Here is a 72,089-nt window from a genome sequence, read left to right on the forward strand (position 1 = left end):
AGCATGAGGGGAGCGGATTGCTTCGGCCCTCAGTCCTCTGGGTGGCTGATGAGTAGCGTGCGGCTTCCGCTCGGCAGGAGGAGCCCGCTCGGTTGAAGTTTCTTTTTTTCGGGACGCTTGGGCTTCCTCCACGTTGATGTATTCGTTGGCCCGGTGTAGCATATGGTCGTAGTCTCGGGGCGGCTTTCGGATGAGTGATCGGAAGAAATCCCCATCCACGAGGCCTTGTGTGAAGGCATTCATCATGGTCTCCGAGGTAGCCGTTGGAATATCCATGACCACCCTGTTGAACCGTTGGATATAAGCCCTGAGCGACTCTCTGGGCTCTTGTTTGATGGCGAAGAGGCTCATGCTAGTCTTCTGGTAGCGCCGACTACTGGCAAAATGGTGGAGGAACGCCGTACGGAAGTCTTTAAAGTTTGTAATGGATCCGTCTGGCAGTCTCCGAAACCACCGTTGAGCCGATCCAGAGAGGGTGGTCAAAAAAACTCGACACTTCACCCCATCTGTATATTGGTGAAGGGTAGCCGTGTTGTCAAATTTACCCAAGTGATTATCCGGGTCGGTGGTTCCATTGTATTCACCGATCGCCGGAGGCACATAATGCTTTGGCAGAGGGTCCTTCAAGATGACCTCTGAGAATTGACGATTGATCCGCTCGGGCGAGGCGTCCGCTCGGGGGGCTTTGCCTTTTCTGTTATCCCGCACTGGTACTTCATCTGATGAAGAGCCCCTATCCCGATTAGCTACTGCGGCTTCAGGAGGAGTGCGGAAGAGGGCTCGATGGAATGGAATTGTGGCTGGTGGCGCTTCCGCTCGGTCACCAGATGCTGATGTGGCCTGCTGCTCAGGCCGCTCGGCTTGTGCCTTCTATTTTTGTTCCACAAGCTTAGCGGCCCTCGACTCGATTAGAGCGTCGAGTTCCTCCGTGGAAAGCGTCACTGTGTGTTGTCGTCCAGCTTCGTCCATTAATTCCGATCGGATGCAGGAGCGTTCCCACAGACGGCGCCAAATTGATCCTGTCCGAAAGCTGAATCAACGGACGCTGGGCACGTGGCGCTCTCCGGTTGCTGACGTGGGTCTTCGACTGCTGGTGCGAACTTCCGGCGATCTTGCAAAGAAGTCGGGCCGGGAAGGGGTTCCCGACGACGACCCTCCGACGCTCAAGTCAGAAAAACGAATAGCAAGAAGGTGGCGCCAGGGATCTCAGATTGCATACCTCCGGTGAAGTCTAATGGCCTTTATATAGAGCCACGGGAACTTGGTGCACGTAAACCGAGGTGTACACGTGTCATATCCCCTACCGCAGCATGGGCTTGTCAGAAAGCCATGTCTGACTCCATACCGCTACAGTCTGAGCGTCTCCTTGATGGGACAGCAGAACACCATACTGAGTATGGTATGGTCTTCGAACATGCCTGTTGTCAGCAACAGGGATCACTAAAATGACGTTCACACTGTCCTCTACTCTTTGACTTCCTCGTCTCGGATTGACCATCAAGCCGCTCGACCAGAGCATTCGTCTCTGGTCCGGCATAGTTGGTCGTCCGTCCGGGCAGGTTGAGGGTCGTCCGCCCGCTCGGCCCGTGTCGCCTGAAACCCTGGCCGAGCAGAAAACCGCTCAGCCTTCACTCTTGATTTGCAATGCGGCCGAGCGGACTATCCGCTCGGCTCGTATCGCCTGAGACCCTGGCCGAGCGGACAAACGGCTCGCCCTTCATTCGTGCGTTGTCTCGCGGCCGAACGGATTATCCGTTCGGCTCTATGCTCCTTCCTTCCTTGGCGCCCGGTCGAATGGTTGTTCTTTCGGGTAAGGGCTATTGCCTGGTGCTCGGCACGTCCTGCCCGCTCCTCGAGCACAGGGGGTTGACCCCCCCATTGACTGTCGATTTCCACGTGTTGTCGGACTTTCCCTTATGAGGGCCCCCCGGTCTTGCCACAGGATCATAGATGATAGGATATAATGATATATAATCGATCTAGCCAGTGAGATAAGACTTAATTGTTATTAGTATTGAATTCTCATCTATTTTTTTTTACCCTATTTTTAAAGGATTTAGAGTAGAAATTAGTAAAAAAGAGAAAATTAGAGTAATTTATTTCATATTTTTTTTATGGAATAAAATTTAATGCGTTTAACTCACATGCCTATTTGTTTTCGGCACTAACAATGACATGCGGCTAGTTAATTTCAATAATTATTTAAAAGTCAAAAACTTAAATCTAACATTCGAACTTGGTGGTCAAATGCCATGGCACCGCTTTGTTTATTTATTATTTTTTACAATATGTGGCTCAAAACGATAAAGACCTTGAAATTTTCAATATTTAATAAGGCCTTGTGGATAAAAATATCGTCAGTAATTGCAAATAATGCGACGAACTATGGCAAAGTAACTTTCCAGATTTGGAACGGGGACAAGTGAAACCCTAAAATTCATCTGTTTATTTTTATTTTTATTTTTCTGGGCAATAATTACAAATACGCATCCCTTCCTTTCCTCCTTGAGCACGAACCCCAATCCTTCTCCCGTCTCTGCGTTCGATCGCGCTGCGCTTCGACCTGATCCCTCGCGGGAGAGGAGCCTCGAAGAGGAGGGCGAAGAGATCAAAGGAAGAAGCGGTGAAGATATGGTGGAGACGAGGCGGAGCTCGGCGTCCACGAAACGGCCCCCTTCCGGACCATCCCCCGCGACTCCCCCGTCTTCGAAACGGCCGAAGGTGCGATTTCTCCCTCGCCCCTCTAAAATTGTCGATCTCGGCCTCTTGGGGCGATTTCTCACCTGAAGCGATTTCTGGCGGGGGATCCGCCTTCGGCCTTCAGGAGGAGGCAGGGGTCTCGCCCAAGAGGCAGCGGGAGGAGTCCCACAAAGAAGCGGCAGCAGCGGCTGACGACCAGCAGTTGAACTCCGATCAGCCTGGTAAGGACCCTCCGACAGAGGCCGCAACGCATGATGAGAAGCAAGGCGATCCCCCTGGCCACGCAGTCCACATGCTGGCAGGAGGTACGATCTTGAGCTTGGTTGCTTTGCGTGGGTGACTCTTGTTTCGGTTTCTTGAATCTTGTTCTTTAGACCTTTTTCTGTTCCCCTTGTCTTGTCTCCTATTAAAGAACGAGCAACCAAGGCGGAAAGCAGGAGCCATGGTCTCAGCTCTGTTGATAATTTGACGAAACGAGCAGAAAAAGTACAACAGAAGGCTGCATGGGCGAAGCTTATTTCACAACACTCTCAGGTAGTATTGCTGCGCTAATGTCTTTATCAGTTTCATAGAAACTAAATTTATTTCTCTGTTGGTTATATTTGACTTTTGCATCTGCTTCCTGTTCCTAAATGATACATCTATAGGATATCTAACGTTATACTAACCTGTCATAGAGTGGGTAATCATGAAAATGGTCAAAAAATTGTAACACTTAATGTGTATTACCTGCTCTTGATTACATTCAATCCATAATATTGGTTTAATGATTTTTTCTTGACGGTCAAAATTGGCTCTAAAATGAGAAAGATGTTTCCCATCCAAAGGATATATTCGCGATAGGATACCATGTTGTATGCTCTCTTTAAAGGAAATAGTTGTAATTGGTGACGGTGAAAACAAAGAACTCAAAGTATGAATTGTGTGAGAAACTTTAGAAACTAAATATTTCTAAGCTAAATGGTGTAGAAATTAAATAATAAAATAAATTTTTAATAATTAAGAAAGAAGTGGGAAAATAGTTAAAGCGAATATGGATATGAAATTTTATCTAAGAGTTTTAGATTTCTTGGATTTTATTATTCAACAAGAGAGTTATATGGATGGCAGTAGTTGGAATGGAAATAAGTTTTGGAGTCTTTTTGTAATTATTGTGTGCCCCTTAGGCAAAAAGGAAAGTTTCTTTGTAAGACTATGATACAACTGATCATACTCAATTGATCGATTTTCAGCAATTAAGAAGGAAAGCACTGGAAGTAATTAGATGTAGCTCCAATAGATAGTAAAATAAGAAACCTATCATACTGAATGGATCAAAATTTCAACAATTAAGAAGTAACACAATGGAATAAGTAGGTATAGTTTCAATAGATTATAAAGTAAAAATATTAAGCATAAGACATATGAATATGTTCAATGATGAGAGATTTATTATATCCAAGTTGAATCAATTGGAGTTATAGGTGTGAGGTGCAGATAAAATTCTCTTTTAACATAGTAAGTGTGAATTTAAACAATTTAGCTAAAGGGATAGTGGCTTGCATAGAGTACAATTGACATATAAAAGATCAATGAAATCAGCTGCAGTAATTTGTACTAGCAAAATTTGATGATGACGATAATATTCATGAGTGTGAAAGTGCAAACTCAGAATGTACCAAACTTAGATGCAATGGCTTCAGGCTTGTTTTGTGCGAAATGCTTGTTTTCCTTGTGAGTCAAACAAGAGACATCATATTGTCCATTGATAAACCAATAAGCAAAGGCAACTCCCATTATTTTTATTTTGTTAGTGTAGCGCTTTGCTCTATTTAGTACTTAGGTCCATGTTGCCGCCAACATTCATATGCTAGTAAAACCATATGTTTGCCATTGTTAAGATTGCAAAGACATTTCATGATACAAAATGAAGCAAATGAAATATAATATTTCCTTGGAAGACAAATTGTCAAATTTAGCTTAAGCAAAGCTAGTCGAAAATGGATTTATTTTTAGGAAATTAGAAAGAAATGCTATGGCCGAGTGCTATAAGAATAAAATCATTATTATCTACTTAAAAGAATCCATATTTGCTAAGCCTGAAAGAGATTATTCTTATGTTTTTATAATAAAAATTAATTTCCCGAGGCTTAAATTTTAATTTCTCAAGTTGTCTACCAAAAGTTACTTAGGCATGTGATGATTGCAATTAATTATTTAATCAACTTTAACAATGCTTATCCTCATAATAGTTGGGTAACATGAGTGTAATCAAATGGAGTATACCTTTAGACAAATAATCAAAAACAGAATGAAAATAGCACAATATCCATTGAATTCCATGGGATTAATGGCAAAAGTTTGGTGCTCTCCTTTGGTATCTCCAATCCTTCACCCACTCTACTCTTCTTGGTTTCTATGGCTACATAAAGGTGCTACTTGTATGATTCCTTATGATTTTACATTCAACACAAGGCAACTTACCATGATACCACAAGGTGAATCATATTCTTTTCTACTTTTATTGTTGTACCTTAGTATACACTATTTCCTGATATGTTTTTCCTCCCCGATGATGTTGGATGACACATGTCACATGGCATGCGCTAGAGATTAAATCAAGGATTCAATTCTCCTTGCTTCCAATTTAAAGAAGAGCGTTGTTTGGAGTCTTGTGTATATCATTTTTTCTAGCTGACTAAAATCATCATTGCATTAGCATGAAGATATTGGATCTAATGTTGAAATCTTGAGCCGTGTCGGCGTTTTAGTATTTTGGTATCATGTAGATGTTCTATGGTGTTGGTGGTGAATTAGAGGTAGAAGGGGATGACGAAGAAAATAAAATAAGTATATGTTTTACGATCCATCTAAAATGAAACAATTTTGACATTATCTTATATGGACGTAAATTGCGAAAAAAATATTATCTTAATTTATCTTGATTAGTGTAGTAGCATGTTAAGAGACGTTGAGTACCATCATGACATGATACTCATTAACATGATGGACACAATGGCACAAGAGACATTTTTTAGTAGTATCGAGTTTTGAAAATTTCTCAAAAAGATACCTTTCAATTGTGCCGCTAGGCACGGTAAGAGATTTCAAACCATGATTGGATCATTGGATAACATTGATTGGCCATGGTGGTATCAATCTTGTCTCATTTAGCATTGATCTAGAATAGGGCTTCAACTTTAGAAGGAGAGTGGAGGAAGATTTGATTGTGAAATAGGGGAAACTTTGACTCTAAAAAGGAAAGAGGGTGCGTGAGCAAGGGATGGAGTAGGAGGCTTTGACTTTTGACTTTGGAAGAGGTGGTAGAAAATGATAAGCTTTGGATTAAAAATTCAATGAATGTTTCTTTTTTTTTTCCCTACTGCAGGGCTTCTTCTTAGATGCCTTGCATCTAGGGATGAACACCATTAATTAAACATATGTTAGGATATATATATTTTGTTAAATTAAACAAATTAATCAAACACACATTAATTAAACATATTTTTAGGTTAGACTAATTAAACAATAAAATACATACTATCTATAAGTTTTTAATTAATATTGATAAATTGTATTAGTTTTTTTAATTTAGACACATTGATTGAATTAGTTATTAAGTTATAACTTATTTTTATTTAAGCTAATTTAATATCAATTAATATTTGATATTAGTTATTACTTACAAATTTTATTAATTTTTATATTACTTTACTAAATAACTTATAAATTATACTAAATAAAGATATTACTATTAATAAATTAAATTGACTATAAAATATGATTTGTTATTTAAATTAACACCCCCACATGAAATTATGCTTTAATTGAATAATTGCTAGTCTTAGTTTTAGAAGTAAATACAAGTAGAAGGGGAAAAAGGAGTTGGGGCATTGATGCGTAAAACACCCAATGTTGACATAATATAATATCGTGACCATCATCATTGCAACAGGAAAGTAATATGCCCAACACATAATGATACTATAAACAGTGCAATTGCAAAGTCTCTACCTGAAATTTCATATCTTTTTATTGTTAGCATAACTCTTTTTATGACTCTTTCCATCCTTTGAACCTTTGTCATCTCTACCGTCTTTGTACATTGGTTAAAATAGTTTTTTAATCACTGACCTCACACCAACATGAGTGTTTTGCATTTGCTCCCATATAAATCTTCATAATGGTCTGTTTTAGTGGATCAAGAGAAAGATGTCCATACCATTTTCCTTCATCACATGATGTACACTTCATGTGTATGGCGCCTCTTCCATCTATAGTATGGTAAGCAATACTGAATATAAAACTTCAATTCCCATAGTCTCTTGTTTCCTTCTCTAAAATCTAGAGAACAATCTAGAATCTATCAGTTAGAACACCATTAACATGTAAGCTTGCAAATTTATCAAAGCCGTAAGTCATTTTAATGGCAAGAAGTTGAGTTAAGCTTTATATACTCACCCAAATGACATCTCATACCCGCTAGAAGTTTTTAATAAACTTGAACTGAATCTTGCATTTTGACTTGGTTGTGATCTTTTTTATTTAGCATCTTAGTTAAATTTGGAAGCTTAAAGACATTAATCAAAGAATGCCATAAATATATTAAACAATATTTTATTATTTAAAATTATATTTTAGAAATTTAAAGTTGCTACCATGTGGCTTGGTGGTCACGGGTCCAAGTTGTGGTGGTCACGGGTCCAAGTTGTGGAAACAACTTCTTGTAATGTCGGGTAAGGTTGCGTATAATAGACCCAATGTTTCCTCGCGACCCACATTGGCATGCACCCGATTGTCCTTTTTATATTTTAGAAATTTAAATTCCTTGATTCCCAGAATTGAAATTCATTACTTATTTCTATTTTCCATTGTTCTTAACTTAAAATTCTCAGAATTGAAAATTCACCTTGAAAGGAAAGGTTCTAGAAAGATTGGCTGAATCTTGTGACTTTTGCTCAATTTGGCTGATTTCTTCTCATTTTCAAATGATTTCTTACCTATTTACACCTAATTCTCATCAAATTTCACTTCATCATATTCAATATTTTAGAAATTCCTAGCATACAACAACAAGAACAACCAAGCCTTATCCCACCTAGTGGGTCGACTATATGAATTCTTTAACGCCATTGAACTCTATCTCCTACGATATCATTATCTATACTTAAATAAATTTTATCTTATTTTATTGTTTCCAACCAAATCTTTTTTGATCTTCCTCGTTTGATATATGTGCTTGTTATAGTTTCACATCGCCTGACTGGAGCATTTATTGGTCGTCTAAGTATATGTCTGTACCATCTTAAACGTGTCTCTCGGAGTTTTCCCTCAATAGATGCAATTTCGACTTTCTCTCTAATGCTCTCATTTCTTATTTTGTCCATTCTTGTATGTCCATACATCTGCCTTAACATTCTCATCTATGCAACTCTCATCTTTTGCTCATGTTATCGAGTCATATCCCAACATTTAGCTTCATATAACATAGCAGATCTAACTATAATTTTATAGAACTTTTCTTTAAGTTTTAGAGGTACTTTACGGTCACATAAAACACTCGATGCTCTCCTCCATTTCAACCATCCTACTTGTATTTTATGTAAGACATCTCTCTTAATCCCTCCATCGTTTTGTAAAAATGGTCCTAAATATTTAAAACTTCGGTTCCGGGCAACTCGTCCTCTCATATCTTAACAATTGTCTCATTACTTTTAATATTGTTACACTTAAATTTCATATATTCTATCTTTAATCTACTAAACCTAAAACCTTTTCCTTCTAGTGTTTTCCGCCAAGATTATAGTTTGACATTTGGAGATTCTTAACATGTGTTTGAGAAATTTCTTGGAATTGAATTGGCCAACATTGATGCCTATCTGTGTTGGGATCAACTTAGTTTGCCAACCATGTTATATATCAAGGTTTAAAATTTTGAGCGATGTTGAAGTTTCAGTTTACGACCGGAATGATAGTTATATTTGGGCTAATACTATTTTGGTACTTTTTAAAATATAATATATTAATTTAAAAACATTTTTAATAATATTTGATTTTTATAGATGCTTGCTATTGAGTTATATTTGGGATGCTGTATGTTGAGTTTAAGTTTTAATATTATCTCATGAAATATTTGATGCTTGTTGATTAAAAGATAATTTAGGGTTAACTGAAATCACTAAGAACATAGCAAGAACAAATAGGTTTAAACTATATTTAATTTGGATTTATTTTGATCAATTTAAAATTAAACCATATTTATATATAGAATAATATAATTTATCAGTAGTAATATATTTATAAGGTTAGAAATTATATATTATATATTTATTTTTTTTAACAATCTATTTTCTCCATCTTAATGAGACTTTTCCTCATGTACAGATAAAGGAGAAGAAAAAGTTAACCATCCTTTAAGAGGTTTTTTTTTTTTTTCCTTTTTGTTTACCTCATGAATGAATGAAAGAGGGGAAAAAATTAACTATGAGTTTAGGAATTTTTTTTTATACCTTTGTGGACGGATGAAGTAGGGGAAAAAATTAACTATTCGTAAAGAGTTTCAGAGCTTTTTTCTATCCTTATCGACGGATGGAGGAGGAAAGAAATTAAAGAGGAAGGATAAAGAAATTTAACATGAAGAATGGAAAGCATAAAGGAGGAATAAAATAAGAGGGAAAAAGAAAGAAATAGGGAAAAAGAATAAAAAGATAAAAAATATTAAACATAAAAAGTAAAAAATATAAAAGAAAGCCAGCTGTTGGCTTCCTTCGCTGCCTCGTGAATGCAGCGCGAGGTCGTGGCATCCCCTGCCGCGTCGTGGAGGTCGTTGTGAGGTCCCGGCTCCGGTTTCAAACCTGTGCTGGTTGGCGGATAGAACAGTAAATTTTACCTATGCTAACTAGCACGACACGATATCTTAATCCATGTTATATATCACAATGTACCCATAGGGATTTATCGTCAGGCTGTTGATAAGATACCGGAGGTTCGCATAGTTAAACAACTTCCTGTTGTACTTCATTTGGTTGTCAAAACAGTTATAGCAGAGTGAGGGTGCTTGATCTATTTTTTCTTTGTCTAGTTTAGTTGCTTGGTACTTATTTCTAGTCTGGTATTTGACTCAGTTGTCTTTCTCTGTCTAGAACCCCCACCTTCTTCTATCCAATCCTCACTTCACTGTTGGCCAAAGCCCGACCTGTAACTTGTGGTTAAAGGATCCATCTGCCAGCAAAACTCTTTGCAGATTGAGACATTCCCAGGTACAAATGAGGACATTAACATTGGTAAACTAATATTTTGAGTTGATATTTTTATGTAATTTTATTTGTTATTATTATAACATCAGCTTGGAGGTGCATCAGTTGCAATGCTTGAAATAGTAGGAAGGAAAGGATTTGTGCAGGTAAATGGAAAGAGTTTTGAGAGAAATTCAAATGTTGTTCTCATGGGAGGGGATGAACTAATTTTTAGTGCTTCTGGGAAACATGCTTATGTATCCTTTCTGAAAATCTGATTAGTACCGCATCTCAGTATTTGTTATCCATTCCTTGGGAGAAAATTCCTTATCTGTAGGCAGATATTTCAGCTACTTAAGAATAACAATTCAGCTGTGTCAATGCCACCTTCGCCGCTTGATATTTCGGAACCAAAGGTTCTCTCTGCAAAAGAAGTACAAGTTGAAACCAGGTCTGGGGATCCATCAGCAGTTGCTGGAGCTTCAATACTGGCATCCCTTTCTAATAACATGAAGGACCTTCCTGGTGTTCCTTCATCACCTAATGATGAGAATGCTCAGGAAGGTTTAGAAAAGCCCGACTTGGATTCTGTTTGTGATGCATCAGAAGATTGCAATCCTGATCTTGAGAAAGGCTCAGATATTCTGAAGGAAACTTCTCAAAATGATGTGGGTGCTGAGTTTCCAACTGATAATCCTGATGCAGTCATATCTTCTGATCTTGGTGGAGATGAGGTCATGCAACTTGATTGTATTGGTCCTGATGCTCATAATGATGATGAAATTGGTAAGGTTTCTGCTCTAGACTATGAAACAAGGCCCTCTTTAAGAATGCTTGCAGCATCTCCTACATCTAATCTGAATTTGACTGGAAATGCATACAAAGAATTTGATGACCATAGGGATTTCCTCAAGGATCTGGAATCAACAACTTCCATTCCTACTAATAGATGCCAAGCTTTCAGAGATGGTTTGAAACAAGGAATACTCAATCCAAGTGATATTCAAGTTTCGTTCGACAAGTTTCCCTACTATTTGAGGTGAGATGTCAGGTTCATATCTTTACATATTGCTTACTCAATATTTAGTTATGTTTTCTTCGGTTTGTCATATTCTGAACAGTTGTTGTAAATTTCTTGTTCTTAATTTTGTCTGCTCTTTATATTTGTTGTTTATTCTGAAACAAATTAAGCGAAGAGCTGAAACCTCAGTTCCTTTCTCATACTTGTCCTCTATGATACTCGAATAAGGGCGTGATACATTATTACCCTTCATACGTGTTGGTACAGATTGAGACCTGCCAGTATGGCATTGGTTTCTGCATCATCTTTATTTAAAAGTATCTGTTTGAATACAAGAGCAATAGGATATTTTAATCAGAGGGTTTAGATTGATTAACACATCAATGGAATAAGAAAATTCTCATCTTCATTAGATTGTGTTTAATCCTGGAAACAACCTCTTGCAAAAAAGCAGGGTAAGACTGCGTATAATGGATCCTTCCCCGGGACCCCTATGGTGGGAGCTTCGTGCACCGGGCTCCCTTAATAATAATAATAATATTAGCTTGTGTTTAATGCATGTTACTTGGCCTTGGGTATGCATATTCAATATTGACATAGATCTAGTTGTCTGAGATATAGTCAATAAGGGTGTCAGTGCCCAACTAAGAATCTGTGTGGTGTTGGATGTGTGACATAGTACCATGTGGATAGGCTGTATCTGAATATCAGAGTATCTGATAGTATCTAAAAATTGATGAATTATTCAAATTTTAATCTTAAAAAATCTTATAGGGTAGAGACCTTAGGATTGATGACCAAGAAATATCTATAAAGAACTTCGATTTTGAATTGGTCTTCACACTTAGAAAGCTTCTTGTTTCTTTGAGTTTGTAAAATTAAGAAGCTACATTTCTATGCTATTTTTTTAATTGATTGTAAAATTTCTAGAAGGCATCCAATGGTAACCTGTGCTATAATGTTTGAAGTTAAATAGCAATCACAAAGCACTATTTGGTAATATTTGCTATTTTCCCTCCATATATATGACATGTTACAAGTTTTTTTCTTCAATATTGTTTACTTCAAATCAAAGTATGCTGGAACTATCACGTTTTGGTTGCTTAGGTCTTATGTTTTTTTTTTCCTTTTTGGATTTTAATAGTAAACAGGAATCATTGATGTGGTTTTCAAATAAAATCTTAATTATTATTTTTAATCCCGGAATGAAGGATTTGTACATAGTTGTCAAAATTGGCCATTAACAATACGGATTGCTAGAACTGGATAAGTACTGGCAAATCTAAACGGTTCTTTCTTGAGAAATCGAGCATCTTGTAAAGATTAAAGGAGAGGTCCAAAACAAATTAGAGTTCCCTAGAAATTAGCTAGAGATATGTAAAATTTTACTACAAAATGGATGAATTTGATGGAAATGGTTGAGATTTGGTTTGATTAGGCTAATTTTAGAAATGTTACCGAATCTAATTGATTTTTCATAAGCGATAAAATGACAACATGATTATATCTTATTAATAGTTTGATATCATTAATAGCATAATAATAATTTGATATAATTGATTTTTATAAAAAGGAAAAAAATATATACTTGATTTTTATGATAATATATTATGTGGTATTAATCTAAATTTATCTAATCCATTATTTATTATTGTATAATGTATTGTCAACCATACCGATACCTAGTGGGATAAGATTTGATTTTGTTTTACTTTTACAATGCCGCATGTAATAATTTTATTTTATGTTTCTATTTTTTCATGAAAATTGTTACTATTCCATGATGTCACCAATGATAATAATTTCGTACCACCGATAATTTTTAGAATCATCATTGTAAACAATTCTTTTTATCATAGACATCCAATCCTACAAACTGTTCAGATGAGGTAGTGTTGTTCATTATTATTATTATTATCATTTTTTACTATCATGGTACAGATGAATTTCTAGTCCTTCACTTGATACAGTGCACAGGCATTTGCAAGTATACCCCACATCATTATCAACCTATGTGAGGATTATATTTTAAATCATAATAACTTGCCTCCGTTTTTTTATTATCTAATTGTAGATCTTAATTTTTTTATTTCATTTTGTGAATATTTTTGTTCGACATGAAATTGAATCTAAATTAGATCATTCATACTATGACATGTTCTCTGTGTGTAAATATTATGTTATTGCTAAACTATCATGATCTAGGTGGTTGATGAGATTAAAATTTAAAACTCTTGTCCCTCATACTCTCTATGGACTTTGATATGAGGCTATGAGCTACATGGTCCTCTTTCTGGTTGCATCTTCAATTTGATTCTATAATGACAATGTAGATGATAGATGCAGTACAACCATGGATTAAACTCTTAGTTTTGTTTTGCCTTATACGGTTGAAACATTTCGTTCAGCCTCCAGTGCCGACGCACCTGAGGCCCCATGGATGTGTCGTGCTAGCCCAGTGACACGTCCAGAGGCATCATGCATAGAGATAATGGATCGGGTTCAGGTCGGATTTCATATCCTCCGTTATACCCATCGATTATTGGATATTCATATCCATTAAATGATTGAATATCTTCTATACTAATAATTTTTCTTTTTTCCATTCAATTATCATCATTCAACAAAAGCCTATTCCCAATATCAACAAAAAATAGTTAGTGAGTATTGGGAAAAGAAAATTTTCTTTAATATATATTATTTAATCTGATATTCAGGTCAGATATCAGTAGTCCCTCCATATCCTCCTCTATTCGGGTCGGACATCGAATCCTCCATCAGGTTTGGAGGAAATTGCCATCCCTAGTCAAGCGGGCCGGAATAGTGGGGGCGAGGGAAGGTTGTAATTTAATTAAACTTATGTTAATAGTTTTAATCAACTCCTAGATATGGTTGGGATAATTTAAATAGGCTTAATTAAAACTTAATAAAATTCTCTCTCTCTTTCTCTCTCTCTCTCTCTCTCTATATATATATTACGCCACACACCCTATGCTGCACACCCTATGAGCACCTAATGTAATTTTTGTGTGTGCTTAAGACTATATCCTAACCCCCCTAAACCAAGCTTAAAAAAAAACTATGAAAAATATTTTATATTTAAATATTTAGATTAAATTTTTTATTCTTAGTTAAAATATTTTATATTTTTAAAAGTACCGAAACTATGTCAGTATGATATGATACTGAGACGATATTGTTCAGGACCTAAACCTCGACACGGTTTGAGATTTTAAATCATGAGTACAACTAAGCCATACTTGACCATCAAAGTTTTTTTTTTATTTAGTTGGCACTAGATATCTAGCTTATACCAACTAATTTTGGGGTGTCCGGTCGGCCTCACAGACCGACCATTAGGATAAATCGGGAAGTGCTCACAGCGGGCGTGTCTATTAGCCCAATGTTCTTAGGTCAATCACCCATTAAGAGAAATTCATCCGTTACTCCACTGAAGTTGGGACGGGATCCTTAGATGTCTAGGAAATTGAGAAGGTGCTCGTCGAAGTTGGGGCTGCATTTCTTCATTGAATAATATGTTTGATGATTTAGCATATCAGATTATTTTTTTTCCATATCATCATATGTAACAGGATTTCCCAGGGACTCCGCATGGCGGGAGCTTCGTGCACCGAGCTGTCTTTTTTTTTATCATATGTATACCCTTCTTGCATATCCTGATTTGGCATTTCTTCCTTTACAATCAAGTCTCTTCTCAACTTTTTGTTGTGTATTCTCCAAACCCTGATTCGGCATACCAAACTGTTAGTCCTTTGTCATTGTCACTTTATCTAGCGAGGCGCAAAAAAATAGCAAGTATAAAATGTATTCCATGAAATTTAAAGTTTTATTATTGAGATATCAACTTGGATTAGGTGCTTATTGCAAAATGATATTGCTTGATGTGCTCTCGTCTCTATATCAGAACACTTATGCCTCTAATTCATGTAGGTCCAAAAGTTAAAAAAAAAAGGGGCAGCCCGGTGCACGAAGCTCCCGCTATGCGGGGTCCCAGGGAAGGATCCATTGTGCGCAGCCTTATCTTGTTTTTTGCAAGAGGCTGTTTTCAGGATTCGAACCCGTGACCTTTTGGTCACAAAACAACAACTTTACCGGAAAGTTGTTCCAAGGCTCCCCGTCTTGTAGGTTCAAAAGTTGGCAACTGGAATTCGTATAGCTAGTGTATTATGTAAATACTGTTGGTCCCTTTGGAGGCCGGCAAGAGGGGAGGGGTGAATTGCCCTACAAAATAAAACTCGAACCTTTCTCGGATTTCAACTATATAATGAACACTTGTAATAAATAAATAAAAGAGACTAAGTAAAGAAAAGCAGACACCAGAGTTTTACTTGGTTTGCAATCAGGGGATTGCTAATCCAAGGAATGTAAGCGCACTATCTAATTCTCCTCTAGGCGGAGTAGCCTCTTTACAACGTTGACAGCACAAATGAAAAGAACAAAATTGAAAACACAGAAGGAATTGATTACAAGTTCGTTGTCTTGAATGTACGGATCAGTACTTTATTTATAGTACTGGTCCGGGCGCCCCCGGGGGGATAAATTTTATCCCCCAACGGTCAGCTCGCGATCAGCTTCGATCTGGTTAAATATGAACCCTCGGGCGCCCGGAATGGTTCCGGGCGCCCGGACTTGTCAAGTCAACAAAGTTGACTCTGCTCCAGGCTCTCTGCTCCGGTTCAGCTCGTCTCAGTTCGGCTCGTCTTGGTCCGGGTCTGTTCGCTCCGGTTCCGCTAGTTTGGGTGATCTCGGCCTTCCGGAATAGGGCTCACCCGAACCCATGTTCCGGCCTTCTCCTCGAGCAGCCTTCCTTCTCGGTTTCTCGTCCCTCGAGCGTCTCACACGCTCTTCTCGTCCACCGGTGTACTCTTCCGCGGACACCTCGTCCCTCGGACGCACCGAGCCCGTCGGCTCTTTCCCGTGCCGTCCTTCTCGCTAGCCGCGTCTTCCGCTCGACTTCCTGTGTTCCTAAGCTCCTGCACACTTAGACACAAGGGTTAAACAAACACAGGACCTAACTTAGCTTGTTTGATCACATCAAAACACCTTGGGGTTCCAACAATCTCCCCCTTTTTGATGTGAGCAACCCAAGTTAAGTTAGGGTAACCATATGCAATAAAAACGATTTATATTCCAATAAGTCCAAATATTTTTCAATTGAAAAATTATAGTACCTCCCCCGACTTAACATATTTCTCCCCCTTTGATCACATAAAAATTGGGGTTATAAATAAATCTAAGGTAAATTCAAACAAAAACTTTAAGTGTAAAATATTTAATAATGTCTAAGTAAAATTTTCATAAAAATTTCTAAGAAAAAAATTTTCTAAGTTAAGTTAAAAATATTTTCTAACACAAATTGAATAACTCTTTTAAAGCATTAAGTAATTTGAATTAATGCTTTTTCAGTTAGTCAATTAAACTTTTCATTTCGATACTTGGCTTCCAGGGCATGGTGAGGCACTAGGCCTTCTTGGTTATTGGAGCAACAACCACTTCCTTAGACAAAGCCTCATAAAGAAATTAGTTGTTTAATTTCCTTGCTGAAAATGCTAAGTCTAATTTTAATTTTAGATTAAATAGATTTTTGGAACCCAATAGAGGTTCCTACCTATAGGATTAACCAAGTATTTCCTAGGTATATAGATTTTTGATATATTTCTAATTTGACTTTGATGTAATCTATAATACCAATTTAAACCTCTATAATATCTAAAAGTAGAAAGATTTGAACCATAAGATTTTTTCAATCTTTCTATTTCTTCTTTTAGTTTTTCATTTTCAATTTTCAGTTTTTCAAAATCCTCTATAAGACATGATTTTGTCAAAATTCTCTTTGTTTCTAAAATTTCATTTTCTAATTTGGCATTTTTATTTTCTAATTTATACATGGATTTAGTCATAGCTTTGATACCAAAGTAAAGTTCATCAGGGGGTAAGAGGCATACCTTACTTACCATATCAGACTTGAAGCCTGAATCTCCCCCTGCTTCGCTACTTCCATCTGAGGTCGCTCCCCCTTCATCGATGCTGGGTTCTGATGTACTTTGTCCTTCGTGGCTTGCCATCAGTGCAATCCCCGCATATTCTTGAGCTTCTGATTCAGATGAAGAAGTGTCATTCCAAGTTGCTTTTAGGTTGTGTTTCTTGGGTGTCTTCATTTTGACCTTCTTGAGTTCTGGGCAGTCTTCCCTTAGGTGTCCCTCCTTCTGACATTGATAGCACCGTACCTTTCTTCTACCTTTTTGATTCTTTTTATTCTGCATTTTAAATTTATTAGATCTAAAAAACTTTTTAAAGTTTCTTACCATGTACGCTTCTTGATCGTCTTCGGAGTCTGACTCAAGTTCATCCTTGTTGGTTGCGTTCAGCGCCATAGTCTGGGTTGTGTCCTTTGATATCTCTGCATATTTAGTTTCGTGTAATTCAAGGGTAGAAAACAACTCTTCTAAAGTACTTACCTCCAGGTCTTTTGAGATGTAGTAAGCATCGACGATTGATGTCCACTCCGGAGTTCTTGGAAACGCGTTGAGCGCGTAGCGTATAGTGTCCCGGTTTGTTACCGTTTCACCAAGGTTTTCGTGATCAGTAACTAGTTCTTTTACCTTTGCACGTAGACCGGCTACTTTCTCACCTTTCTCTAGACGGATGTTCATCAGTTTGTTGTGGAGGATGTCCCTTCTAGCGAGCTTTGCTTCGGACGTGCCTTCGTGGAGTTCCAAGAACTTCTCCCAAAGTTCTTTAGCAGATAAATAGTTTCCGATGCGGTTGATCTCTTGAGGCGGTAACACGCTCAGCAGGTGATGTTCCGCACGGCTGTTTGCTACCGACTCATTCTGCTCCTTCTTTGTCCAATCGCTCTCTTCTTTTTCTTTTCCATCTTTATCTATTGGAGCTACAAAATCATATTTCATAATAAATCGAATTTCAAAATCTGTTTTTAGGAATACCTCCATACGACGCTTCCAGTCTGCGAAGTTCCCCTCGAATTTTGGTGGAACGATGCTTGGTCCGACCATCTTTGTTGCTTCGATCGGCGGTTAGTCCTCCTGAAGCACCTAGCTCTAATACCACTTGTTGGTCCCTTTGGAGGCCGGCAAGAGGGGAGGGGTGAATTGCCCTACAAAATAAAACTCGAACCTTTCTCGGATTTCAACTATATAATGAACACTTGTAATAAATAAATAAAAGAGACTAAGTAAAGAAAAGCAGACACCAGAGTTTTACTTGGTTTGCAATCAGGGGATTGCTAATCCAAGGAATGTAAGCGCACTATCTAATTCTCCTCTAGGCGGAGTAACCTCTTTACAACGTTGACAGCACAAATGAAAAGAACAAAATTGAAAACACAGAAGGAATTGATTACAAGTTCGTTGTCTTGAATGTACGGATCAATACTTTATTTATAGTACTGGTCCGGGCGCCCCCGGGGGGATAAATTTTATCCCCCAACGGTCAGCTCGCGATAAGCTTCGATCTGGTAAAATATGAACCCCCGGGCGCCCAGACCTGTCAAGTCAACAAAGTTGACTCTGGTCCAGGCTCTCTGCTCCGGTTCAGCTCGTCTCAGTTCGGCTCGTCTTGGTCCGGGTCTGTTCGCTCCGGCTCCGCTAGTTTGGGTGATCTCGGCCTTCCGGAATAGGGCTCACCCGAACCCATGTTCCGGCCTTCTCCTCGAGCAGCCTTCCTTCCCGGTTTCTCGTCCCTCGAGCGTCGCGCCCGCTCTTCTCGTCCACCGGTGTACTCTTCCGCGGACACCTCGTCCCTCGGACGCACCGAGCCCGTCGGCTCTCTCCCGTGCCGTCCTTCTCGCTAGCCACGTCTTCCGCTCGACCTCCTGTGTTCCTAAGCTCCTGCACACTTAGACACAAGGGTTAAACAAACACAGGACCTAACTTAGCTTGTTTGATCACATCAAAACACCTTGGGATTCCAACAAATACTATCAGTTTTGACGTTATGCTGGGGAGGGTATCGAGATATTGTCTATTCCTTCTATTTGTCGTGTGCTAACTTGTATGAAAATCTTCATAATCAGATCTATTGCTTGTCAGATATTGTCTTTTGGTTATATTGCTTCGAAGTTCCTAAGTTTAGTTGAAAGATAGTAATGAGAGAAATGCTTAGTATCATAGCCTCATGCATGTATAGACTATAAGTTGAAATCTCAATTTTATTTCTTCAATAATCTTGTTTGAGCAACCATTTATTAAAATTTCTTTTTGATCTTCCAGTGAAAACCTGAAAAAAATTCTCATGATTTGTGCATTTATTCACCTGGAACGCAAGGAATTCATAAAATACGCTGCAGATATTTCATCAGTGAACAATCGAATTCTATTGTCTGGTCCAACAGGTATGATGGAAATTGTCTGGCCCTACAATTGGATTTTATTTTCAATTTCAAAGAATAGAGATGGAATTTTGCACCCATTAATCTAAGATGAGTTTGTTTACCTATCTAGGATCTGAAATATATCAAGAAACTTTAATAAAGGCCCTTGCCAAACAGTTTGCTGCTAGATTGCTCATAATTGATTCTCTCCTGTTACCCAGTGTAAGTTTTTTCTATTATCCAATACCTTTATTTTAAATAAAAAATCTCTTACAATTGGTTGTTTAGATACACCCTTACCATTGAAAATTGAATATTTTATCCACATGATGATAAAATTGTTGCTCATTGATCCTGGGAACTTGAAAACAATTGATTGCAGGGATCATCTTCTAAGGACTCAGAACCGTTGAAAGAGGTTGTGAGCATGGACAAACAAGGCATCTTTTCTAAGCACCGTACTGCACTGATTGACAGTGCACAACTGAGAAAACCAGCTTCCAGTGTGGAAGCTGATATTGTGGGGACATCTTTAAATTCACAATCTCTCCCAAAACAAGAGATATCTACTGCAACATCAAAGAACTACACATTCAAAGAAGGTTAGCCAATGTTTTAGCTTGTCTAATGTTTGATGGTTTATCTTAGTTGTAAGCTTAAGGAAACAGGATCTTGATTTTCTACAGGTGATAGGGTAAAATATGTTGGATCATTTCCTTCATCGGGCTTTCCTCTTCAGGCACCTCAAAGGTATAAATCTTGTTTTAAATTATTATGTTTCAAATTTTTATTTTTAGTTTATCATATATTCCAATCCTTTTACTTTGCTAACTATTAAACTTAATATCTTTTGTTGGGTTGCTAAGATGTTACTCATAATGCTGACTCAGAGGAAATTTTTAACTGAAGAACTTCATAAACTGAGCTATTATTTCTCTAGATCTAGGGTCAAGTGCTGGCCCTATGACTTTGCTCCATGTTGTGGACTTGCAGTTATTATGTATCTACATTTTTTCTCTTTTGGGGAATTTCCATTTAATACTATTTAATGTGGAATCCACTATTCATAAACTTTGCTTGCTTGATTTTTAGAGTATCTACTCGACTTATTAGCTGTCAGTTGTTACACTTGTCATGTACACTACAATACAGTCTTCTTGATACAGTCATATGTCGATGCAATTATTATATGGTTTTAGAGTATTTGTTTGGTTCATTGCAAGGTTCCAAATATTCTGTTTTAGTCAGCACAGGAAAACCATAGCATTCTGCCCATGGGCCAAAATTGAAATGGGGCCTTCACAGATGTAGATGATACCTCTACATTGAGTTTTTGATTGCTCGATGCCTGCCTTCACTTTTCTACCTAAATCAATCATCTGTTAACCCATTGAACTTATCCTGTTTTGCTGTCCTAAAATTCATAACGGGATTAAACCTTTATTTCATTCTGACCCTTGGAACACCTCTTTGTTTCAACAAGGTAAGCTATAAGCCTGCCCTCCAACAACCCCTTGCTTCCACCTTTCTCATTATTGCCATTGGCACCACATGTCGGCATGTTGACATAACATGCTACTGTTTTGTTCTGCATGGAGACCAAAGGAACTTTAAACGATCATGCACATTGGTTTTCAGTTGTTAAACATTTTATGAATGTGATTTCGATTTTCTTATTTATATAGTCATGCACATAGTAAGGTACATCCATTTAGTTTGGTTGATGCAACTATTATTCGGTATTTTGTCATTACACATGACAGAAAAAAGTGCAGCTCCATAGCAGACAACAAAAAATATCATTAACCATTAATTCTATTGATGGTTTTTCATATCACATTTTCCGTATAATTTGTTTTTATTTGTTATATACTTTTAGTTTTACTTGTACAGTGGGCCTTACCTAGTATAACCCAAAATGCTTTTAGATCCATGTGATTATTATATTGTAGTTGGCTCGTTCTAAAGGGTAACAGCTGCCTCTTATTTGTGCGACCTTAAAGTCCTAACATGTGGATGAAGTTTATGATCTTAGGCATGCTTGGTTTTACTGTCCATGCATAATTATTGAATGTGAACTTGACTACCGGTTGATTCGAGCAGAGAACCAGGCAACCAGAACCATGTGTCAGTCCAATTTGCTTGCTAGAAAACATGATCAGTTCATTTGTTTTCCAGAATTTAAGTTTTCTTAAATTCTTATATCTATTTTCTTGTATATTTACAGTTTATACTTATATATCATTTAAATGTTTTTATATAATATGATACTATTTATAATTATTTTCACATATATACTTAAATATTACAAAACAAACATGTGACTATGTGAGTCAATTGGTTGAGCCACTTGTTTGAGCAAGAATCCAGACCAACTGCTTGATTGGGTTGTTCGTTGTGGTTCTGGTAACTCCTTTTACAATAAATAATCCTTATGATACAGACTGGGCAATTCATATGCCCCAAACTCCTGCAAATCTTGAGTATGGACATGAGACAGTCAATCTGAGCAGACTTCCCCTTGCACAGAAGCTATTTCCTACAGGCTCTTGCATCACAGGTCTATGGGTAAGCAGGAAGAAGAGCCATTGTGAGTTGTTTAAGAATACATTAACCCGTCCTGCCATTTACTTATCTCACTGACAATTTCTTCCTTTCCTATCAATTTCTTGTCCTTTCCCTCCTTGATCTATTTTTAGAACATTTGTTCTTTCAAGTCATCAAGTTTTAACTTTATTTAATGTCTATCACTATCTTGGTTGGGTTGGGCAAATTGTTCATCGACATCCATATTTTTTATATCACTTGAGGCTTTGTGATGTAATTTCACTAGTTGCCATCATTGGTATAGTTATCTCGAGTCATACTGGTAAATATTTCTGCTTTTAAATACAATATCCCATCATTATTGTGCAGATTAACCTCTCCTGCCTATGATATAGCCTTGTAGCCATTCAGGACAAATGGCTTAACCATTTTTTTTCTCCCTGACAAACATGAGCAGGAAGCCAAGTGTTGATGGGCAACCTATGATGATGCCTGAAAGGCTATTTTGTGAAGGAAATGGTTTTTATATATTTTATTATGGTTATCTCTACTGTTTCTTCCAACTGTTAATATATTGGTCACGTTTATCATGCCAGGCTTATTGGCTATTTTATCTTATGTAGGGGACCAAATTATGGGTACCGTGGGAGAGTAGTTCTTGCTTTTGAAGAGAACGGGTCCTCTAAAGTTGGAGTTAGATTTGACAAACAAATTCCAGAGGGTAGCGATCTTGGGGGCTTATGCGAGGAAGATCATGGATTCTTCTGTGCTGGTGATCCTCAGTTGACATTGTTTTTTTTCCTTCATTCTTCATAAGTATTATTTTTGTATTCTCTTAATTAACTGTCTTTTTATGCAGCTGATTTACTTCGCCCAGACTTCTCTGGGAGTGAAGATTTTGAAAAGCTTGCAATCAATGAATTGTTAGAGGTATGCTATTTTGTTCTTATCCTTTGCAGGTTGATACACAGTTGGCATTTGTTCTTATCCTTTGCATGTTGACATACAGTTGGCACGCATTTGGGATGCTTCTCACTGCTTGATCCCCTTTTCAGGTTGTGACAGAAGAAAGTAAAAATGGTCCTTTGATTGTTTTTCTCAAAGATGTTGAAAAATCTATATCTGGAGTTACTGATTCATATATGACTATGAAAAACAAGCTTGAGTTGATGCCGCAAGGTACTCTTATAGTTGGGTCACATTCGCAGGTTGACAATCGCAAAGAGAAGGTAATAACCTACCTTAAACAGGTTTTACCTTCAGACATTTTGTTTTAATTTTCATTCATTTTTATCTTTTATATCTTTGCAGTCACACCCTGGTGGGCTTCTTTTTACAAAATTTGGTAGTAATCAGACAGCCTTGCTTGATTTGGCTTTCCCGGTACTCTTGCAAAACTGTTGTCATTTTTGTGTTCACGAGATTGAATTTGTCTTACCATTTATATGCTTCATAGTCCATGCTTTTGATGCTATCTTCAAATTACTTCATTGATGTGGTATTGGCCATCAAGTGCTGAGCAAAGTAGTGTTTCAAAAGAGAAACTGTTTCATCTTCTTTATTCCATAGAAAAGATGATGGTTTACTTCTGATGCATCAACAAACTTAGGGAATATAAGGTCTAGGCTTACATGATTTTATTCAATCCCAGCCCTTGATCTTCTCTAGCTCCATGTATTTGCATCACTCCCATATTATTGAACCTTCTAAGCTAGGCACCTAACTACTATTGATAGAACAACTTGGCCTAAATTAAAAGATAAGGTGCCTCAACTAGCTGTCATGGACTCAAAGGTCAAAACAAGGACCTCCAGTGCCTTCAACAAATGCTTCGGTCGGTGATGCATGATTAACGACTTGGTTACTTGAAGCACACACAACCTGGATTACTTTATTATTCTTTTTTTAACCTATCAATGGTAATCATCTTACTTAAGAGCAACTGGATGCTTCTTTTGGAGGATGTAAAATGTAGTTCTTGTTGTTCTCCAGGACCAGGAGGAAGTATTGGGGCTGACTCGATGAACTGTCTTTGTCATACAATCTTGGCCTCCTTATAGTATATGGCATGGTTGGCCCTTTTCCTATGATAATTTGCTATTTTCTGGTGTCCTAGTTGTCTAATTGTTGAATTAAGCCTGCCTATATGTAACTTTCTCAGTGAACCCATTAAACCCAATTCTTATAGACAAAACATTGTTAAACTCAGATGTGTGCTCCTCAATTGTCATCTCTTTTAACATGTGGAATTTCTCCGACAATTGCCTGTCATAGTTCGAACTATTACCTTGATTTTGCCTTTAGACGTTCCCAATTGTTAATTCTGCCCTAACCTTCTTAAGATGGTTTCTCCTCTAGCCTTTTTGGTGATTGAAGTGTTGCCCCTTTTAGTATAAGTTTCACAAAGAACATTCTTCTTTCTCCCTGAAGGTTATCATTCAATGTAACTAACTGCATTCATTTCTTACTCTAAGCAGTCTTCTCTACATGTGTTCTCCTATGAAAATCTTCTTGTTAAATTTAGATTCCACCTCCTTTAATTCAATTCATTGCTTCTCAAGTTTGGTTCTACAAGACTGGTTAGTGCAGTGAAAATTAAACAAAATACACAAGCACAAGAAGACAAATCAAACTCAATGATTTAATATGGTTTGGAATCTCCCGTTCCTAGTCCATGGCCTATGAACATTCAGATGAATCATCCTTTGCAAATACCACTACTTCCATCTTCTCGGTACTCACCTTGAGGCAGAGAAACCTCTTATAATGGATGAGAGGTAAATGTAAGAAGATGGAAGCAACAAAGAAAGTAAAGCATTTAATACAAATATTCAAGACATACATGACATAGTTGCAAGGTTTAAAATCTCGATTCGTACCGAGGTTTTAGTCTCAAACTAGGACGATACAGTATTGTATTGTGCCGTGCCGATATAATTTCGGTATTTTTTAAATTTTAAATATAAACGTATATTAATTTTATTAATATTTAATTATTAAATATGTTTTATATTTTGAGACGTTGAATTTATATTTCAATATTATTTCATAAGATAATTGCCTATTAATTTTTTATAAAAATTATTTTAAAAAATAAGTAATTCTCAAAATTCAAAATTAAATTTAAAATTATAAAATTATTTGAAAACTAAAAATAATTATAAAATTATGAAAATTTTAAATTATTTTTTAATGTATTTGTAAATTTTTAATTTTTAAAATATTATTTGAAATGTTTAAGAATTATATTTTTTTTAAAATTTTAGATTATTTTAAATTTATATTTAATTTTAAAATTATTTAAAAATTTTGAAATAATTTTTAATATTTTATAACTATTATTAAAAATATTTTATTTATAAAAAATACATATTTAAAAAAAATTAATTAAACAAAAAAAATAAAAAAATCACGGTTAAAACGACCTGCGGAGGTGTCTGTGGTCCCCATAGAGGATTTTAGGAATATATAAAATTTTAAATAATTTTTTATATATTTTAATAGGAAAATTCGATTAAGATTTTAAGAAATATATTTGATTATCTATTTAAGTTAGGGGTTGATTGGATTCATTAAAAATAATAATAACTTAAGAGAAATAAGTAAAATTTATTATATATTTTTAAAATTAAAATAAATAACATATAATTAATTAGATAATTTTATTAGGGTTTAATTAAATTCCTTTGAATTATCCTTATCATTAGGAGTTGATTGAGATAATAAACCCAATATCAAATTTAATTTCCGTTTTAATTGAAAAAACTTGCGACATTGCGACCTTAGCCTCCGACCTCTTTGGATTATCCCTAAAACCCTAATCCTCTTTGGATTATCCCTATCATAGCTCGCGACCTCAGTCAGGACATTGCAACCTTAGTCAGGACATTGTGACCTCCGATGTGGTGTGGGGTCGCGCGACCACTCTGGCATTCCCACACTCCAGCCTTTTGCAGTGATCGCAGGGGTCGCGTGATGCCTTCGTGGCTGTTCCTGGGCCTGGTGTTGGGTCATGCCGATGACGGTCGACGGGAGGAACGAAATATTTTGTTCGTTTAACTAGCTTGGCTTGATATTTCAATCCCTGCCGGTAGCTTCTTTAAGTTCCCATGTGCCTATATATATTGTTTTTGTCTGAAAGTGGAGAAGATGGCTGGGAACGTGGTTCGGCGGTTAATTGGATGAAAACTCCTCGCTGTCCTACAAAACCAGGAGCGTTAGTGTCGGACCAGGAAGGGGTTTCTGACATTGGCCCTCCGACGCTTAGGTCAGTTTTCGGCTCAGTGGAGAAGAACAATAGAAATGAACATAGCTAGAGCGTGTGGAATAACAAGATATCGCATACCTCTGCCTGTGGATGGAAATCTCCTTCTATATTCACTGTAGCGCTTGTGCACTCATTTTAAAGCGTATGCACGCTTTCTAAAGTATCCTAGAAAAAGATAAGTTAAAAAGTGTGTCTGACATTTTTCCTTAAGCAAGCATACAAATATCTGACGTGATAGACTGGAAGCTTCTAAAATACGATTCGTATGCGGGACATGCTCTGTTGTGGCACAAACTTCCAAAGGATACGATGAGATATATGGGTGGGTCCCACTATTGACTGATTGGAGGCCGCTCGGCAGGGACGTCCCAACTCGGTCGTGCTGATTAGAGCTATCGACCTATCCTCAGAGGGCTACCATTTGCCCGATCGGACATGCCGTCCGATCGGCAGGGACGATGGGCCGGAAAATTTACTGTCTGTTTCTTAACCCCAGTTGCAAGTTTTCAGAGGTTGGCCGTTCGGACGGTCAAAACTTGCGACATTGCGACCTTAGCCTCCGACCTCTTTAGATTATTCCTAAAACCCAAATCCTCTTTGGATTATCCCTATCATAGCTCGCAACCTCAGTCGGGGCATCGCGACCTCATTCAGGACATTGTGGCCTCTGACGTGGTGTGGGGTCGCGCGGCCACTTTGGCAAAGCTGCACTCGAGCCTTCTGTAGTGATCGCGGGGGTCGCGTGATGCCTTCGCGATTGCCCCTGTGCCTGGTGCTGGGTCATGCCCCTGGTGTTGGGTCATGCTAATGCCAGTCGACGGGAGGAACAAGATATTTCGTTCATTTCAACCGCCTTGGCATGATATTTCAAATCCTTGCATACCAGTAGCTTCTTCAAGTTCCCATGTGCCTGTATATATTGATCATGTCCGAAAGCGGAGAAGATGACAGGCTGGGAATGTGACTCGGCGGTTGATTGGATGAAAACTCCTCGCTGTCCTGCAAAACCAGGAGCGTTAGTGCCGGATCGAGAATGGGTTCCCGGCATTGGTCCTCCGACGCTCAAGTCAGTCAATCCTCGGCTCAGAGAAGAACAGTAGAAATGAATAGTAGTTAGAGCGTGTGGAATAACAAGATATCGCATACCTCTACCTGTGGATGGAAATCCCTTTATAGTGTCTCTATAGTGCTTGTGCACGCTTCTCAAAGCGTATGCACACTTTTTAAAGCGTCTTATGAAAAGAGAAGTCAAAAAGTGTCCTTGACACTTTTCCATAAACAAGCACACAAATATCTGACGTGACAGGTTGGAAGCTTTTAAAGTACGATTTGTATGCGGGACATGCTCTGTTGTGACTCAAACTTCCAAAAGGGTATGATAATATATGTGGGTGGATCCCACTATTGATCGACTGGAGGCCGCTCGGCAAGGACGTCCCAACTCGATTGTACTGATGAGAACTATCGACTTGTCCTTAGAGGGCTACCATTTGTTCGATCGGACATGCCATCCGATCGACAGGGACGGTGGGTTGGGAAATTTTCTGTTTATTTCTTAACCCCAGTCGCAAATTTTCAGAGGTTGGCCATTCAGACTGTCACGTCTGACCGGCGTTGAAGGCCCGTTCTGCCAACTTTGCCTGATCTGTGATCTTGGACCTTTGATTGTTTTGACTTTGTCCTCCACGCCCATCTTTGGTGGAGTCCCATCATCGTATCATATATAGTCTTCACTTTTACCTGAAGTTCAACCTTTGAAAAACAACTTTTCTGTTGATCAATTGACTACTTGGTGTCCATGTCCATGACTTGGATGAGTTAGTGGTCACTCCAGTCGACTATCAGCTGCTGACTTGGACCTGGACAGGTGTTGTCAAATCTTGTCTTGCTAACAGCTTCCTGATATTTAATGTTTGTCCACTAGACTCTACTGGACTGATCATGGTTGATTGGTTGACTGGACTCTAGAGACAAACTTTTCTATTTATCCCTTAGTTGACTCCTTAGCCAGTCCACTAATAATATTAGTCGACTGAAATATTGGCAATGCATATTTCTAAGGTCGAGTTTGTCCCATTTAAGAGTTGTACCCTTCCCCATCCGTACATGTGTCACTCTCTCAACTCCCTTGGAATCTTGCCATGACTCGCTTATCATTACTCTGTTGCTCCTTATCATGGTCTTTCAAAGTCCATGCCATCCTTCTCCGAACTCCATAAACTTTTAAACCATTGAGCTAGCAACACCTTGGCCATGCCAATGCCAAATCTTCATGTGTGTATTTTCATCAAGTTCTATACGACTTCACATGCATATTATAAAGTGTGGGGAGGGGAAGAGGAAAATACCAACTAGCACATCAACAGTATCAAAGAGGAGGAAGAATGTTAGAGTTGGAGAAATTTATCATCCATATCTTATTTTATTGTGCTTTTGTCAGATCCAATCATATCAGTCCAATTCCAATTACTTCCAGTGTCAGATGTCCAAATGTCCCATGACTAGGAGCATTATTTAATTTGAGTCTTGGAAAATTATAAGTGTCTTTTCATTAAGATATTATAAGAACCAATGTTCATTTTGGTATTAGTAAGCTATAATCATAGTCAAGAAGCTTGATGCATTTTTTTAATTTTTTTCTTTCTAAATTATATTACAATTGACATTTTAATTGCCATATCCTTATAATTTGAGGTATGCAAACTAGGTAGAAGGAAATTATTAGCTTAAATTTCATTTGAGTCGATGTTAAGAAATTAAAAGATTAAAATTAATTTGAGTTGATGTTAACATAATTATGGGATAACTCAGTCTCCTCATATATGCACCTTGTCTTTCGGGGGATTAATCAATGTTTGAAATGCCGCCGAAGCCGAAATCGGCATGGGAGGCGTCCCCGTCTCGGCGGCGCCGGAGGAGGCGTCCCGCCTTTAGTGCCGAAGGCGTCGTGCGCAACGGCTTCTGCGGCGCCGGAAGCATCCGACGACGCTTTTGGCGCCGCCGGACGCCCCTCGCGGGATCGCCCGCGATCATTGCAGCGCGATCTCGTGTTCTGCTGCCACCGCGAATTTTTTTTTTTTTTCTGTTTTTAATAATTTTTTATTTTATTTAATTAATTTAAAGAATTCTCAAGGATGTGTGGAGGATGTATGATAATTCGAAGAGACTTTTATATACCCTAATTAAATTATCCTAATAAAATATATAAAAAATATATTTAAAATTAAAATAAATTAAATAAATTTTATTAATTAATATTTTGAAAAAATAATATTTTAAATTTTATTTAAAAATTTTAAAAAATATATAATAATTCTTATTTACATTCTAATATATTTTTTATTATTTTAAATTTCATTTAAATTTTTAAAAAAATTCTAAATTTTTTAAAAAAAAATTCTAATAACTTATATTTATATTTTGATTTTTTTATTTTTAAAATTTTTTTACTTGATATTTTTTACTATTAAAATATATATTATTTAATTAGTAATTAATTAAATGAATAAATAGTTAATTTATATAATTATTATTAATATAAAGTAATATCTTGTATTAATTTGTATTATTATTATTATTATTATTATTATAGATACTTCTATTTTAATTTGAATTATTAATATATCAATTCTATTTAAATAAAATTATTTTTAATTATTTTTTCTAATAATATTAAATTATTCAATAATTGAGAACTTATAATAAATCAATATACAACATTCTTATATACATAATAAACATATTTATCTTATAATTACTATAGATAAATAAAAAATACCGAAACTGTATCGGCACGGCACGATACGATACAGAAACCGGGTCGAAATTTTAAACCTTGGGATTAATAGACAAACTTTTCACCAAGTTCTTTGGGCTAAACCAGAAATGTTACTTTGTAGGGTGGTTTTTCGCATATTCTTTCTAAATATAGCCATTGTTCATACTGACCCCTCTATTAATAAGCCTGTAAATTTCTTTACCATTAATTTTGTTATTGATGTGTTTCATCATATCATGACATCTGATTGTAGCACCCTCACTTGTCATAGTTGATCAACAATTTCATTTTTATTTTTTGTTACATTTGGACATACATGCTAATGTTATCTTGTTGAGATATTTACATTTACCTCAGAGCCAATAAAAATCTAAAATAAAATAAAGTAAAATTACAGCTCAATTATCTCTGTTCCATAATCTGTCCCCCGGGAATACCCAGGATAACTTTGGGAGGCTGCACGAAAGAAGCAAGGAGATTCCTAAGACGATGAAACAGCTCTCCAGACTTTTCCCTAACAAAGTCACAATTCAACTTCCACAGGTTTGAGTTGGGGACTTATATTTGTATTTGCCCTTTTTTAAGAGTATCTTTGTTTGCATACTATAAATACTTGCAGGATGAAGCACAATTATCAGAATGGAAACAGCAGTTGGATCGTGATGTTGAAACTCTTAAAGCCAAGTCTAATGTGCTGAGTATACGATCTGTAAGTCTTATCTTTTCTGCATGAATTCAAATTGTTGATCCATGTTGCGATATTTTGGATTTTTTACCTTTTGTTTCAAGAATTTCATCATCATAAAGGCAGGCTGTTCGATGACTTGTGAGTTTGTTTGGTATTTTGTTTCAGAAGTCTTCATTGTCTCAAGTGTCTTAAAGAGATAACATTTCTCCTTGAACCTTAGATGGAAGTATTAAAGTAAAATGCTGCAGTTTTGATATCAGGAAATATTTATAACAATTCAGGTTCTAGCTTTAGCACTAAGACATCAATTTCCCTTATGTCAGTTTCATGTTCTAGCAATTAGCTTATTGCCAACCGGCAATATGCATGGTAATATTCATGGAAAATGAAATAAAATTTCCTATTGGGTGCAAAACACATATAACTTGATTATGTTGCTTAATCGTCATCACATGCCACACTCTACATCTCATTTTCAATCAGTCAGGAATCCTTTTGAAATTTAATCAGCAATTGAAAATTTAATTTGTTTACTTGATTTATTTATTTTAACTTAATTAATGAATGATAATTTCATATTATCTAATCTAAGTAGTACTTGAGCTTTTAATTTTCCAACTTGTTTAATGTTTTGTTAGTTCTATGTATTTTAATAAGAGGTCAACAATGGAAGCACTTTGACTTTCATGATTCCCATGGCAGAAAATCCTTTGGCCCATCATTTTTACACTCCATGCCTTACTAGATATTTGTCATGCTAAACAAAAGATGATGTGATATTCATGGTATTATATAAATAATGTGCTTTAGAAAAAAAGGTCAATCTGTTACCTTAACAGCTCTTGTAGGTGGCGGCCCTACAGATATGGAGAGAGATAGATGCAGGTATATAGGCGTTAGGCGTATGGTGGGGTAAATCTCAGGTCGTCAGTTATTGAGAATCGACCCTTGACCATTATGTTAGAGATGCCATGTGCCCACAGTCTGCGCTAGGGGCAATAATGTGCTTTAGAAGATCTATTCTTTATTGTATGTCTTTGATATATATGCCCCCCAATGTAATGCATATTGATTCAACCAACAACACGAGACTAGTTTTAACACTCCTCAAGTTTGTGGATAGAGACATTGACATGCAGTGAGACATTGACATGCACTGTTGCTCAATTTCTGGATGGGGGAGAGGAAGGCGCTGGACCCAGTGTAACTGTGCAGAAAGGTTGGCCACTGGATTTGGTGGAAGGATATGTGAGGTTTTGCCTTTTTTCCCCTGGCAAGCTGGTGACATCAGCATCTTGTCTTCACTTGGTCAAGTGAGGCCTCTGCATATGTAGCAGAGAGCACACAGTATATTGGCCTTCTCCAGAGCAGACTGCACGTAGAGGTTGGTGTGGGGTGTCACTAAAAGTTACTAGAGGGGAGGAATTAGCAGGAGTTGGAGTTGGATGGCTGGGGCTGACATTGATATACTAGTGGGGATGTTGGAGTTGGGATCTATAGGAGACCTTGTTAGGTAGAGAAAGAAGACAAGTAGCAGGAGGAAAAAGAGTACATAAAACCTGAAGGACGGGAGGAAGCAATTTGTTATGTCATATTCAAGGCCTCTCCATTATGTTCAACTAATATATTTATTCTAGCATATGTAATATGCAATTGCTGTTATTTGATGCGCCCTTGGTTGCTTTTAATCCCTTCTCTTTCTTTGATGAAGGTCTGGTTAATTATCATAGATGCCTGCGATTTTGTTATTTTCTTCTCATTCTTCACATTAGTAAAATTTTTTTGATTAGATGTGCTACCATCTTATGGTTTCCGTCTTTTGTGTTTATACAGTTCTTGAATCGGTGTGGCTTAGATTGCAATGATATTGAAGCTGTGTCAATAAAGGATCAGACACTTACAAATGAAAGTGAGTTGCTTTCAATGGTCTATCTGTATTATCATTACTATCGTTACCAATGCTTTTAAAAGAAAATATATAAATATTTTTGGGCAGATGTGGATAAGTTAGTTGGTTTTGCTCTTAGTCATCATGTCGAGAATAGTAGAATTGAAGCCTTGCCAAAGGACACAAAGCTCGTTCTCTCCGGTGAAAGGTTATTATACATTTGAATTGTGATGTAGTGAAGCATGGAGTCTATATAAAGCTCCCTCTAACCTGCTTAAATTGTTACAAATGACTGGCAGCCTTATGAATGGGTTGAGTATGCTGCAGAGCTTTCAAAATGATAACAAGAGCTCGAAGAAATCACTTAAGGTATTTCCCTTGTTTATTTTTTTTGTAATCTGAATGATACCGCTGCGTTCTCCAGTGCAATGTCTTTTGGTGTATACTTACGAATTTCCTTCATTGTACCACTTCAATGTCATTATTTAATTACCAATTTGCTTTGTTACAGGATGTGGTTACTGAGAATGAATTTGAGAAAAGACTACTTGCTGATGTTATTCCGCCTAATGATATTGGAGTTACATTTGATGACATTGGAGCATTGGAGAATGTTAAAGAAACACTGAAGGAGTTGGTGATGCTTCCTCTACAGAGGCCAGAACTATTTTGCAAAGGACAATTAACAAAGGTACTTCTTTTATTGATTTTCCTCCTAATTGTTGTTCAGTTTGAATTCTCTAATTTTGGATACCAAAATAAACTTGTTGTAACATATAAATTCCTACTAGTCTACTCAATCATAGTAATTTGTCAAATATATTAGTCTTGCACTCATTCCAAATAAATTTGTGCCTCCTAATATGATTGTTTGATATTACTTATGCCTTCATCATACAAATTGTCAAAATACGTTAAGTGTATTCTGCATAGTATAATTATCCTTAATGACTTTTTGGTTAGTCTTTTCCCAGACAAAGTTGCTGACTCTCCGTGGCCTACAAAATTCCTAGTTGTAAAATGTTAGATTTGCAAACCGCATCAGCCATTGAAGTTCAGTTTGTACTGTCACCTAATTTTTCATAATCAGTTGTCAACTAATCATCTTGCTTAACTTGACACAGCTTATATCAGAAAGTGCCTTTTAAACATTCTTTCAAGTGGAATGAGAATCTAAAGAAGTGAAGGAAGAATAACTAATTGACAATGACGTGTGACGAGAAAGAGGATGTGAAGCAGTGCATTTGCAGTTACTTTTCTAAATAATAACATGGAGTTCCAAATTAGAAACTGGATTTGGGATTGTGGACAATGTCAGGAGGGTAGTAGAATATCGAGGAGCAACTATAACATTCTCAGTTCTTATTCTTTTGTTATAATCCTGTTGTGGTTGGGGCGTTCATGCTAGTTCTTTGAGAGGAGATATTGAGCATATAATTCTGCATGAAGAAGTTCCTCCACGATAGATTTAGAAGATGTGTAGTTTAGATAAATGGAAGGGACTCAAAGAAGATTACCGTTGCATAAATAAAGTACATAATTAGGAGAGTAGCAAGGATAACCCTTTCTGTGTATGAGAATGCCCAGGAAGGCACAGTTAAGTTATTAAGGAACAATTTGCCTTTACTTGGAGATTAAAGACGAACAAAACAAATTTAAAGTAGCTAGCTGAGATGATGCATTCTCTCTAATTTGGAGCCAGAGGAAGTGAATGTAGTCGGTAGCAATTTGTGAAAATGGAACTAAAACTGGATTCCTTACCTGTTGGCAGCCCATCCTATGGAGGTGGTTCAGATTAAGCTACATGAGCAATATACGAGGATGACTAAGTGGGTATCTGTTAGCCCCCTAACTTGATGGCTGGATGGGACGAGAGCATTGGGCGGTGCTCCTTTGATCCAACCTATTGAGCATATTCGCGGGTCGCGCGACATGCTAAGCAGCGAAGTATTTGGGCAACACGGGGCTGTCCAAGCCCAAGTTTTGTAGGAGGCAGACTTGGCATATCAGCGGGCCTGGCATATGCGCAAGACATGTCAAGCAGCGGACTGCATTGTCCAAGCCCTAGTCTACGAGAGGCAGACTTGCCAAACAAGCGGGTGTGGCATGTGCACAAAACATGCCAAGAAACGACGCAACGGTGTGGGGCACTGGCCATGGACTAAGTTGTGCAGGAAGCAAACTTGGCATACATTCGAGCTGGGCATGCGTGCAAGGCATGCTAAGCAGCGCTGAGGATTCTGACAGCATGCGAGGTGCTATCCAAAGACCAAGTTATGCAGAGGCATACTTGGCAATCATCCGAGTTGGCATGGGCGCAAGCCATGCCAAGGAGTGACAAGTATCCGACGGTGCACGAGCCACTGTCCAAGCCCAAGTCTACAAGAGGCAGACCTGGCAAACATCCACCCTATTGTGCAGGTGCGCAGGGCGTGCCATAGGCAAAGCGACGGATGCGACAACACGCGGGTTGATGTCCAAAGCCTAAGTTATGCACGGGCAAGACTTGGCATTCATCCAGACATCGCATGTGCGCAAGACATGCCAAGCAGTGGATTCAGGCAGTGCGTAGGCACTACCCAAGCCCAAGTCATACAGGAGGCAGATTTGTCAATATTCTGAGCATGACATGTGCGCAAGACATGCCAACCAGCGGGAAGGATTCTGAGAGTGTGTGGGCCATCTAACAGTGGCAGTGCGCAAGGCATGCCAAGTAGCGGATACGACAGTGCGTGGGGCGCTGCCCAAGCCCAAGTCATGTTGGAAGCAGATTTGGCAATCTCCCGAGTAGGGCTTGTGCGCAACGCATGCCAAACAGTGGAGAATTGTGATAGTACATGGGTTATTGTCCAAAGCACTAGACATGCAAGGACAAACTTGGTGATCATGCAAGTAGGGCATGCGTGCAGGTAGGGGTGTAATCGAGCCGAACCGAGCCGAACTCTTGAATGTTTGAGCTTGGCTCGTTTATAATCGAGCCGAGCTCGAGCTTTATTTAACGAATATATTCATGGCTCACGAGCTTATTCGAGCTTTTATCAAGCCTAAACAAGCTTAATAAATATAAATCATAAATTTAAATATTCATTAAAAACTAAATTATATATTTAGAGAAAATTATAATATTATTATTAAAATTTATAATTTTATTCTAATAAATAAATTTAATATATTTGTCTATATTTTTCATAAGTAGAGTGTAAAATCTATAACTTCAATATCAAAACTATTATTTTTTTTATTTAAAAGTTGCATAATGAGCTTAACGAACATGCTCACGAGCTAACGAGCCGAATATTGCGAAGTTTGAGCTTGGTTTGTTTATCTTAACGAGCCTCATTAAACGAGCTCAAACGAGCTTTTATCGAATCGAGCTTCGAATAGCTTGCGAACGGCTTGGTTCATTTACACCCCTACGAGCAGGGCATGCCAAGAAGCAATAAATGTGTAGCAGCGTGCAGGGCTATCTAACCACAAGTCATGTAGGGGCAAGACTCGGATTGTGACGAACAAGTGCAAGGATTGGACGTGCTGGTTCCAAGCATTTAGCCAAGTGGGCTTGCAGGAAAAGCCATGGCATGCGGCGGGTGCATTCAATACGGATGGAGCAGCAGGGGCTAGCTCATGGTGCAGAACTTGTGCCATGCACAAGGCGTGCATATAAAACTTTGGTGCGGTGCCAAAGCAATGGAGCCATGGGCCAAGCACTAGGCGTGCATACAGACTTTGGCACGGAGCCATATAAGCGGAACCATGGACTAAACATCAGGCGTGACTTTGGTGCGGTGCCAAATAAGCAAAATCGTGGTCAAGTGCAAGGGGTGCAAATTGACACTTGGCATGAGCCCAAGAACCATGGGCCGAAGCACAAGCGGTGCATGCTGACACTTGACATGAGTCAATGCAGCATGATGATGGGGCAAAGCACAAGGTGTGCAGGCTGCCACTTGGCATGGTGCCAATACAACCAAGATATGTGGACAAGATGGTTTTGTAGAAGTTGAGTCGGTTTTGTACATGTGGCAATGGTGGTTGGGGCAACTACCATGTAACTTCCATTGTAACTGCTTACCTATGCATGATAAATAGGCAAGGTGGGTCATTGGCAATGTGAGGCAAATCGAGGGTAAGATTGTAGGCAAAGTTCAAGGGGATTTGTCTAGGCGAATCTTGAAAGAATTGTGAGGAAATCATGAGAGATTTGTATAGGCGGATGATGAGCGATTTGTGATCAATTTTGTATTGTTCCACTTGTATTCCTTTGTTATCGGGAATAATAAAGGTTGGGAGTTTTCCTATACATGTTGGTTTTGCTTGCTTGCTTGTGTCTTTTGTTGTGCCTTTGCATTGAGCATTATTTGTACCTCGGTGGAGTATTTGTTGGAAGGCTAAGTCAAGTGTGGGACTTGATTCTTGCACAGAATATTTGAAGGCAGAAATTTACCCATGTGATTTAATTGTCCTAGCTTTCCACAGTAAACACTATCTAGAGCTACCCTTTTTTCAACCTTACCTCCACACTACTTTTTATCGTCTCCGTAACATTTATTGGACTATGCTTGAACAACAAAAATCGAATGTTCCAACATATTCTTAGTGTTGGTGCTGGTGCGGCCGAGAAGAGGGGGTGAATTGCTTGCAAAATAAAAATAACCTCTTTCTCGATCTTTCAACTTGGTTAGATAACACTATTAATTTAAGCAAAAATGAAGTGCTTAAAAATGAACTACTAAAGAAAGAAAGTAAGAAGGTTGTATTTAATTGTGGCAGAGAAGGTTGTATTTAAGGTTACAACCTAGGTGGTTGTTAATCCAATTCATTGAAAAGCTCTACTAGAAATACTCCTTCGTTAAACGTTAGCAGCTCAAGAAAAAGACTAGGAAAGATTACAAGAGTTGTTCAAGTTTTGTTCTAATTTCTTGCTTCAGGGGTCTTTTTATAGCTCCTGGAAAATGTTATCTGAAGCTTGAAGGCGCCTTCAAGGTGGTCCAAGGTGCCTTTAACAAGACAAGTTTTATCGTTGAAGATAAAACTTTATCTTCAGCTAATGGTCATCTGAAGGCGCCTTCAATAGGCTGGAAGGCGCCTCCCAAGCCATTGAAGGTGCCTTCCATGAAGCAGATCAACTCCTTAGTTGATCTTCTTCGCTTGAGTGATGCTTCGGTTAACCGGAGTTGAGTTCACCCTAACTCAACTTCGACCTTCTCCTTGAGCATGTTTCCTCCCCGGTTTCTTGTCCCTCGAATATTGCGCACGGCCTTGTCGTCTTCTGGTGTACTCTTTTGCAGCTTCTGGTCTCTCAGATGCACTGAGCCCATTGGCTCCTTTCCCGTGCCATCCTTCTCGTTTGCTGCGTCTTCCGCTCGACTTCTTGTGCTCCTAAATTCTTGCACAATTAGACACAAGACATCAAACACAAACAAGATCTAACTTAACTTGGTTGACCATATCAAAACTACCATAGAGTACTTACACTTAAAAATTGAAGGAGAGTTGTTAGAGGCATAGAAAACAAGGGACTGAATGTGCGTCCAAGAATCTGAGTTTTCAATGGTTTGAGTTCAAGGCTCATAATGTAAATGAGTATAATTTCAAGGACCTTATCAATCTAATCTTCATAACTCAAGCATTATATTGGCACTTAGTAGCCAATATGAAGTTATTGTTGGAACCAATAGCAAGTTCTGAAATCGACCAATTTGGTAGTTATCTCTTTTAGATTGATAAAGCTAAAGAGATTTTTGATCACCTTGTAAGAACGAGAGTTATCACCAGTAAACAGATTTTGTGTTTGCAACTATGCTGGGTAGCAATAAAAAAAACCATTGGAAGATGCTCATAATGCTATGGTAAATTCCTTGCTTAAGGAAGGTCGATTATTGAACACATTTTGTAGAATCGTGATCCTACGTAGAATCGATTTGGGTCAAAATCGAATCGGCCGAGATTAGATTGTTGAATCGTACGATCCTACCAAAAACCTTTAAATTTCATGATACATAATTAATAATTAGAAAAAATATTCAAAAAATCATTTACCTATAAATAGATTAATAATTTTGCATGTATATATATGCAATATTGTAAATTTAAATTAACTAGTAATTTAACTACCATTCTCACATAATAGTACTTAATAATATTTATATTTTCATATCATAAAATGAAATAATATAAAATGTCTATTAACATAATAATAATAATAATAATAATAATAATAATAATAATAATAATAATAATGTTCCTTTGGTTTATAAGATGATTGAATTCTTTGAATCGAACACGAACGTCGGAAATATTCTAAGGACCCCTTGATTTCGTAGAATATCAGACAATAGACTTTCAAAAATTTGTCATTTTGGAGAAAGGAAACGATGATAAAAAACTAACTCAACTAAATAGATTTTTAAAGAGTCTCAAAATCCTAATCCTAATTTTTGCAAAGATAAAAAAATAATAATAAAAAAGATAAATGTTCCGGGTCTCTGAAAAGATTTCAAACGATTTTTTTTTGTTTGTAACTGAGCGGTTAACGGTAAACCTAGAAATTAACTATAGTATAGGTCCTGTGGTTCAACCTGAGTCAAAGTTATGACCTCTCAAAGGTTCCACCAATCCTGTTATGATCCTACCGATCGTGTTTGATCCTGCTCTGATTCTATTGAAAAATTGATTTTGCACGGTCTTGGATCAATTTATGCTTCCAGATATAAGATAGTGCGATCCTACGATCTAAGATCGTGATTTTACAAACTATGATTAAACATCACAGCTTTCCTATGCAACTTTGGCTTAGGAATTGGCAACTCCTGTGGTCAAATGCTCTAATTACCTATGTCGACTGTTGTAACCTAGGATGTATAGTTATCCCTGTTAAATTTGTCGATGGTAGATTGGTAATAGAAGCAGGAAGACAGAGATAGTGAAGTAGTTGAAGATTACTTTTGGAAGATTCCATGACTGCAGAAAATTTCTAGAAATCTCGAAGAAAAACCAGACGAACTTAAAGTTACTGCTATGGATAAACTAGAAAATGGGTTATAAAGGGTGGGTTTATTCCAAATCAACCTAGGGAATTCGAACTTGACCAATTTATTTGCTGGTAATACCCATCTATGAATCAATTCATTTAACTCAAACCCAATGTCATAAATTTGTTGGTGGCATCGTCTTGTGTAAATTGGTCCTGCCATCTTTTGTCACTTGTAGTTGGAGTAAACACTTTGATTGATGATGATGGTGCTTATTTCAGATTGGTTCACTAGGATTAGGCCCAAACTGAATTGAATTAAATCTTTAATACTTATTAAATCAAATCCAAATTTAGTTTGAATTAATTTTTTAACTGAAACTCAATTAAATTTGTGTTATTTCTAACTAAGCCTTTTAAACTTAGGAAACCAATTCAACCCAAATCAAACAAACCATTGTGTAAGGTCGAGTGAACAGATTGAATGTTGGAATCTCGTCATTTAAGGGGGTGAGGTAACTTTTATTTGAGTGAGGTTAACATCTTTTGTTTGAATTGATAGTGACTGAGAGAACGAGATAACATCTTGCTAAAGAGAATCATCCAGTTTACAAGATCTGCTTTGCCTTTCCTGCTAAGATTCATCTTCTTGCTACTTGTTGCTCAAGCCTGGCACTTGCTATTCACTTGCCTCTATTGCCAAGACTCGATACTTGCCCTTTGCTAAGTTCTTCTCACATTTTCTCTTATGGACTTCACCACATTTGTTGAAGAATGAAAAGTTGCTAGATCAATTCATGTTCTTTTTCTAGCTGCTTTCATCTGATTTTATTGCCTGCGCAAGGAAATTTACCCTATATCCAGCCAATTTCTTTGGCCATTTTAGTCCTGTTCTTAGATTCTCGTCTCTCTTAGATTCCTTATTTCTTGAGAAAGTGGTGGATTGGCTTTGCTAATAGTGATCCGACATTCATTTTACCCAAATTAGCCCCACCCCCATATTTCTTCCAAATTAAAAGAAATATTATTGTAATAGGTCCTGTTCCTGGTCAGAAATATAGTGAAATCATCTTTCCCATTCTTGCCCCCGACCTTGCTACAATGAAAGATGTTTACTTCTTAAAATATTCCATATATGTAGGTGGGAACAAAGGAAGAGGTCAGATTTATCTAATGGTAGCAAAAGTAACAATACAATCTATAATGCTACATCAACAGGTGTAGTAAGTATAATAGTACGTAAAGAAAACGGTGGATATGAAATAGCCGTTGTTGATCCATCGGATGGACATCAAGTAGTTGATATTGTACCTTCAGGACCAGAACTTCTTGTTTCAGAGGGTGAATCCATCAAGCTTGATCAACCATTAACAAGCAATCCCAATGTGGGAGGCTTTGGTTAGGGAGATGCAGAAGTAGTGCTCCAAGACCCATTAAAGGCACATGTGAGTTAGACATCTGATCATCAGTTCAAATTAGCATTCCTAAGCTTTCTCTAGACTATTCTTTGTCTTGGTCTAGAATGGACTACAATATAGAGTTACCTTATTCATGGTGGCAAAAGGCGAATACGCTCTCCCCCAGTGCCCCCGCCAACCCGTCCCAGGGCTAACACGGAGGAGGTAAATTACGGCCGGCTGTTAGCCTTTGGAACAGTGACTAGCACACAAGGGAGACATTTACCTTGACTTTGCCGAAGAGTTACCTTATTCAGGTTATATGCAAGGTAGTGTGATATTGTTAGCCATAGTTGGTGTAATTTCTGTGAATTGCTCAACCATCTCAAACATTTCCACTATCAAATCTGGTGTAATTACCTTTTTCTTTGTTGTATAGGTGATAGTGTGTAAAGTAAACTTCCAGTAATACCTTTAATGCATTATTGTTGCGTTTGACGCCTGTGTACCTGCATGTATCTCTCTCCATATCCGTGAGGCCGGCACTAGGGGGGCCGTTAATGTAGCAGATCTACATTTTAATGCATTATTGTTTTTTTTACAGTTGTACTCAGTTAAAGAAACTTCAACTACTTTTAAGTATTTTTTTTTTCAGTTTTATTTGGCTTGCTACTATAAATTAAATATTGATTGTTACACTTTAACGTGCAAGTTTTCAGTTTGTATGCATTAAATGAAGTTATGACTAAATTGTGCCTTTTGTGTTAGGATCCCTAGAAATTAAAATGTTTAACTTTCTTTTCTTATTTTCCAGCCATGCAAAGGAATTCTTCTTTTTGGACCCCCCGGCACAGGGAAAACCATGCTTGCTAAAGCTGTTGCTACAGAAGCAGGTGCAAATTTTATCAACATATCGATGTCAAGCATCACATCCAAGGTATTTTGCCTTGTGCACTGTCTTATAAAAATGGGCTGCTATATTAAGTGGTTTATGCTGGTATTTTATGTGATACAAGGTTAGAAAGCTGTTTGCAATCTTCATGTCAGTTGAATTTTGGATAATATAAAAATTATGTTCTGGTACTTAATTTAAAAAATAAGTGAAAATGAAAAAAAAATACTATAGAAATTAATGTATCAATTTGGTTTCGTGTCAACCATGGATTCTATTTATTTAACCATGTATTATATTTATTTAATAAAATTGGAGAAACATTGAAGAAAGAAATCATCTTTTTTGTTGATTTAGAAAAGCTTACAACAGAACCCCTAGAAAGTGGTGGTGTATTTTAGAGAAGAAACAAATATCTAATAGTTATATCACCACTTTCTAGGGGTTCTATGAACTGTGGTAGTTAAGTTTACATCAAAGTCAGTTCTAAATTTATATCTTTCTACAGTTTTGCTAAATAATTTTATCAGTTAGATTCAAAACAAATTTTGTATTTGTTATTTGTAGAGGATAATGTGTTAATTGATAGTGTAAATAAAATAAATTTGAGAATTTGGAGAGAAGCTTTATAATGTATAGGTTTTAAGTAGAACTAAATTTGAATATATAAAAATATAATTTCAATAACAAGAAAAGAAGTTAGCTAGCAGTCAAGATGAATGACCAAGAAATTTCAGTAAGAGTTTTTAGTTATTTTTGGATCTATTATTCAAAATGTAGGAGTTATTGTTGAAAATATTAATAATGGGATAATAGCAGATATGTGAGTGATCGATGGCTGTGGAGTTACTAGAAATGAAGATTCAAAACACCATATACATGTTGAAAGACAGCCAATTGATTCTATATCTTAAAATAGAGTTCAAGTGGTCCATCTGGCAAACCCCAAAAAGTTGGCACTTGTAGGGCTCATTAATGTGGATCTTGTTAGCTGTAACAGGGATGTGCAGATTGGAACTTTGTGATTTTTGCATTGATTGTGCTTTAAATGGTAAAGTCTATTTCCTTTCTAAATTTAATTTTACACCATTTGTAACAGTGGTTTGGTGAGGGTGAAAAGTACGTAAAAGCAGTGTTCACATTAGCCAGTAAGATTGCCCCGAGTGTGATCTTTGTTGATGAGGTAAGCTTATTGTTTAGTTTTATTGTAAATGATATTAGTATCCAATCGACTTCTGTTTTGTTCATTTCTGTGTTTCGAAGGATGATTGTGTTATTTCCATTTTATAGGTTGACAGTATGTTGGGCAGGAGAGAAAATCCTGGGGAGCATGAAGCAATGCGCAAAATGAAAAATGAATTCATGGTTAATTGGGATGGCTTGCGAACCAAAGATAAAGAACGTGTTTTAGTTCTCGCTGCCACAAACAGACCATTTGATCTTGATGAGGCTGTTATAAGGAGACTTCCTCGAAGGTAAATTTTGGGTATTGTATAATTTAATTGTTAATAAAAAGATTGATGTGTAGAAATGTTTTGTAATGCAGATTAATGGTAAATTTACCAGATGCATCAAACAGAGAGAAGATTCTGAGAGTAATATTGTCAAAAGAAGAGTTATCACAAGATGTTGATCTTGACATTCTTGCAAATATGACTGATGGGTACTCAGGAAGTGACCTGAAGGTTAGCTTTACTAGAAGTGTGGTTTCATCTTGTTTGAGTTATATTCCCGGGTGATTAAGGGATTTAATATCTTATTGTTCTTCAGAATCTCTGTGTAACTGCTGCACATTGCCCCATCAGAGAGATTTTGGAGAAAGAAAAGAAGGTTAGTGTTTCTCATCACTACTTTGAGTATTTCAGAAACTCAATTGGGAGTTTTAGACTGTTAAGATGCAGCACGTGTAAAACTATAATACTGCAGAGATAAGAATGCTTAAGATGGAGGCGTGAATTACAGAAATGCTAAAAAAATACTAACATCCATGAGCGCAATTAGGTGTAGATCCAATTAACATTCGAGGAAGATCAAAGAATATTCTAGTTGTTACAATAAAAAACATAACTTAATTCATTTATATATTATTAGCGATATAAGCTCAATGCAATAAGATATATGGTTGATGCCAGATAATGGAGGTAGACATTTGGATTACATTCATTAGATGCCCTTCACAGCCCGTTCTCAGGTTATGTGAAGAGAGGTAAATCATGGGATCAGCTTATAGCCGATTGCCAAGAGGCTAGGGGGTGGGAGGAGTTATTTTTCCGAGGGCATGCACCTGCCAGGAAATCCCTGCCCCATTGTAGTAAATCTGCCACACTCTAGCCAACTGGGCTTCCCATGGGGATATAATTGTGGTAAACATGGTACTACTAAAGATTGTTAAGCCATAGTTCCAGACTGCTGAAACAACGAAGAGGAATACAGAGTTGATTTGGTTGACTTCTAGTAGATTACCCAGCAAAAAGAGTTGATTTGGTTGACTTCTAAAGATTTGGTTGACTTCTAGTGCATACTCAGGGTAAATGGCCTCCTACTTTTACGACAGCTATGGGTCAGCCCTATATATGCAGTACTAATGTCACCAAAATTTGTCATCTCTTCACATCCATGACTGAATATTAATGTAGATGTTTAATTATTCACACGTGGACATGATTTGTTTATACCAACACATTTGAGATGCAAGCTTAAACGTATGACACTTTTGATTGGCACTGAACCTGAATACCTAAATGGCAGAGCAACTTGTTTCTACCACATAAGGTCATTTTTCTTAATAATAAGTTATGTGTTTCCCAATAGCACAACTCTAGTAGGTTTCCCAATATAACCTTGTGAGAACCAACGCTGCTAGGTTTGATGCACGATGTTCTGTGGGTTATGCTCCCTTTTTTGTTGTTATGGTGTTTAAAACTCGCAATTGCACACCATTGTTCCTTTTGTTATGGGATCTGTTGACTATCTGTCTTGAAACTTACAGGAAACGATTTCAGCAATTGCAGAAGGTAGATCTCTACCTATTCCATATGGAAGTGGAGATATTCGTCCCTTGAACCTTGAAGACTTCAAATACGCACATGATCAGGTAATGTAGCAACATGGTACATACACATTACTACAATTAAAATGTAACTCATACTGGCTATGCCCTATGCTAAACGTGCCTGTAACATCTTTGAAAGTACCATAATTTCCCTCCTGAGAGCATTTGCAGCTCGAGGCCTGGATCCATTGTATGCAATCATATTTGACGCGCATTCAGTTTTTTTCCTTCCCTGAAAGCTAAAATTTTCCTTAAATAGCTTTTTAGCTTGTCCCGGTAAATTTGCAAAATGCTGATTTGCAAATGTGAATAATTATTAGTGAATTTTGAACTTGCAGGTGTGTGCAAGTGTGTCATCCGAATCTACAAATATGAATGAGCTTCTTCAGTGGAATGAGCTCTATGGTGAAGGAGGGTCAAGAAAGAAGAATTCATTAAGCTACTTTATGTAGGAGACCTCCATTTTGTGTATATCCCTTCTGAAATCCCTTTCACCAAGCTAGCTAATCTGCCGATCAAAGTAGTGGCTTCTCTTGTCAATCTTGTATCTATTTTTCATAGCTGTTATTTATCAACTGTTAATTTTTATCAAACGCAACTCAATGTTTATCGAGGTGGTATAATCCATAGTTTTTTTTCCCGTTACCTGTAATTTTGGACCTCAACATGGTTGAAGGCTTATTTATCTGTACATGATCATGGTTAAAAAAAAATAAAGGGCCTAACTATAGGGTTGGGTTCTTGTTTAATCGAGCGGCTGGTGTGTTTGACATTTGGACATTATTTTAGCATAAGGACTGCTTGTGTAATACACCTGATCGTTCTTTACCTGACAAACACTTGGACAATATTTTTGCGTAAGTATTGCTTGTGTAATTCACCCGATCGTTCGTTACCTGGCAACTGCCTTGCTCGAAGTTGTTGGAACTAACCTAAAGGGAAACAATAATAGAATTCTCAAATTTGATGTTTTTAGAATTGTCTTAATACTTTTCAAGTCTTTGTGCATCATGGAGGAAGTGGACGCAGTGCAGACGAACAGCTCCACGGTGATGTTCGGGGAAGGAAGGCGATGTTATTATTCCCTGTCGTCGTCATTGTGGCTGACGACTGTGCTCACTGTTCTTCCAAAGGTTATGTGTGTTTCAATCAACGGAAGAAGCATAGAGCTTGGCAAGGGCAGAGGGAAGTATTAATCCGGGCCCAATTTTTTTAGTATTATTATATTTTTTAAAATGTTATTTTGTTTTTGAGGGTTTTTAATTAATTCTAAATTATGGATGATTGATCACAATGAATAAGTATTAATTCAGATAAATTATAATTTCTGACTATGACATTAAAATTGTTAGAGTGTATACTAAAAACCTAACTTTTGGTATAAATATTTATCTAGAAATAAGAATCACATTGATCAAATGTCTACATTTATGATAAATGTAGTTGTTCAATTAATTTATATTGTAGATAACATGGTGTGTGGTGTCACACACAGAGGATCATGTTATCAATATCTTATAAATTATAAACAGTAGCTCACGACCATAATGGAAAGGAACAAACCATTGGAAGGTCGTAGTGTAATTAGGTATCAGTTTATCTTGACTGTATAATTACACTAGTACACTCAGAGTGTATTGAGTAGGACCATTTGAGGTCGTTTCTTTTATACTAACTTTATAAAGAAACAAATACCTCGGTTATTATGGAAGTGTGTGCTCTTAATCCTAATATAATAACAAGCACATATATTTGATATTTATTTCTTTAATTTATCAATGGGTGAGATTTAGTTCGATAAATCAATAAGCCCGATAAGTTGGGAAATGGTATCACTTATAGTGTGTGTTGTTGATTATAAAAGGAAACTGTGTCCTAGAGATACTAGGTTGATAATGTCCTCAAGAGGAGCTCATAAGGATTGTCATGTTAAACCTTGCAGGTGGACTTAGTCCGACATGATAATAAGGTTGAGTGGTACTACTCTTGGACTAAGATATTAATTAAATGAGTTGTCAGTAACTCACTTAATTAGTGGACATTCGATATCTTAAACACAGGGAGACTAACACACTCATAATAAGAAGGAGCCCAAAAATGTAATTTGGGATTGGTGCGGTAGTTCAATAATAGTTCTCTAGTGGAATGAATTATTATTGATAAAATTAAGTTGTGTGTTCGGGGCGAACACAGGATGCTTAATTTTATCGGGAGACCAAAACCAATTCCTCCTCTCGGTCCCTATCGTAGCCTCTTATTTATAGAGTTCTATACCCACCCAATGGGGGCCGACCAAGCTAGCTTGGGAACAAGCTAGGGCCGGCCTAGGTATAAGATTGGGTGGCCGGCCCTAGCTTGAACCCAAGTTAGTAGGGCTGGCCAAAATAAATTAAAAAGGGATTTTAATTTTAATTTTAATTTTTATTATGTGGGAGATATAATTTATTAAAGAGAATTAAAATTAAAATATCTCTCTTGTAAAAGATCTACAAAAGATTAAAGAAAGAGATTAGATCTCTTTCCTTATTTGTAGATTGGTGAGATATTTTATTTTCTCTTTAAAAATTATTCACATGTTGTAAAATTAAAATTATAGAAATTTCCTTTTTATCAACCATGAAGAGATTTGAAGAGAAATTTTATTTTTTAAAATTTTCGGAAACAAATTAGGAAGTTTTAATTGTTGATTGAAACTTGTCTAATTTTGTTTTCATTGATGTGGCCGGCCACTTGAATTTAATTGGGGAAATTTTATTTTATTTTTCTCAATTAAATCATGTCAAGGAAATTAAGGAAATTTTATTACAATTAAATTTCCTAATTTACCTAGGCCAAGGAATATAAAAGAAGGGGTGAGGGTGCCTTCAAGAGACACAACATCTATTATTTTCTCTCCCTCTTTTGTTCCTTGGTGTGGACGGCCATCCTCTCCCTCTCTTCCTCTTGTGGTGGCCGAACCTCTCTCTCCCCCTTGGAGCTCTTGTGGTGGCCGGATACTACTTGGAGAAGAAGAAGAAGAAGGAGAGAAAGCTAGCATCTCTTGGAGCTTGGTTAGTATTTTGGTTTTTCTCCTTGGTGAAGTTTTCCTTTGTGGCCGAACCTTGCTTGGAGGAAAAGAAGGTGGTTGGTGGTTTCTCATCTCGGTAGATCGTTGCCCACACAACGTCCGAGGTTAGAAGAGGAATACGGTAGAAGATCAAGAGGTTTTTCTACAAGGTATAACTAGTAATTTTTATTTCCGCATCATGCTAGTTATTTATGGAAATAATACTAAATACAAGAGGCTTACGTTCTAGAATTTCGAATATGTTTTTTCGATACTGTGTTCTTTAGGTTTTTCTTTTCCTTGTGATTTGATTGTTCTCTTTGGTTAACCTAAAGTTATTTTAGGAAATTAAATATTAGCTTTCTATAAAAGGTTTTATCTAGTCGGTGGTGGTTGCTCCCATATCCAAGAAGGCCATGTGCCTCGCCACGTCAGTACTGGGAACCAATTATGGAAATTAATATTTAATGGAATTAATAACTTAAGGAGACTTGGGTCGAACGTGTAAAGTTCCACAGGAGATCCAAGTCAAAACCTAAAAGAACAAATAGATTAAGCTTTGGATCAAACGTGTTAAGTTCCGCAGACGATCCAAAATTTAATTTAAAAGAACACATGGTAGCTAGGAAAAGGTTCAGACCTTTGTACAAAATTTTTGTACAGTGGAACCTATAGGTTTTCCGAGTAGCAACCAACAAAAGTCTATTCCATTAAATATTAGTTAAAATTTTAGTTAATAATTTTAAATTTTTATGGACCAAATTCATATTTTTCAAAATAATTTAATAATTATATTCTATTTAATAAATAAAATATATATCCGTGAGCTACTGTTAATTTTTTAGGATTTAAAGTGTATAGTATTTAGGTTTAAGGAAGTTATTTTTTTTTTTTAAATAATGCTTATGAGGTACTGAGATGGATGTGCAGTATATCATTCCCTCTCTATCTATATATAATATAAGCAATTTTTGACTGCCCCAGTAAAATTGAAGTCCGCATAGGGTTTAATGGTCATGGGTAGTGCTAGAAATTATAATTTATCTGAACTAATACTTATTCACTATGATCTACCCGATTTAATCATTGAAATTTAGAATTAATAAAAATATCAGATAGATAATCTTAGCAAAAACTTGCTCGTTAGACATGTACGATAAGTTAAAGAAAAAAAATGAAAAATTGAAGGATCAAATTTAAAAATATAGAAATTTTGCATATCTTAATCAAAATTCTAGAAAAATTATAAAAGTCTAAATTGGTATCTTAAATACCATAAAAGACAAATTTAAAAAATATCACAAAAATATGTTCTAAAGAAATTTCTCATTATTTTGGGTCCCAAAATATTTCTTAGAATAAATAAATAAATAATTATGCATATTTAGAAATTTGTAAAATCAAGTTGGTATGTTTACTATTAATTATTTCTGAAATTTTCTTTCTTCGTTACCAGAATAGAAAATCTCTCAGTATTAAATTTTTCAAAATTGTTCTTCAGATAAAATATTTTTTTCTAAATTTTTAAAATCATAATTCTTCATATAAGTATTTTGAAAAACCTATTTTTTTTTAAAAAATTATAGTTATATTTTAAATACGTAGAAAAATCAACCTAATTTTTTAGACTAATAAAACTATTTTTGAAACGAATTATAACTGGTCAAAATATTTTTTTATATATTCTTTCTGTTAGAAACTCTTATTCAATTTTTTTTCTACGAATAGAATCATTGAATTTCTGTTTAAAAAATAATTTTATAAATTTTTGATAAATAATGAATTTTCTATGGATTATTTGCCGAAAACTTCATTTCTAAATTTAAAAAACCTTGAAACTTTATTTTTCAAAAAAAATTTTAACTTGCAAAACCCATTTTGTGTCAAAATGATATGTTTGTGCTAAAACTCATTTTCTTTTATTTTTTTATAAATATGGATATTAAATCATGGAAATTTAGATTTTCTAATAAAAAATTGAAATATGTTTTCTCAACCCTTAGAAAAGTTTCAAATTCTTTATCTAACTTTGATTCACCTAACTTTACTTTTGATGTGATCAAAGAGGGAGAATGAGAGTTGAGAGCTTAAGTTTAGGGGGAGTTAGAATTTTTATCCTCTTATTATTATTTTTTTCAATTAACCTGTTTAAATTCATTGCTTTACTATTTCATTTATTTTTAACCCTAACTTGAACTTGAGTTGATGCACACCAAAAAGGGGAGATTGTTAGAACCCGGGGTAGTTTTGATGTAGTCAACAAAGTTCAGTTAGATCATGTTGTGTTTGATCCTTCTGTCTAAGTGTGCAGGAGCTTAGGAACACAAGAAGTCAAGCGGAAGACACAACTAGTGAGAAGGACGGGACGGGAGAGAGTCAACGGGCTCGGTATGTCTGGCGCCTTCAACCCTTGAAGGCGGCTTCAGGCGTTTATGGAAAGCACCTTCAATCCCTTTAAAGCGCCTTAGACTGAGCAAACAATAGCCGTTAGTCGAAGATAAGACTTTATCTTCGGTGATAAGCTTTGCCAAGCTGGAGGCGCCTTCCAGCCGCGGATAAGATTTTTCCAAGGGCTATAAAAAGACTTCCTGAACCTAGGAAAGTTATAACAACTTAAGTATTCATTTTCTAGTAACTTTCTGAGCATTCAACGAGTGTAAGAGGCTTCTCCGCTTTCATCGAAGGAGATCTTTAATACTTTCTTTTGGCTTGGATTAATAACTACCTACGTTGTAACCAAGTAATTTTCTGTATCTCTTTATTTTATGTAAAATACGACAATAAAATAATAATTAAAAATATAGTTATTTTCTGTATCTCTAATCCCTTGGTAGCTAAGCGTAGGGATTAGAGGATGGTCCGGATTTTTGTGGCATTGCTTGATTTACTGCTTTAGATTTTTGAGATGTTGATTTGGTTTATCGTATTTGCATTTTCTCCTCGTAATGGATTTGATTCATCAGGATAGACTTGAGGGTTGTAATTGGATTGGTTTTCTTTCACTGCCTTGGGAAGGATTTCTAATTACGGATCAGAATAAAAGGGTGTGGTTTAGGTTTATTGTTGCTCTTGTTTTTCCTCAAGTTATCTATTATTTAGGGTATAAAAATAGTAGGTTGTAATCTGATTCAAGATTGTTTTTGCTTCTTCATGATGGTCTCAGATTTCCGGACAGATTTCAGAAATTGAAGTTTGACTTTGATGATGCTTGCTCTTTCGTGTTGCTCTCGGATTTCTGGAACAGAATTGGTAGGTGGTAGTTGGATTACGATGTCACTCTTTTGTGTCTTCAAAATAGCCTTGGTTTCTAGAATGGTTCATCTATCTGGGTTCCTATTTTTTGCCCAATATTGATTTCAGTTTATTTTGGGACGATTTTAGTTGTGAAGATTTGTGTGTGGGTGTCTCCATTATTGCTTCATTTTCCTTCCATGAAGGTTTCGGGCTTCTGGTGTCGATTAGAAGATTGCCATGATTAAATTGGTTAACTCGTAAGATGTTGAGGTAAAAGAATCATGGATTGAGTTAAACCAAATTGGGTTAATGAATTAGGCTAATTATTTCAATTAGGATTCATATGAATTAGTTTAGGGGTTTTATTTAGCTATTTAATTCATATGAATTTAGCTAAATAAAATATGTATATATTATTGATTTATGCAGGATGCTGATTCGAGATGAGCGTATTGACGTATGACTTTTGATTCGATCTTCTTGTTGAGGCGGTTACTTCTTACCTTGATTCTATAGTTCTTTGAACTTTGTGCATGAACTATATTTGGATAAGGATTATTTTACCTTGACTCCACTCTTATTTTTCCCGCGCTTGATACTTCCATGTGATCTTTGAGAAATTCATTTCCATATCTATACAGTCTCTTGTTGTTGTTAATGATCAGTAGCAGATACTAGATACCATGTTGGTATACTTTGACTGTTGTTTATTATGTACTATAATGAGCATGCTGGTTTCATGTAGCATACATGTTTCTGCTTATATATATATGATAGCTGTTGCATTGTTCGCATCATGTCATTGCATGCATGTCGCATCCTCGGCCACTCGAGAGAGTGGTAGCTGGAGTTGATGTTGCTTGTCCTGTCGTGCCGCACTCGGCCACTCGTGTGAGTGGTAGCTGGAGTACGAGCAGCAGGGACCCCGTCGCAGATGTAGCTAGTTAGCTACTATGCAACTGTCCCCTCGTCCACTCGTGTGAGTAGTAGATGGAATGGTGTACAGTCTGTCACTGACCCGACCTCTCGACCATACAGGGGTCATGGTGCAGAGAGGTGGGCGGGAGTGACCATCCGTGCATACGCTGTTGTTATTATATTTGTTTTGGCTGCTGCTGTCTATATATGCTGTTATTGCTTACTTACTATTGTTGTTCACATATGATGATATGCTTATTTATGTTGAGATATATTCTCATTGTAGATGTTTTATCATTGGAAATTTGTATATACCTTGTTTATTACCTCTGTAGTATGAGCAGTACTGTAGCAGATTAGTACCAGTTCTGTCCTACTATACCTAGCCTAGGATATGGTTTCAGGTATGAGCATTTATTTTGGTTCTATTATAGTATCTGCTATTCTTCTAATGAGGCTGTATACTGTTGACACTTTCTACTTACATGTTATGTTCATGCACTATCTCTTTCCTTACCCGCTGAGTTCCAATACTCACCACCCCACAAAATGGTTTTCTTTCGCCAGGTATAAGATAGATGAGTCATGGATGCTTGGAGAGATGCCGGCTGCCAGTCTTGGGTCCTACATCACACTCGAGGATAGTTTCGTTTGGTTTTGTTATCGTTTGGGGTGGTATATTGATTTGGTGTATTTTGTTTTTCAACAAGTCGATGGGAATTTTGGGTCCAGTCTGTGTTGACAGGTATCTTTGTTAATGTCGTTGTTGGTTTTACGTTCGTATCTTGTTCCGCTACTGTGTGTATCTTGTTCCGGCCGAGTGGGCTGAAGATATAAACTGCGTGATTGTGTTTATTTCATTTTTGTCCAGCCGGGTAGGCTGGGTATATTAAACTGTGTGTTCTGTTGTTTAGATTTTGTATATATATATATTCCAACCGAGTGTGGCTGAGGTATATTTTGTATGTAGTAATGTTTCAGATTGTCACTCGTACAGGGGAGATGCTATCGAAATGTCTTCGGACAAGGACTCCTCTGGGGCGTGACAATTTATTAGTTGCTAAACTGCTTTAAGTTAATTGTGCTACTAATCTAGTTTAAAGATAGAGAGGTCCATTTTTAATTATAGGCAATTTACCCCTCCCCTCTTGTCGGCCACACAGGTCTTAATAAAAACATCTTCTCCAAGTGCTTCCTTGGCTGCCGTGTGTTGTTGTCCTTCTCCCTTATTCACCATCGTCCAATAGACTGGTTCTTTCTCTAATTTTTATATTACAAAATCTAAAAAAAATCTCGAGTTACATTCGAGGGTAGTCAAAATTTACAACTAGAATGAAAAAGAAGAGAGACACGACACATAGGCCATATTATGAATTACAACATACATACAGATCCAATCACATTGGGGTTAAAGGTCATAACCATGCACGATGTTATATAACATTCATAATATCTTTATAACATAAAATCTACTATGATTGCAACAAAGACTTATGAGTCGCACCTTACTGTTCACAACAATTTTTGTTTGAAACCTTGGAAGTATATATTTTTATCAAACGAAATCGGCTATAGCACGCGTTCATAACATGTATGAAGATGCTATATCCTTTAGTTTGTTCAACACAAACTATTTCGTTTCCAATAAAAACAAAGACTCATATTTATGCAAATCATTGTAACATTTTATGCAATTTCTATATCATATATAAAATCTACTACAACTTAGTATATGCCTTCGCAAGCGGCTTTGATACCACTGTAAGGATCTAAGGTGCTAAACACGTAGAAAGCGCATCAGAAAAATTAGCTAGATCCTTTCCAGAAGATCCATACGAAGGAAAATCATATACTAAGTTTGATGAGAGGGAGTTATACTTTTACTGTGCGCCCTTCACAATCCCAGCAACAACTCTTTTTTGGATGTGGATCTCAGCGTGATCAAGTGGTTGCATCTCTTCGGTATCCACATGAACACGTTCCGTCTGTCTTACAAACTCACGATTTGGAGAAGAAAACAACCTTTGGTTCTGCTAGCAACCCACAAGGGAGTTTCAGCCAAGAAGAGTTTTGGCCAAGAAGAATTTCGGCTAAGAAAAAGAGAGAAGATGAGCAGGAAGCTCAAGGGACACTCCAATTTTCATCTTCTGAAAATTCCATTAAAAAATCCTATTAATATCCATCTAATGAATACCAAGGGTTTTTGCCCTTTGGTCTTCTTCTCTTTAATGCACGATTAATTCTAATTAATCATCATTATTCTCCTTTTAATGGGTTGAATTATTATATTGGATTAACCATTAACCCAATAAGCATTAATCCGATATGCCATTAATCCGCTATGCCTAATCTTCTCATAATTAGCTCTTAGGGCTAATACTAGTAGCGATGTCACTATAAGATACATCATATGGTTGTTGAATTAATATACAACTCTCGATATACCAATGGTTATAGATACGACCGGGATATATGAGATGAAGGGACCGAACTGTACATTAACCATAATCGACTGGTTCTTGTAGGTTCTATTTAGTGATACCTAGGGAATCATGGGGCGGTGTTGCTAGACACTTTTACCATGATTCTTTGGGTGCTAATCAGAATTAGTTCTGACATCCAATAATCAATCAGTTAAACATAGGATGAGGTTATTAAGGGTATGCCCAAATAAAGAATGAGCATCATCCTGAATCACAAAGAGTTGCAAACCCATAGCTAGCTATATCCTTGAACCATTGAGGGTTTACATAAGTATTGGTTTTCCTATTTCTCGTTCAGAAAGTTAAATTTAAGTAGTTGAATTTGACGAATAAAGTTTGATGTGATCAAATAGTGGATTAATAACTAAAGTTTGATATAATTAAATGTCATCAATAATATGATTATGATGGACTCACATTATTGAGTTTTAGAAAAGTTCTAATTTCCAATGGGCTAAGATGGAAGAAAGAAAAATGCTAGATTCAATGTATAAGGAGAAGAGAAAGAAATTTTATTTTATTTTCCTTTTCCACCTCATTCACCACTAACTCTTGGATTTCCCTTTGAGTTTATCATAGCCACCTGGCCTCTCTTTATTTTCTTGAGAGAAGTTGAAAAGACAACCTCATGATCTTCCTTTGGAGAAGTTGAGAAGACAACCTCTTAATCTTTTCATTAGAGAGTTATAAGTAGCCTCCGTAGAGAAAATTATGTAGACAGACCCTCGTCTAGAAAGAAGATAGTAATCTTCTTCCTTATCTTCTATTGAAAGAGTCTCATCTTTTTATGTCATTACGAACGTCTCGACGAAAAATGACACTTGATCTCTAGTGCAATCAAGTGTTGGAAAGGAGACTCTGATCGTGGAGCGGATTAGAGGGAGGAAGCACAAGTTTATGGCAAACAAAGATGAGTTATTTCACAAATCTTTCTAAAGCATTGCAAAGATGTAAAAATGTTAACTTAGTCTTGAACGGAGAGAAAAGTCATTTTATGGTAAGAGAAGGAATAATTTTGGGACACATGATTTCTTGAACTTAAAATTAAAATTAATTCTAATCTATGTTACTTAATTTAAATTTCAACGTAATTTAACAACTTATTTAATTTACTTAATTCCTAATCTTAATTTTTTAAAAAAATTAACCTAACTTACTTATCTCCTAATTTATTTAATAGATTAATTAATCTATTAAAAAGTTATTTTAAAAAAATTTTTAAAAATTATTTTAAATCTCTTAAAAGTTATTTTAAAAATCCTTTAAAATTATTTTAAAAATACTTTTAATTACTTTAAAATTATTTTAAAATTCCTTTAAAAAATTATTTAAATCAAAATTTAATTAACCTAACCTTTAAACTTAATTAAACAAAAAATAATAATAATTAAAATTTAGTTATTTAATCTAACCTTATTTAAGAATTTAGTTGCCTTGATCAGTATCTTAATTTAACATAATTAAAATATTAATTTTAAGTCATTTTTAAATCAAATTTGACTATACATTAAAACATAAATTTAAAATTAACTTAAGAAAAAATTAACTTAATCTAAAAACTAAATTAAAATTAAAAACTGACTTAATCAAATTAACTTAAAATTCAACTTAAATTAAACTTAACTTAAAAATTAAATTAAACCTAAATTAATTTAAATTTAAATTAAATTAAAGCTTAAATTAAAACTTAAATTAAAACTTTCAATTAACATTAAAACAAAAACTTAACAACTTAAATTAAAACATAAACATAAACTTAAAATAAAAAATTAAAACTTAAAATTAATCAAGTATAAATTCAAAATATTTGAAGTATTTAAAAATATTTCAAAAATCATTAAATAAGATTCTTTTATTAATCATTTTTTTTAAAAGAAAACTGAGTGTTTAATTCTAATTTAATAATTCATTTGATAAACAAGAATTTAATCATTTTGGTCAATTAATCAATCTAATACTAATGAAAGTTTAGTAATTTTAATAAATATTTCCTATTAATATGAAAATAATTACAACTTACTGGTCAGCTCAAATTAAGATTAAATTAATCAAGCTTAAATGAACAATTATGGCAAGTATATAGTGATAATTATAATAAACTTTATAAACATAAGTGTTAGTAAATCCCGTAAAACACTTAGAAAAATATGTTAAGGCTTTGAAATTTAACATACCCAAACCTTAGTGTTAACTTAAGGGGAGAGATAAATTAATAGAAAGTAATAAATAAAGGAGGAAAATCAAATTTAGGGGGAGTATTAAATTTAAGGAGAGTATCAAATTCAGGGAAAGATTAAAGCTTTTTTACTTAAAAAATTATTTCCTTAAGTTTTTTATTAAAAATTCCTTAGATTTTTTTAAATCTCTCTTTAAAATCTCTTTTAAAAATCATACCTCAATCTTTTTTTTAAAACACTTTGAGAATCTTACGTTAAATGTTAATGTCAGATTTAGGGGAGGATTAATTCAAATTATTTTCATACTTATTATTTTCTCTTTTTTAAAAATATTTTTGCAAAATTACTTTTGAAAAGTATTTTTCACTTCCTTAAAAATACTTTAGCAAAATTGTTTTGAAATTTGCTTTAATTTTGTAAATTTAATTTTTGAAAAGTGGCTTTCAAAAACTTATTTTTGAAAATGACTTTCAAAAACTAATTTTTGAAAATGACTTTCATAAACTTATTTCTAAAATTTGGACTTATGTTTGAAAATTGGTTTAATTTTTACAAGCTTATTTTTGAAAATTCGTCTAATCTTACAAAACTTGTATTTGAAAGATACTCTAAAAATTACCTCAATTTTGCAAACCTATTTTTACAAAGTTAGTGGGTTTCTGTCTTAGTATTTCTGATAAAAAGTTAGCTATTTAAAAAAACTTAGCCAATTTTAAAAAAGATATTGAAAACTATTTCGGATCTTTTTAGCAAATTTTTCAAACTTTCCTTTAACTTATTTTTTCTAAGTTAACTCCCCCAAGTCAACCTGAATATTTTGTATTATCATTCTCTGGTGTTAAATTTATTTATTTTCTGTTATCAACTTGAAAACTTTCTACGCTCGCATTTTTTTGATAAATGCCAAAGGGGGAGGGTTAGGTGGTTTAAGTTAGTTAGCAACAAAATACCAAACATTAAACAAAATTAACTTAAAAACCATGTTTTCCACTTGCTTAAGTTTTTGCATATTATTTTTCATTAACTTAACCCAGGTTGTCATTGCATCAAAAAGGGAGAGATTGTAGGTGTGGTTAGCACTGAAAGTTTAACTCAGGTTTTGATGAATGACAAAATAAGGTTAAGTTAGTTTCAATGTGATCTAATACTTTGAATAAGTGTGTAGGAGAAGTCCAGCTAGGTCGATAGGCTGACCTGATAGCTGGCACGTGTTAGAGTGTATACTAAAAGTCTAATTTTTTGTATAAACATTTAAGAATCACATTGGTCAAATGTCTACATTTATATACTAAGTATAGTTGTTCAATTAATTTATATTGTAGACAACATGGTGTGTGGTGTCACACACAGAAGATCATGTTATCAGTTCCTTATAAATTATAAACAGTAGCTCACGACTAAGATAGATAGGAACAAATCATTTGGAATAGTCATAGTGTAATTTGGTATTAGTTTATCTTGACTATAAAATTACACTAGTACACTCTGAGTGTATTGAGCAGGTCCATTTAAGGTAAGTTCTTTTTATATTAACTATATAAAAGAACAAGACCTTTGTTATTATTGAAGTGTGTGCTCTTAATCCTGATATACTAATAAACACATATATCTAGTATTTATTTCTTTGACTTATCAATGGGTGAGATTTAGTTCGATAAATCAAGAGGCCCGATAAGTTAGGAAATGATATTATTTATAGTGTGTGTTGTTGATTATAGAAGGAAAATGTGTCCTAGTAATCTAGGTTGATAATGCTCCCAAGAGGAGCTCATAAGGATTGTCATGTAAACCCTGCAGGTGGACTTAGTCCGACATGACGATAAGGTGGAGTGGTACTACTCTTGGAGCTAGATATTAATTAAGTGAGTTGCCAGTAACTCATTTAATTAGTGGACATTCGATATCTTAAACACAGGGAGATTAACACACTCATGATAAGAAGGAGCCCAAAATGTAATTTAGGATTGGTGCGGTAGTTCAATAATAATTCTTTAGTGGTATGAATTATTATTGATGAAATTAAGTTGGGTGTTCGAGGCGAACACAGGAAGCTTATTTTCATCGGGAGACCAAAACCAATTCCTCCTCTCGGTCCCTATCGTAGTCTCTTATTTATAAAGTATTATACCCACCTTCTTACCCACCTTAAAGTTGTCGGCCCAGCCTAGCTTGGAGCCCAAGCTAGGGCCGGCCAAACCAAGGTGAGTTGGTTTGCTTAGGTGGCCGACCCTAGCTTGAACCCAAGCTAAGGTGGTGGCCGGTCACAATAAAAAATAAAAAGATTTTATTTTAAAATCTTTTCTTATGTGGAAGCATGTTTTAAAAGAGAGTTTAAAATTTAAATCTTTCCTTTTATGATTTTCTATAAAGGATTAAGAGAAAGGTTTGATATATTTCCTTATTTGTAGTTAAAAGGAAGATTTTAATTTTTGATAAAACTTTCCTTTTTTAATTATGCTCATGATTTAAAAGAGAGTTTTAAAAAATTATAAATCTTTCATTTTATAGCTTTCTACAAAATATTAAGAGAAAAATTTGATATCTTCCCTTATTTGTATATTGAAAGAAAAATTTTAATTTTGAAGAAAACTTTCCTTTTTGTAATCATCCGCATATTTTAAGAGAGAGATTTTAATTTATAAAAGTTTCCTTTTATAATAAACCATGAAGGGAAATTTTAAAGAGAAGTTTTATTTAAAAAATTTCCAAAAACAAATTAGGAAGTTTTAATTTTGTATTTAAAACTTTTCTTATTTGGAGCTCATGGTGGTGGCCGACCATTGAAGTTTAAAAAGGAAATTGTTGTTTAAATTTTCCTTTTGTTGGCAAGGAGAATTAGGAAGTTTTTATTAAAAATCTCCTTATATGCCAAGATCAAGGAATATAAAAGAGAGGGTTGTAACGACCCGCCTTCTACTGGCTGGGCTGTAAGGCCGGACCGTCACATTATGCTGTGCTAAACTATATCCATGACCATCACTAAATCTAGATGCGGAAGCTGTACTAATTAAAACTTTGCTAAACTCTTATCATTTCTTTATTCTATATGTGCTAAGGGGTGTAATCTAAACTATTCATGACATATTTTACATCCCCCATGGTCAAGGAACTGAACTACAAGGTCTCTTGGTCGAAACCCCACTTCCCAATCGATCCAGATTGAACTCGATCGATTGCAAGCTGTTGGATCGATCCATGGATTGATTTAGATGGCTACTGTATGCGGAACTCAGGTTGGATCGATCCAGTGATCGATCCAGCATGCTACTGTGCTCGGAGTAATATTCTGAATTGATCGGCTGACCGATCCAAACTGGCCAATCGATCCAGTGATAGATCCCAGGGCTTTCTGTTCGCAGGAGCGATTTCCCGATCGATCGAACGATCGATCTCGGAACTCTCTGTTTGCGACAGAATGCGTCTGGATCGATCGGCTGATCGATCCAGAAGCTTACTGTTTGCGGAACCAGGCTCCCAATCGATCCGTTGATCGATTGAGGGCCCCCAATCGATCCACTGATCGATTGGGGTTTCTGATTTCGCAGCAAAACTCTGATTTCAGCACTGTTTCGTGCCAAACTCAACTACAAGAGTTCTATAATAGCTGGGAACATACTAATAACACATAACTAAGATTATAAGCATATGTACTAACAATCTAAGCAAGTCTTTCATGATTCAAGGCATTAAAATAACTAGAGATGCGGAAAATAACATTATATGAAAACTAAAGTCTTAGTTTGCTAATTTCTCCAAGATCTTTATTCCAGGTTCCATCCACACACATCTTCATCACATTGACCTCCAGCCTCCGCTAATCCATCTTCCCTTTACCTTTATCTGCAGTATAAGGAAAGAAGTATCTGTAAGCGTTACGCTTAGTAAGAAACCATCTACCTCACAAAACATGCATACGATGCAATTTATGATTTGAAAACATGCTATTTGAAATACATGCTGAACAGGTAAAAGCATAGCATGACATACAAACAAACTAGTCATGGCAACAAGTGCTAACATAAGCTATCATATTGTATCAATAGGAAACTAAACTGATACAAAAACTGAACTGAGTTAATTCTAAACTAATGCTAAAGCTGTACTGAATCCACATAACTATTTGTGAAGTTTTGAAAACTATTTTCATAAATAGATTAAAATAATAATCATGTTACTGTTTGGGCCCGACAACTGTACTTGCTATGCACGCATCCCTAACTAAACCCGGGTTTGCAAGTCCCGAATTTAGTAGGGTTACTAGGTTATCTGAACCTAGGGACGACTATGGGAGCCCAACCCAATGGATATCTAATCCAGTACAGTGCCACCGAGAAAGTAAAATACTGAACATAGCTAATTATTGCTTGTCTTGCTCTTTCTAGATTATCTGAACCTAGAGCTAGGTTGTCTGAACCTAGAGGCGACTGTGGGAGCCCACCCATTGGACATCTAGTCCCATGATAGCTGTAGCAAGACTAAATAAGCTGTGAAAATGCTTCTATTGCATTTATCTAAGCTAATAAAATGCCTAAGTTGCATTTTAACTATGCTATTAATTTAATCGAACACTTGGTATGCGCTAGTTCGCATCCTTTGTGCCGAAAGTCTACATACTACTAAACTGAAGCATAAAATTCATACGGAAGCTACTTATACTGCAGGTGAGAGGTTTCTTACCTCCTGCGCTAGATTTCCTTACGATTCTAGTCGCTAGTTTTCCGGTGGAGAGATCTCTTCGACGATCTTCTCGCGTCTATGCGTTCCTCTCGCGGAGGGGAGCGTCCTCGTGTCGGAGTCATCGCCGGAAAGTACCCCTATGGCCCTAGGGACGGAACCCTAGGTGTGTTTGTGGTTGGCGCCGAGAGGAGAAGGAGGCGACGTGGCTAGGGTGAGGGTGAGGTTTTTTTTTTTCTCGTTTAAGAAAATAACAATTCCTCACTTAAATCCCTATTTATATTTAGTGGGTAATTCGGCCCAACTGAAACATAAATATAATTGTTCCCCTTTCCTTTCAGCACGACCCTGCTGGGTTCACCTGGTTACTAGAGTTCACTATAAGTCGTAGGACCCAATAGGTCTCGGGTTCAATCCCCGCTTAAGCTATTTTACGATTCCATTTATTTTTGCTACGTCCGTTACTCTAAAAATTCTGTAAAAATATCTTAAAATTCCTGAAAAATACTAGGATATTTCTAATAATTATTTTGAGAATTTTTGGGCGTTACAAGGGTAGAGGTGCCTCACCTCATAACCTAACATCTATTATTCCCTCTCTTCTCTTCCTTGGTGTGGCCGACCCTAGTCTTCTTTTTCTCTTCTTCTTTAGTGGCCGGTGGCACCCTCTCTTGGAGCTCTTGTGGTGGCCAGTTCTTGCTAGGAGAAGAAGGAGAGAAAAGAGGCTTTGTTCTAGTATCCCTTGGAGCTTGAAGGTTGGTGGCCGAAACTAGCTTGAAAGAAGGAAGGTGTCTTGGTGGTTCTCATCTCCATAGATCGTTGCCTGCACAACGTCCGAAATTAGAAGAGGAATACGATAGAGGATCAAGAGGTTGTTGCTTACAAAGAAAGGTATAACTAGTAATTCTATTTTGTATCATACTAGTTTTCTTTGTATAGATTTTGAAATACCAAACACAAGAGCCATATGATTCTAGGTTTCGAATTTGTGATTCGAGTTTATGTTTTTTTTTGTTTTTTTGAACTTGTGATTCGATTGTTTCTTTTGGTTAAACCTAGGGTTACTATAAGGAAATTAAATATTAAATTTTGTTGAAAGGCTTTGTCTAGGAAGTGGTGGATGCTCCCATACCCAAGAAGGCCTAGTGACTCGCCATGTTTAACCTGGAAGTCAATCTCTGAAATTAATATTTAATTGAATTTGTAACATAGGTGGATTTGGATCAATAATGTTAAGTATCGTTTGTGATCCAAGTCTAAACCTCTAAGAACAGATAAGTTAAATTTGGAATCAATAATGTTAAGTTTCGTTTGCGATTCCTAATTTAATTTCTAAAGAACACAATAGGTTGTTATGAATGGTTCAGGACTTGTATAAAATTTTGTACAGGAGAATCGGTACGATATTTCGAGTATCAACCAATGACACGAAGACCAGCTAGGTCAACGGGCTAACCTAATAGTTGGCACGAAACCCACCTAGGTCGATGGGTTGACCTGATAGCTGGCACGAAGTCCAGATTGGTCGACGGGTTGACCAGATGTCTAGTACGAAGTCTAGATAGGTCAACGGGTTGACCTGATAGCTGGCACGAAATCCAGACGGGTCGATAGGCTGACCGGGCGTCTGGCAGGTAAGTTAAGGTAAGTCATTGGAGGGGAGTGACTTGGTGAGGACCCCGTTCGAGAGAACAGTAGGCGTCGATCCAACTTATAACCATTTCGAGAATTTAAGTTGAGATCGTGACTGGATTCCGATCTTGGTGAGATGGAATCTAATTACTACTCTTTTACTATAATTGTGCTAACTTCTGTTTTGCAAGGTTGTTTAGCTATTTTTTTGCCTTGGACTAACACTTTCTTGCAGGAGAAGGACTTTCTGGAGAAAGGTGGTCCGGGCGCCCGGAAGGCAAAAGTTATCCTGACAGCTAGGCGAGTACTGATTAGATGGTCGACGTCACAGTCTAGGCACCCGGAAGGGATCCGGACGTCACAGTCTACTCTTTTCTGTTGATTTCGGCACCAACGCTCTTTTATGTCGATTTCGGCGTCGACGTCTTATGTTGTTGATTTCGATGCCGACGTTCTTTTCTGTTGATTTCGGTGTCGACGTCCTGTGTTATTGATTTTGGCATTGACATCATTTTCTATTGATTTCGACACTGACGCTCTGTGCTGCCAATTTCTACGTTTAACATCTTTTTCTGCCTCGAATTCTTTGTGTGATCATAGGTCATCCTGACACCAGTTTTTATAGATCATACAGATGTGTATCCTTATTGTTTGATTATTACGAGCATTATTTGTTCTGTCATCATGCCTAGTCGTGCAGATGCTGTTGGTGCGGTTAACACTAACGGTTTAACTTAGATTTTGATGAATGATAAATTAGGTTAAGTTAGTTTTGTTGTTGTCTAACACTTTGATTGAGTGTGTAGGAGAAGTCCAAACAGGTCGATGGGTTGACCGGATGTCTGGTACTAAGCCTAGTTAGGTCAACGGGCCGATCGGATAGCTGGCATGAAGTCCAAACGGGTCGACGGGCCGATCAGACGTTTGGCACGAAGCCTAGCTAGGTCGACGGGCTAACCGGATAGCTGACAAGAAGTCCAGACGGGTCGAAGGGATGATCGGACGTCTGGCAGGTGGGTGAAGGTAAGTCACTAGAGTTGAGTGACTGTGAGGACTGTTCCCGGGAAGGGAACTTAGGTGCCGATCCGACTTAGAGCCATTTCGGAACTCTAAGTCGAGATCTTGACTAGATTCGGGTCTCGGTGAGACAGAATCTAATTACTATTTTTTTCTGTTCTAACTCTGTTTTGCAGGAAACTAACATTTTTATGCAGGGTTAGAACTGACCGGGACAGTCGACCGAACCTCTGGATCGGTCGACCGAACCCCCAAGCAGCAGCAGGTCAAAGCTCCAGCGTATGGACCGGGTTCGACCAGGGGATCGGTTGAACGAACCTTGGTATCGCTCGACCGAACCAAAGATGATCATCGACTGGAGTGGACCAAGATGATCGGTTCAGAGAAGATTGATCGGTCGACCAAACGTTGGATAGGATTTGACTAGAGTGGAGCGGAGCGAGCGGATCGGATGAGGTGGAGATCATCTGATCGATCGACCGAACCGAGGATCGGTCGACCGATCCGCTTCAGGTCAAAGCTGATCGCGAGGATCGAGGATCGAGGATCTGGATCAGTCTCACAGTTGCTATAAAAGGGACCTCGGGGAGCAACCTTATTCAATCAATTCGAACAGAACACCTGTGCTCTTGTACGCTGCTCCGAACGCATCAATTACGCCCAGCTGCTCCGACAACTGACAACTTGTTCTCTTCATCCTTTTTGTATTGTCAGTATTTTATTTCACTATTCAACACTTGTACTTTAGAATTGTAATAGATTTTTGGATTGATAGTGATTGCCCACCGAAAGTGGTCAACGACCACGGGCCTTGGAGTAGGAGTCGACCTAGGCTCCGAACCAAGTAAAAATCTTGGTGTCTTTGTCCTCTTTGTTTTTCGTTGTTTTAATTTCCGCTGCGTACTCTACGAAAATTTGTAAATCGCTATTCACCCCCCCTCCTCTAGTGAACACATCGATCCAACAGATGCTTCATGGAAATTTGATCCGTATATGTTGAAGCAGTTTTGATAGTTACTTGCTTCACGACCCTTTATCATGTCAGCTTCCTCTTATGTAGGTTTGTCATCCTCTGATATTTCAGGTATATCTTCATCCTTATAGATTTTGGACTCTGGTGCCTTCCATCATATATCATCTAATTTATCATCTTTTGTTTCTTTTTTTCCCGTTTATCTATATATATGGTAACTGCTGATGATACTCCTATGTCATTAGTAGGTGTCGGTTCAATTGTTACATCTTGTTTATCTCTTATTGATGTTTATTATATTCCGAGTCTTACTTTAAATTTTATTTTTGTTAGTTAATTATGTGAGTCTGGATACCTAGTCTCTTCTTTTTTATCTAATTGTTATGTTTAGGACCCACAATCTCAAAGGCTGATTGGGACAAGTCATAGGCAAGGAAGACTCTATGTAATACCCCGGTTCTGAGATTCTGGTTAAGTATGACTTAAAAGATTAGATGGTACTATCCATATCACCAAGGTGCACCTTCCTTTTCGGAAGCCTAAACTTAAGAACTCCAAAGTTAAGCGTGCTTGGCTTGGAGAAATCTGAGGATGGGTGACCTCCTGGGAAGTTTTCCAGGGTGCGTGCGATTGAGGACAAAGCACGCTGAAAGGACCTCTGGTGGTCTGTGGAGCTAGTCATCAAACCGATAGGTAATTCTGGTGTCGTTCCTGGTTCGGTCCGGGTGGGGCCCGCCCGGGCCGGGGCGTTACAGATGGTATCAGAGAGACCTTGCGACCGTGAGTGCGCCTGTGGTAGGAGCACCCAGGGCACCACCTAGCGAGGGAGATTCTGGGATTTGTTTGTGGTGTGATTTGTGGTTACACAACGAGGACGTTGTGTCTTTAAGTGGGGGTGATTGTAATACCCCGGTTCTGAGATTCTGGTTAAGTATGACTTAAAAGATTAGATGGTACTATCCATATCACCAAGGTGCACCTTCCTTTTCGGAAGCCTAAACTTAAGAACTCCAAAGTTAAGCGTGCTTGGCTTGGAGAAATCTGAGGATGGGTGACCTCCTGGGGAGTTTTCCAGGGTGCGTGCGATTGAGGACAAAGCACGCTGAAAGGACCTCTGGTGGTCTGTGGAGCTAGTCATCAAACCGATAGGTAATTCTGGTGTCGTTCCTAGTTCGGTCCGGGTGGGGCCCGCCCGGGCCGGGGCGTTACACTCTATGTTTTAGATCAACTCAAAGTTCCAGAAGTTATAGCTTCGAGTGTAGATTTATCATCCTTTCATCTGAATCGTTCATCTTCTGATTTTTATTTATAACACTCGTTTAGGTCATGTTTCATCATCTCGTTTGCAGTTTTTAGTTTCTACAGGAGTATTAAGACATTTAAAAAGTTTTGATATTTATGATTGTAGTGGTTGTAAACCGGCTAATTTTTTTGCCTTATCATTTTCTAAAAGCCTTCCTTTTTTTTTTCTGCTCTATTTGATCTTATCCATTCTAATGTGTGGGGATCCTCTCTTATTCCTACAAAAGGAGGGGTCAAGATATTATGGTTCGTTTATTGATGATTGTACTCATTACACTTAGGTCTATCTTATGAAACACAGGTATGATTTCTTACCATTTTCAACAACTTCAGAGCTCTTATGAAAACTCAACATTCTAGTGTCATAAAATATTTTCATTATGATTTAGGAGAGTAAATACACTTCGAATCATTTTTTATAATTATTTTCTTCTGATGGTACTATTTATCGAATCTCTTGTACAGATACTCCTGAACAGAATGGTGTAGCTAAACGAACACATAGGTATCTTATTGAAACAACTCGTTCATTTTTATTGTCTGTCAGTATTCCTAGTACCTTTTTGGGGGGAAGCAATCCCTATTGTTTCTCACGTGATTAATAGAATTCCAACATTACACAATTTAGATTTGTCACATTTTGAAAAATTGTATGGGCATGTTTCTCTCTATTCCTCTTTGTGTGTTTTTACTTGTACTTACTTTGTCCTTTGTCCACATGTCGAGCGTAATAAATTAGCCTCTCGGTTTGCTCTTTATGTCCTTTTGGGTTATGGTGTTACTCAAAAAGGATATCATTGTTTTGATCCTGTTAGTCAAAAATTGTATGTCTCTCGTCATATTATATTTTTTGAGCATATTCCATTCTTTTCTATTCCAGCTAGTTCGCAAAATATGACAAAGTCATATCTGCTTTGTATTGATCCTTTCAATATCAACACTGAGGAAGTTTCACCCACAGCTTCTACTGGTAGCTCAACTGAATCTGGTACTTTGATCCATGAGATATCCGCTCCACATGCTCCTCCTTCTGCCATTATCCAATCATCTCCTGAGGTTGTGGATGATCCTTTTCTCCACTATCATTAATCCACTCGTGTTTGTAAGTCTACTAAACTACCAAATTTTGCTTACTCTTATTATTCTCATTCTTTTGCTTTATTTGTTGCATCTATTCATTGTCTTTCTGAGCCTGTATCCTATAGAGAAGCTCTTTGTAACCCACTTTGATAGAGTGCTATTCCTGAGGAACTAACTGCTTCGCATCATACTCATATAAGATCTGTGGTTGGTTCCTATTCCAACTAGCTTGTATTCTTTTACTTCATTTGGTTCCGTTGCCACCAGGAAAGCACACTATTAGTTCTTGTAGGTATATAAGATCAAAACTAAATCTGATGGATCTATCGAGCGATACAAAGCTCATCATGTTGCTAACAGTTATTCTCAGGAGTATAGCATGGATTATGAGGAAACAATTGCTTCTGTTGTAAAAATAACGACTGTTCGTACTCTGATTGCTGTTGCTTCTGTTTGTCGATGGAGAATATCTCAGATGAATGTCAAGAATGCATTTCTAAATGGTGATCTTCATAAAGAAGTTAATATGACACCTCCTCCTGGTATTTCACACCAGTTTGGTGAAGTTTGCAGGCTTCGTAAAGTGCTTTATGGTCTCAAACAAGCACCTCGTGCTTGGTTTGAGAAGTTTTATACAGTGATTACTTCGTTTGGTTTTCATCCTAGTAATTATGATTCAGCATTGTTTGTTAGATATATGAGTGCAGGTGTAACGGCCACCCTTCCTACTACTACTCTGAGGGTGACTGTTACTTACTTAAACTCTACTTAACTGGAGTTACTTACTCTAATATCAGAAATATTTAAAATCTACGGAGAAGAAATCTGAGCATAAAACTCCATCATTTATTTGCGTTCTTACTACACTTTACAGCAAGCATACATGGCAATTGCTATCAAGAAGAATCATAGGAGATTAATGCCTCTACTTGTCAACAGCTAGCATACATGCAGGGAAGTAGTGATTATTCTGCTTGCAGTTAAATATTTCGGCAGTACGAAGAGGCATTTTCCAGGTTCAAGCAATGCAATCAAGTTAAAAAAAAAGAACTCTGCAGATTTAATTCCCACGGCAGAATAAAACTCCAGCTGTAGCACATGAATACCGAGCAATGTAATAAAAGGGAGACCGAGCTATGTAATTCCACAGCAGTAAACTGACAGCAATAGTGATACCGAGCATAGGCAAAAATTTCTAGCATTTCACCGCCGATTAAAATTTCCAGCAGTAACAAAAGGAAAAACTGAGCATAGAAATTCGCTAGCTATTCATATTTCCTACTCACTGCAGTAGAAATAAATACTGGATAGCAAAAGTAAATTCCCCAACAGGATATTAATAATGGCAGATTTCCATTCAAGCTAAATTCATATTGGATACTATCATACACATGAAAATATTTACTGAGCTTGTATTAACCAAATCATCCCATATATAATTCCAGCAGTTTAACATTCCAACAGAGTAAGAAGAGGTAATGAACATAAGCATTTACCAATTTATTGATACTAACGCATAAATGAAGCAATCTAAAACAATCCTTAGCAATGCAAAATAAATTCTACTTTAACAGAACATAAACCCCAGCAATATGATTTCTAAACTCTTCTAGCAAGGTCCCAAGTTTCCATATCCGCCACCACACACACACCACCAACGTCTCCTTGTCGCCTTCTTCTATACCACTTTAGCCTTTCCTTTATTTTTATCTATATCTGCAGTAGGAGGAAAAAGTAGTATCTATAAGCTAAAAGCTTAGTAAGTGCTTTCTACTCACAAAATCCGATAAGGAATGCATAAGCATTAAAGAAAACAGGGAGTACATGCTCAACATGAAAATAGCAATATAGAACTACATCATGCATCTCTAAAGGAAACAACCATTTAACTTGCTAACATTTGCAACTTAGATAAAAGAACTTGTTCTGTTTGTTTCCAAATTAATACTTTTATACTTTAAAATAATATTCAACTTTACTTGGGCCCGGCATTGTACCACTCTGCGCGCCTTTCTTAATGAGAATTGAGGTATCTAATCCCAAAACCATTAAGACACTTCTAGACCTTATGTCTAGGGGCAACTTGGAGCCCATCCCTTGGACCTTGTGTCCGGTACATGCCCTTTAAAAGTAAAATACTTTTCTTTATATCCTTCTTTAAATACTTCTTCTAATAAAATGCCTTGGCATTTATTTAAGCACTTATTGTGTTTTGATTCTAAATTCTGAAATTTAGGATCAGATTGTGACTTAGTATTGCTTTACTTGTACTTCTCTCATTTATTCAGCATACAAGAGATTCTAAACTATATGGCACTGATATAAAAATATTAACCAGTACATATTCAAACAAAAACTCCACAATAATTTTTTAAAAAAAGAACAACTATATCACTGAAATGTAACAGGATATGTTCAAACCGAATTCAACAGAATTCCACAGCCACTAAAAGAAGAATACATGGTCATAAGGAACAACTTTTAATCAGCTCATGGCAGTAACGGTTTTCCCCACAACAAGTTGTAAAAACTACCCCATTTTGAATCTTAACAGACCCTTAATCATACTGTAACTTGAAGGAAAAATCTAACTACTTAATCATGCTTGAAATGTAAGGTAATCCATCCAATTAGCATGCTGTGGTAATCAAGGAAAACCCCAAAAACTTATGCCCGTGCACTCAAAAAAAACATTAACAGATTTAAACCAAAAACCTAAACCAATTTGCTAGATCAAGGTCAAAATCCGAAACCACATACTATGATAAAAGGCTACTGTTGTTCATCTTACAACAAAACACAAAATAAAAACCCGAGAGCTACTCCTACCGCAGGTGAGAAGCACTTACATCGGGTTCTTGGACTTACAACCGAAGGAAAATGCTCTAGGGTTTCGGTGGAGCTTCGATTCCACCGGTTCCTTGTATTTCCCGAGTTCTCCTTGTCGGAATGGTCACCCACGGGTGGAGATCGGCCGGAAAAGCACGTCGCCGACGCCGGAGGGAGGAACCCTAGCCTTGGCTGGGGTTTTCGCCCGAGAGAAGAAACGGCGCCGCGTGCGTGAGGAGGAGAGAAATTTCGAGAGAGAATTTTAGGTTTCGGGAAAGAAATTAACCTCCTTTAATAACCTAGGTGATTCGGTTCCACCTATAACTTAAATATATTTGTTCACACACTTAGTTAATAAAACGAGCTCAGTTCGGTTGGTTGGGCCGATTACTGCTTGGGCCCGAGAAGCTGGGTTCGAATCCTAGCTCTTGCACTTTGTGTGTGTGTGTGTTTTTTTTTTTTTAAAACTTCCTCCTCCCGGTAAAAATGCCAAACGGACTCCAAAAATTACATAAAAATACTCTAAAAATTCCTAAAAATCCCTAGAATATTTTAAAAGTATTTTCAGATATTTTCAAAGATATTTAGAACTCAAAGTAAGGAAAATTGGGTCGTTACAACTCCCCATATCTTATAAAAAGTTCGTCCTCGAACTTAGAATAGTTCTGGATATTTCTGCCTCATACTGTCCTCTCGTTCCCAAGTGACTTCCTCGTGCTTCTGGTTCTGCCAGACGACCTTCACTAGTGACACTTCTTTGTTCCTTAGTCTCTTGACTGCTCTGTCCACTATCTGTGTAGGTCTACTCTCATAACTAAGATCCTCTTGGATCTGCACTGACTGAGGTTCAATCACTTGGCTAGGGTCATGAAGACACTTCTTTAACATGGAGACATGAAACACATTGTGTACTGCTGACATGTCCAGTGGCAAGTCCAGCTTATAAGCTACTTTACCAATCCTTTCTGAAATCAGGTACGGTCCTACATAGCGAGGACTTAATTTGTCCTTCTTGCCAAATCTCATCACTCCCTTCATAGGAGCAACTTTGAGAAAGACTGAATCTCCTACTTGGAATTCCAGTGGCCTACGGCGTGTGTCAGCATAGCTTTTCTGTCTACTCTGGGCAGTCTCAATCCTCTGTCTGATCTTCTGAATAACCTGAGTGGTTTCTTCTATCATCTCTGTCTGAATGCCCAGCTCTACTTCCATTTCTCTTCTTTCTCCAGCTTCTTGCCAGCATATAGGTGATCTGCACTTTTTGCCATACAACGCCTCATATGGTGCCATCCTGATGGTGGCTTGGTAGCTGTTGTTGTAGGCAAACTCAGCTAAGCACAGATACTTGCACCAACTGCCCTTAAAATCTAATGCACAAGCCCTGAGCATATCTTCTAGGATCTTATTTACTCGCTCTGTCTGTCCATCAGTCTGAGGATGGAAGGCTGTGCTGAACTTGAGTTTGGTGCCTAGTGCATTCTGAACGCACTCCCAAAAGTGTGAAGTGAAGCGCCCATCTCTATCAGAAATGATAGATTTGGGAACTCCGTGAAGTCTGATCACCTCTTTAACATACAGCTGTGCTAACTGCTCTATAGAGTGAGACACCTTGATGGCTAGAAAATGGGCAGACTTGGTCAATCTATCCACGATTACCCATATTGCATCATATCCATTCGTAGTTCTTGGGAGACCTGTTATAAAGTCCATGGATATGTCTTCCCACTTCCACTCTGGTATTAAGAGAGGTTGTAGCATCCCTCCCGGTCTCTGGTGTTCTGCTTTGACAGGCAGGTATTGACATATTTAGCTACATCTCTTTTGAGTCCAGACCACCAGAATCTCTGTTTCACGTCTTGATACATCTTGGTAGAACCAGGATGCATGGAGTAAGGTGTACTATGAGCTTCTTCTAAAATTTTCTTTCTCAGCTCTTCATCATTAGGAACACACAGGC

General features: G+C 36.8%; 1 protein-coding gene across 2 annotated transcripts; it reads left to right on the forward strand.

Annotated features, from left to right (window-relative positions):
* The first annotated feature begins 2,466 nt into the window (after window positions 1-2,466).
* Window positions 2,467-45,520, forward strand: LOC122002771. Of its 2 annotated transcripts, XM_042558082.1 has the most exons (28): window positions 2,468-2,721; window positions 2,825-3,005; window positions 3,113-3,234; window positions 9,822-9,938; window positions 10,025-10,171; window positions 10,256-10,700; window positions 10,800-10,953; window positions 19,188-19,309; window positions 19,419-19,510; window positions 19,671-19,890; window positions 19,975-20,038; window positions 22,459-22,607; window positions 22,695-22,765; window positions 22,891-23,064; window positions 23,147-23,218; window positions 30,322-30,423; window positions 30,500-30,589; window positions 32,402-32,477; window positions 32,565-32,664; window positions 32,756-32,825; window positions 32,968-33,147; window positions 41,638-41,760; window positions 42,815-42,898; window positions 43,006-43,190; window positions 43,262-43,400; window positions 43,486-43,545; window positions 44,705-44,809; window positions 45,106-45,520. In XM_042558082.1, the coding sequence occupies exons 1-28, from the start codon at window positions 2,632-2,634 to the stop codon at window positions 45,217-45,219; spliced, it is 3,648 nt and encodes a 1,215-aa protein (XP_042414016.1). In that variant the 5' UTR covers window positions 2,468-2,631; the 3' UTR covers window positions 45,220-45,520. The 2 variants fall into 2 exon arrangements, with proteins under 2 accessions (XP_042414015.1, XP_042414016.1); XM_042558081.1 differs by having other exon boundaries at window positions 2,467-2,721; window positions 10,256-10,953.
* The last annotated feature ends 26,569 nt before the right edge of the window (window positions 45,521-72,089 follow it).

This window comes from Zingiber officinale, chromosome 7A (assembly GCF_018446385.1).
Source record: "Zingiber officinale cultivar Zhangliang chromosome 7A, Zo_v1.1, whole genome shotgun sequence".
Taxonomy (NCBI): Eukaryota; Viridiplantae; Streptophyta; class Magnoliopsida; order Zingiberales; family Zingiberaceae; genus Zingiber; species Zingiber officinale.

Coding starts and splice junctions, on each gene's coding strand:
- LOC122002771 (XM_042558081.1), top strand. CDS start 2,632: ATGGTGGAGACGAGGCGGAGCTCGGCGTCCACGAAACGGCCCCCTTCC. Junction 19,511..19,670: donor ATTCTCTCCTGTTACCCAGT/GTAAGTTTTTTC, acceptor AATTGATTGCAG/GGATCATCTTCTAAGGACTC. Junction 22,608..22,694: donor TCATGGATTCTTCTGTGCTG/GTGATCCTCAGT, acceptor CTTTTTATGCAG/CTGATTTACTTCGCCCAGAC.